Here is a 72,089-nt window from a genome sequence, read left to right on the forward strand (position 1 = left end):
CACCATCTCCCAGAGTTTGCTTGAATTCATGTCCACTGAGTCGGTGATGCTATCCAACCACCTGATCCTCTGCTGCCCTCTTCTCCTTTCGTCTTCAGTCTTTCCCAGCATCAGGGTCTTCACCAGTGAGTTGGCTCTTCGCATCAGGTGGCCAAAGTATTGGAGCTTCAGCTTCAGCATCAGTCCTTCCAGTGAATATTCAGAGTTGATCTCCTTTAGGATTAACTGGTCTGATCTCCTTGTAGTCCAAGGGACTCTCAATAGTCTTCTCCAGCACTGCAATTCGAAAGCATCAATTCTCTGGCACTCAGCCTTCCTTGTGCTCCAACTCTCACAACCATACATGACTGGAAAAACCATAGCTTTGACTATATATGGAGGAATAAAGGTAAGAGGGACTAAATATTTTCCATAAGAAATGGTACAAGCCAGAAGATAGTAGAGTAACATCTTTACATCTTTAAAGTGCTAGAAGGGAAGAAAAAAAAAACAAAACTCTCAACTTAGAGATTTAGCCCCAGGAAAAAATATCTTTTAAAAATAAATACTTACTTCCAACAAAAGTTGAAGATCCACTGCCAACAGAAATGTCAACATGTGAAAGCTAATTGTGCTAAGAAAAAGATATATATTGTATAGCTTAGATCAATCACAATAAAAATAAAACAAACAGGCATATATGATAATGATAAAGAAAAGGAGAATCAAAAAATATTCAATTCAAATGAGGGCAGGAAGAGAGGATAAAAAGAACCAAAAATGATGGGACAAAACTTTTTTTAAAATCACAAATTGGTTGATATATACCCATTTTATTAATCATTATATTGAATTAAATGGTCTAAATACTCTAATCAAAAGGCAGAGGTTGGATAAAAATAGTAGCAGCTTATTCTACTTTTAAGAAATCTATTTTAAATATAAAAACATAGATAAAGAAAAATGTATAAAAAAGATATACCAAGCAACCACTGACAAGGTTACAGCAATGTCAGATAAAGTAGTTTTCAGCATAAGAAATACTCCCATGAGCAATTATATGGCAACAAATTTGACAACCTAGAAGAGTTAAATTCCTAGAAACATACAACCTACCAACACTGAACCATGAATAGAAGAGCTAGTGTAAAAAATAATCAACAGAAATTTCAATTGGGGTAGGGAGAGCCAGAGAGAGAGCTTTTGTGCCCTGAGATGATATCAAAGCCCAAGAAGAAGAAAGCCTCCTTTCCTGGCAAGGATTTAGCCAATCAAAGTCTGGGGATTCTCTGTTACTGTGTGTGTGCCAAGCTGCTTCAGTCGTGTCCGACTCTTTGTGACCCCACAGACGAGAGCCCGCCAGGCTCCCCTGTCCATGGGATTCTCCAGGCAAGAATACTGGAGTGGGTTGCCATTTCCATCTCCAGGAGATCTTCCCAATCCAGGGATCAAACCCACATCTCTTGCACTTCTTTCATTGGCAGGCAGGTTCCTTACGGGTAGTGCCACTTGGGAAGCCTATGTTTACTAAGGCCCTCCCAAATTCCTTTTCCTCCCTACAGAAGCATTTTCCTTCCCTTGGCATGTGGGAACTTACACATGGCTCACCATAGTTGCAGACCCTGTATTACAATTCTCTACTGATCCCAAATAAACCCATCTTTGCTGGAAAAGTATCTGGCAAACTATTTATTTTAGGTCAACATTTTGGCGGCCCATGCAGGGGCCAGAGAAGACCCCCAACAGCTCTGGGGCTGATGAGAAGACAGATGCAGTGCCCACAATTGATTCCACTGTTGCTTACTGCCTTCTTGCTGATCTTGAGGTTTGAAGGTATGTCTTCCTCCTGGATCTGAGTTCGTGCCTTCTTAATATTTATTCAGGATTTCCAGGCTTTATTCAGGATCTATTTAAAGGTTTCCTCTTTCTGCTTAAGGTCTTATTCTGCATGTGAGGACATGTGTGGCACTTCAATCTGATTTTGAGACCAGACAGTTTCACTGAAACTAGCTAAACTTGGCCTGTTTATTCCTGGCCCAGGAATAGGGGTGTTTCTCTACACGGGGCCAGGCTTTCAGCCTTCAACCTATTCCTTTGGAAAGGCTATTCTCTTGAAACTGGCTAAACAAACAACAAACAGACAAACCTTTGCCTGGCTCCTCTGGAACCAAGCTGTTTTCCTTGAATTGACTGGTATTCAGGCTTGCAAGTTATTTGAATTGAGCCATTTGTGCTGTAAACAGTTTAAACTATTTGAAACTTCTTTACCCTCTAGGAAATGGAATTTCAGTTATCTATATTTTGAGGGCACTTCCTCACCCCACTACACACACAGGGACTCTGGCCAATTTTATGTTTAAAAACCATGGTTCTTCCTCATGTGCATTTCTAACTAAATAGACGAGCTGAACTAAAGGTTCAGTTGTAAATTGCCATTTACAATATTAAGGGCCATTATAAGGAACTCCTGAAATCTCCAAATTGGACTACAATAGTTCAAAAGTTCCCAGAACTGAGTTAATGCTTATTTCAGCTGCTCTCGAGGCTTCTCACTGTTAGCAGGAGTCTAAAATTGCCTCTCCGCAAAATAAAGATTTTTTAATATTAACTGAGGCAAACAAATGACTAAAGAAAGATAAAATGTCTCCCTCCTTAGTTCTTTGTCTCAGATCCTGCACTGGTGCCATCTTTTCCCTCTCCCTTGGCTCTTTGTGGCCTGACTCCACTTTTGGCACCACCTTCTTCCTTCCCTCCTATACTCCTTATATCTCTACTATACCCACAAATCCCCCAGACTCATCAAATCTCCCCTTTTCTCTGCAACTCTTCCCAGTCCTTCTTTCTCTGAACTTGTCAGAACCTGTCTGTTTAAAAATTAAGCTTTCTGAGAATCTAGAAGTTAAGCCTTTAATTTTTTCTACCCCCTGGAGTAAAGCTGAACTGAGAGCCGTAGACAAAGATTTTCCCAAAGTACCAAAGAACCTCACAGATTTTCTGAGAAATTTAATATAGTCATTCGAGTTTATCAAACTGGTTTCTCCGACTTATATTAGCTAGTTTATATGCTTGTTGGGGGAAGGCCAGGCTCAGCATTGTATAAAAGCCACTAACTGGGGAAGTTTGGAAAGGTCTCAAGGATTCCAACTGAGAGCTCAGCCCTCTAACTTCGTATATAGTCAGGCTCAAGCAATTGCTGGGGCTTTTCCAAAATCTGTTAACAAACAAAATTCAGGCGTGTATACAAAATTCTGATGATCAACTTCTCATGATTACCACAATCAACTTCAGAATGTTTCTTAAAGAAAAGTCTGGTCCCCTTTCAGATGATAATTCCACCTGAGGTGATTTTAACTCAGTGTTTACTAATGTGCTGAATTGGGAACTTTCACTTCTGATAAAAGGGACCAGGATACACTGGGAAACTGTGTCCATTTCAGATTTAGTCAATCTGGCAAACCAACTCTCTCATACTCCAGATGAGTCACCTGGAAAGAAGCCTGCCAAAATTCTTAGTCTCCAACTCCAGAAAATGAAATGAAAACCCCTAAATGAAACCAAAACCACCCACTTTCTGCCATTATTGTAAAGAGCCAGGGCACTGAAAAATGAATTGTTACAAATTTAAGCACTTTAGGTGCCTTCAGCCTCTAACCAGACTCTCCAACATTTTAATTCTCAATGTTGTGGTTCTGAGGAACTACAAGGGCTCTTCCCAATCCTCCTCTTTCACCGGCTCACAGAAACATTCCTCCAGATTGGGGGTGAGCCTCTGCTAGTCCGAACTGACAGCAGAGCCATGCTCTTAGTGCTCAACCCCACTGCCATGGAACAGTCCCTGCCGTAGAGTGCTAAAACAGTTCAGATAGCAGGGATGTCTATGAACTTCAAGAAGTCCTGTCTCCAAGAAGTCTGTTCCTTCTTACTTAGGCACTTTGAGAGAGATACACACTCTTTTCTCCTTAGTTCACCCGCTTCTATCCATTTATCAGTCCAAGACTTCAAAGAGACGGATCATGCCAGAATTTCTTTCTCCCAAAAGAAGGAAATAATTCTGGAAATTGAAAGCAGTCATCAAAGTATTCCACCTGGTGAATTAAATGACCCTGTGACACCATTTATTTGTTCCACATCCGAACAAATAAATCTCTACTAGAGCGAATTCTGGAAACACTGATCATTTATTTCCACTGAATCAGCTATTACTTTTCTTACAGGCAAAATCTCCAACTTAACACTGGCAAATTTCACAGCACACCTCTTGTCAAAATTCAGGTAGATCCCTTAAGACCTCCTCCCAGAATTAATAAATGCCCTATAAGAAGCCCTTCCATGGGCTTCCCTGGTAGCTCAGACGGCAAAGCATCTGTCTGCAATGGTGGAGATCTGGGTTCGATCCCTGGGTCGGGAAAATCCCCTGGAGAAGGCTCAAGGCCTCATCATCCTTTGTATTAAGCCCTGTAACATTAATTTTATCAGTTATAAAACCTAAGGGGCAAGAGTGGAGATTTGTCTAAGATCTCCTAGCAATAAATAACATTGTTATCCTTTGACACCATGTTGTACTTAACACTCACACATTATTAACATTCATTCCTATTGAAAGAAAATTCTTTACTGTAACTGATTTATGCCTTAATGGGGAAAAGTTACCAAAGAAAAATTGCAGTTTCAAACCCAGGTTTGATAGGGCATCTGATATGAGAACAATGCCACACCTAGATCAGATAGACTTCCTAGTGTCCTAAATTTCCTAGTGTCAAACTAAGAACCAACGTGAGGGTTCTTCAAGCTAGCTGGTTATTACCATAACTGGATTCTAAACTTCTCTCTTATGGCCAAACCTCTATAAATTTTACGCAGCAATAACAACCCGAACCCCATTTTATGGGAAGAACTGGAAGATACAGTCTTCAAGACCTTAGAGTTTGAAGAAACCCACCTGTCCTTGGGCATCCCAGTTATCAGATTCCCTTTTTCCTTTTTGTATATGAAAAGGCAATGAATGCCCTTGGGTCACTTGCCCAAAAACAGAGCGACCACCGTCAACCCACTCAGTATCATAGTCAGCAATGGACTCTGTGGCACTGGAACATCCCTTTTCTTTATTGCCACTATCACCACTGGCCTTATGATTAAAGCCACTAAGAAAATCACTGTGGGATCCCCTTTAACCATTTCTGTACCTCAGTTCTCTAAAGCCCCCCTGAAATGTCACCACACTCAACACTTCTCAGTCAGCTGCTTCACCCTTTGCTAACTGATCCTCACATTTATGTTGTAATAACCTTAACCTGGCTACTCTTCCCAGATCACACATTTTAAAGAAGCTGCCTGCCAATGCAGGGGACACGAAGAGATCTTCGATCACTGGGTCAGGAAGATTCCCCTGGAGTAGGAAATAGCAACCCGCTCCAGTACTCTTGCCTGGAAAAGTCCGTGGACAGAGGAGCCTGGTGGGCTACAGTCCACAGGGTCACAAAGAGTTGGACACAACTGAGCTACTGAGCACACCTACTCTTCTCCCCTCTGTCACCAACAAAATACCTCAGTACTGCTTAAAGCTGATGGATCACCTTCTGACATCTGTCATCGTCAAGATCCACAGGAAATTCTACTATGTAACATTGTCTTTTCATTGTTCACTCTGGTTCTTCTTTAAAAGATGAAAATGGCAAATATTGTGCTGGGTATGCTATTGCAACTCCTTTTATATAGCTGAGTCAGCATCTTTACCTATGGCTACTTTGGCCCAACAGTCTGTATCATATACCCTTTCAAGGGCTTGCACTTTGGCCAAGAGCAAAATTGCCAATATTAATACTGATGGTAGATGTGCTTTTGAATAGCTCATGATTTTGAAATGTTGTGGAAATAATGTGGCTTCCTTACTTCCACTGGAAACACAATTAGAAATGGCCCCTGTGCTTGGAAATTATTGAATGCAATATTTTCACCTGCCACTTTTATTATTAAAATTCCAGGGCATTCTAAACTTGACTCCCTGAAAGCTAAGGTAAATCACCTTGCTGACATTTCTATAAGAAATACTGACCTTAAAGGAACCAACAGAAGCCAAACTTCAGTCATGGCCCAAAGGAATATTTCCCAAAATGATGATTTAGAAAATCTAGCCTAATAACTGGCCTCAGAAAAGGAAAAACAAGATGGGAACTTCAACGATTTTTTTAACAAAAGGGAAAAACTCTGGTTTGGGCTAAATAACAAGCCAGTCCTACAAGAAACTCTGAAATTCCTACTCCTCACTACTATACATGCATTAAATCATTGATCTACTGACAAAATTAGAGGATTCATGAACCAATATTGGTAAGAAAATATTAACAAGACCACAGAAAATCCCTATCTCATTCATCCCACTTGTTCAGGGAAGCCTGTTCGTACTGCTCTCAGATATTTTTCTCCAATATTTTTATATTTCATTATTTTTTAAACTGTCTATTTTGTATTGGAGTATAGCTGATTGACAATGTTGTGGTAGGTTCAGGCACACAGCAAAGTGACCCAGCCATGTGGACTGTAGCCTGCCAGGCTCGTCTGTCTGTGGAATTCTCCAGACAAGAATACCCTTCTCCAGGGGGTCTTCCTGACCCAGGGATTGAACGCAGGTCTCCTACGTTGCAGGTGGATTCCTTATCATCTGAGCCACCAGGGAAGCCCATACATGTATCCACCATCCCGTAAACTCCCCTGCCACCCATGCTGCCACATGACACAGAGCAGAGTTCCCCATGCTATACAGGAGGTCCTTGTTGGTTGGTTAGCTCCCAGACATTTTATACTGCCTCACAGACAACTCAAAGTCTGGCAAATGAATTTCATACAACTCTCTCCATCTAACGGAGATAAACATGTTTTAATCATGGTCTGTGTATTTTTCCACTGGACTGGAGTTTTCCTTTTCAGACAGGCTGCTGCTTCCTCTGTGGCTAAAGTCTTTTGGAAAAGAATACCCCTAACTGGGGAACTTCTTTCAAACTTCGTAAGCATGTAGAAACCCATCTTATTGGCCAAGTGCTTCAAAAGTCTGCTTTCGGCCTGGTGTTACAACACTTTCACTGCGATTACCATCTCCAATCCTCTGATTTAATTGAACACACTAACAGCATCATGAAGACTCAAATAGCAAAATCTGTAGATGTACTCCCAATACCTTGGCCAAAAGCAATACCATTGTTTCTTCTAATTCCCAGATACACCCTCTTTGGAATTCATAAACTCTCACCCTTTGAGATGGTCACAGGACGCCCAATGTACTTGTTCTTGCTTCTTTTGACTCACAGCTGATAAAAGAAGAACTACTCCAATATTAAAAACGTCTAATTGCTTCTACTGAAAATAACCACATTTTCACAGTGCACCCTCAGGAGAAAAAGACCTTAAAGCACCACACCCTGCAAACTACAGATATCATCTATTGGAAAAACACCTCCAGAAGAACTCTCTTCAAACTCACTAGAAAGGACCCTATCAAGAATTGCTACCAAACCTTGTGCCATCAAAAATTCCCAGGAACAGACTCCTGGATTAACATGAAATACTCAAAGAAGGCTCCAAGCCTGACTAGACCTGCATATCATTTGGTAACCCAAAGTAAAGCTTTCCTGGAGTTGAAGCAGGCAACATCTGATGAGACAGCTTTCTCAAGGTTCCCAGACCACGTCTGTGGAAAGTTTACCACCAAATCTCTGATGATGTCAAACACTTTAAATGTTCTCCAATTCAATGATAACACATGAACTTTAAATAAGAAGTGTCTGAGAGCACTCCCTCCTGATCCTCCTTGTTACTTGAATGTAACATTTATTTGTTTCCAATCTGTGTACTTTGCTTCCAACATTAGTCACTACTCCTGAGCAAGATCCTTCCTGACCCTGAGGGAAGAAAGGCTGTTAAAACTAGAAGAATTGACTCTTGACCAGCAATGCTTTCAGAGAAATAACTTGATCAAGAGAGGAAAAGGTACAAAGTTAATTAAAAGAAAGCTCAGTTAAGTAGAGTTGGGAGAGCTGAATGGAGAACTCTGTACCCTATGACTATAGCATAGCAGAGCCCAACAGGAAGATGAAAGACTTTTCTTTCCTGGCAAGGACTCAGACAATAAAAAGCCATGGATTCTGCTTACTACAGTTCTTCTAGCTTCCTTTTATCCCTTATAAAAGTATTCCCCTTCTCTTGGTGTATACAGACTTTCAAAGTAGCTTACCAAAATTACACACCCCTAATTGCAATTCTCTCTTGGGACCTGAAAAAAAAAATCTTTTCTAGAGAAATAATTGGCAATCTATTTGCTTCAGGTCAACACTAGTAAGAAGATTGAATCCATAATCAGAAACTTTCCAACAAACAAAAATCTAGGACCAGATGGCTTCACAGGAAAAGTCTACCAAACATTTTTTAAAAACTAACATCAATCCTCCTCAAACTTTTCCCCAAAAAAATACATGAGGAGGAAACACTTCCAAACACATTCCATGAGGCCAGAATTACCCTGATACCAAAACCAGACAAGGACACCATAAGAAAATAAAAGTACAGGCCAATATCCCCAATGAACATAGATGCAAAAATCCTCAAAAAATATTAGCAAACCAAATTCAACAACACATTAAAAGGATCATACATCATGGTCAACCAGGATTTATTCCAGGGCTCATTCCAAGGATGGTTCAGTATCTGCAAAGCAAACAATCTGATATACCACATTAACAATATGAAGGGAAAAAAATCACACAATCATCTCAACAGATCCAGAAAAAGCATGTGACAAAACCCAACATCCATTTATGATAAGATCTCTCAACAAAGTGGATATATAGAAAACATACCTCAGCATAATAAAGGCCATATATGACAAGCTTATAGTTAATATTATACTCAGTGATGAAAAGATGAAAGTTTTCCACTGAGATCAGAAACAAGACAAGGATGTTCACTCTCACAAATTTTATTCAACATAGTAATGGAAGTCCTAGCTGGCACAATTAAGCAAGCCAAAGAAATAAAGGCATCCCAGTTAGAAAGAAAGAAGTAAAACCATGACTGATACTACATATAGAAAATCCTAAAGATACCACCAAAAAAATATTAAAACTAATAAACAAATTAAAGTTGCAGAATACAAATACAAATGGCAGAATACAAAAAAAATCTGTTGCATTTTTTACACTGATAAACTATCAGAAAGAGAAATCAAGAAAACAATCTCATTTATAATTTCATCAAGAAAAATAAAGTGAAGAAGGTTTAAGACCTATACACTGAAAGTTATAAGACTCTATGAAAGAAAATAAAGAAGACACAAATGAGTGGGAAAATATTTCATGCTCAAGAGTTAAAGAACTAATTTTTTTAATTAATTAATTTATTTTAATTGGAGGCTAATTACTTTACAATCTTGTGGTGGTTTTTGCCATACATTGACACGAATCAGCCATGGGTGTACATGTGTCCCCCATCCTGAGCCCCTCTCCCATCTCCCTCCCCAACCCACCCCTCTGGGTTATCCCAGTGTACCAGATTTGAGTGCCCTGTCTCATGCATCAAACTTGGACTGGTGATCTACTTCACATATGGTAATATACCTGCTTCATTGCTATTCTCACAGAGTCCAAAAGTCTGTTCTTTATATCTGTGTCTCTTTTACTATCTCACATATAGGGTCATTGTTACCATCTTCCTAAATTCCATATATATATATACATTAATATAATGTGCTGGTGTTTTTCTTTCTGACTTACTTCACTCTGTATAATGGGCTCCAGTTTCATCCACCTCATTAGAACTGATTCAAATGTGAAGAACTAATTTTTTAAAAGTCCATACTACACAAAGCCATCTACAAATTAAATGTAATCCCTATCAAAATGCCAGTGGTATTTTTCACAGAAACAGAATAAACAATCCTAAAATTTATGTGGAACAATAGAAGACCCTGAATAACCAAAGCAATCTTGAGAAAGAACAAGGCTAGAAATAAACCCACACATGAAACGCAAACAAAATTTATGACTGAGGAGTCAAGGATATGCAATCTGGAGAAGCCAGTCTTTTCAATTAATGGTGCTGGGAAAACCAGACAGCCATATGCAAGAGGATGAAACTGGACCAGTATCTTACACCATAAACAAAAATTAACTCAAAATGGATTAAGGAATTCAGCATACGATATCATACTATAAAATTTATAGAAGAAAACAGACAATATGCTCCTTAACACAGGTCTTAACAATGATTTTTTTAGATTTGACACCAAAAGCAAAGGCAATAAAAGTAGAAATAAACAAGTAAGATGGTATAAAACTAAAAAGGTTTTGCATAGACAAGAAAACCATCAACAAGTAAAAAGGCAACCTACTGAAAGGGAGGAAATATTAGGAAATCATATATCTGATTAGGGGCTAACATTCAAAATACATAATGCAGCAATTCAATAGCAAAACAATTTAGTTGAAAAATGGGCAGAGGATCTAAACAGACTTTTTTTTTCAAAGAAGACAGACAAATGACCGACAGACACATGAAAACATGCTCAACATCACTAACCATGAGGGAAATGCAAATCAAAACCCCAACAAGATATTACCTTACACCAGTCAGAATGCCTATTATCAGAAAGACAAGAAATAACAAGTCTCGGCGAGGATGTGGAGAAAAAGGAACCCTATTTTTCCCACCTTTTTAGTGGGAATGTAAATTGGTGCAACCACTGTGGAAAACAGTATGGAGATTCTTTAAAAAAAAAAAACTAAAAATAGAATCATCATATGACTCAGCAATTCCACAAATACCACTTCTGGGTATTTGTCCAAAGAAAATGAAAACACTAATTCAAACAGATAATGCACTCATGCTCAATGAAGCACTATTTATTTACAATAGCCAAGACATGGAAATAGCCAAGTGTTCACTGATAGTCAAATGGATAAAGAAAATGTGGTATATACATACAATGGGATATTGTTCAGTCATTAAAAAAAGAAGAAAATCTTATCATTTATTACAATATGGATGGATCTTAATGGCCTTATGTTCAATGAAAAAGACAAACACTGCATATCACTTATACGTGGAATTTTTTAAAAAGCTGAACTCAAAGAGAACAAATTAGTAGATGCCAGAGGTTGTGGGGATGCAAATAGGTGAAGGGGGTCAAAAGGTATAAGTTTCCAGCAATAAAACACATAAGTTATGGGATGTAATGTATAGCATGGTGACAACAGTTAATAATAGTGCATTGTATAGCTCAAAGTTGCTAAAAGACTATATCTTAAAACTTTTAATCACAAGAAAAAATTTGTAACTATGTACGATGACAGATATTAACTAGAATTAGTGTGATCATTTTGTGATCTTTATAAATACTGAATCATTATACTGTATACTTGAGGCTAATATAATGTTATATCATGAGTTTGAGTAAACTTCAGGAGTTGGTGATGGACAGGGAGGCCTGGCATGCTGCAGTCCATGGGGTCGCAAAGAGTCAGACACAACTGAGTGACTGAACTGAACTGAAACTTCAATTTAAACATAAGCAAATAAGTAAAAAGAAAAAACTTACCTCTGATAAAGGGCCTGTATCTAGAACATGATTTTTAAGCATTTCAATTCAACAACAGTCTCAAACACTGATAAAAATCAGCAAAAGATTTTAGCAGACACTTTGTCAAGTAGATATATAAGTGGAATTTAAGATATCCAACATAACTATTCAACAGAGAAAGACAAATTATATCTACAATGAGAAGTAAACTATATACTCACTAGAATGACTGAAGTTAAAAAGACTGATCGTGCCAAGTGATGAACCAGATATGGAGAAAATGGAACTCCTCAGCTTTGCTGGTGGGAATGCAAAATGGTACATCCACTTGGAAAAGAGTTTGTTTCTTATAAAGTTATATCTACACTAACCATAAAACTCAGCAATCCCACTAAAGTATTTATCCAATAAAAATGAAAATATGTTAATGCTACACACTTATATGGGTTGTTTTAAAGAACTTATAGCCTGTCGCTTCCTTTTAAAATAAAAGACAAAAGGGTGTTTAGATATACATGCTGAAATGCTTTAAAATGAAATTAACTTATGTCTGGTACATGCTTCAAAATAATTCCAGATGAGGACCTGTTAAGACAAAATCACCCATGGGTTTAGTATTGTTTTAATTGGATGAGATTTATCAATACATGGAGGTTCAATACACTCTCCTTTCTACATCTGTATGTTTTCTGAAAAGAAAATTAAGGGTCTGGGGGAGATTTCTGAATTACTTCTTCTTTAATCTGGAAACCAAAATAATGCCACTTAAGGTGTCCTTTACCTTTGAGCAGTAAGTGCCAAGGACTATAAATGTTGAAGGAGTATTACTGTGAGTTTGTGACAGTTGAATTCCCTGCCTCAACATCTTGAAATAAAAGTGTAGGCTCAATAGGGTTAGCTGAGACTTAAAGATTTGAGAAACTATATCCATTTAACGTCCACTTTCTCTCTTTACTCTAAAATCATGACAGCCACATTTAGTGGAGAAAATACTTTTAATGTTAAGGCAGGTATGATTCTTTTACAGAATAACAACACATGCTCTGTGGACAGACTCACATAAACTAACTCTAGTTTGTATTAACTATTTCATCAGAGAGTAGAAGTCCAATTTAGTATATACAAGATTTAAATCCTTGAGACACTGGCTCAAAAGGACGCAGAAAACATAGTTGCAATCCTACCAAAATGGGCAGGGGCAGCTACAAAGTTCATCCAAAACAGTTCTTATCATCCAATATGAAGTCTCAAATCACCAGCGTCAAGAATGCAGAATCATTAAGTTGGCGCCCCATTCCATATGCTGATTACCAGGAAACCCAGAAGTTACTTCCAGCAGAATCTCAACTAAAACTGACAAAAGTCAAATGAAGGCGGCAGCAGGCATATATTCATGCTCTGGAAAATGAACATTACATACTCAAGGGCCTTAAATGCCATGATGAAGAGTCTAGAACTAACTCTAAAATAACATTGATAACTAGTAATAATCCTTATTTAAATTCCACAAAGATTTGGATGTAACAATCACTCCCTCCTTTTTTATTGTTAAATGTATAAAAACACATACAAAACCTACACAGGGTCTGGCAGGTACTCTTCCAAATGTCCATGATGGTAGACATTCAAATTTCATTAACTTTTCTGTAGTACTACAGTACATAGAACATGCCTCAATAAATAATGAGTTTTGCACTGAATGATGGGGAAAATGGTACTAGTTTTTTCCCTTAGCAATATAAAATTAATCTCTACTTTCATGAAATGTATTATTTGAGACAACACCCTTTCCTTGGGTAAAACTAAGAGATTGTATTGTCCAAGCCAAAGTTGCTCTGAAAAGTAAAGACTGGGTTAGGATCTAAAATTTCTTTATAATTTATAAAATGAATTCTTTACCAGCTGAGCCACAAGGGAAGCCCAAGAATACTAGAGTGGCTAGCCTATCCCTTCTCCAGCAGATCTTCCTGACCGATGAATTGAACCAGGGTCCTCTGCATTGCAGGTGGACTCCTTACCAACTGACCTATCAGGGAAGTCCATAATTTATAAAATGAATAGTCAGTATTTCAAATGCAGTATTTCACTGCATAATGAGTCATGAAATTATAAGGACTGATTACCCAGTTAATTGATTCATTAGCTAGGCCCTATACCCTTATTTTTCTGGCTCTTTTATTATCTACCACTATGGTGTTGAAGAAGACTCTTGAGAGTCCCTTGGACTGCAAGGAGATCCAACCAGTCCATCTTGAAGGAGATAAGTCCTAGGTGTTCATTGGAAGGACTGATGCTGAAGCTGAAACTCCAATACTTTGGCCACCTCATGCGAAGAGTTGACTCACTGGAAAAGACCCTGATGCTGGGAGGGATTGGGGGCAAGAGGAGAAGGGTACGACAGAGGATGAGATGGCTGGATGGCATCACCGACTCAATGGGCATGAGTTTGAGTAAACTCCAGGAGTTTGTGATGGACAGGCAGGCCTGGCATGCTGCGATTCATGGGGTCGCAAAGAGTCAGACACGACTGAGCGACTGAACTGACTGACTGACTGACTATCTTTAACAGGGGGCTTCCCTGGTAGTTCAGATGGTAAAGAATCCACCTGCAATGCCAGAGACCTGGGTTTGATCCCTGGGTTGGGAAGAATCCCCATGGACAGAGGAACCTGGTGGGCTACAGTCTGTGGGATTGCAAAGAGTTGGATTCAACCGAGTGATGAAGCACAGCACACATCTTTAACAGAGAATGAACAAAGAAATGAAGAAATGAGACACAGCTATCAGCAGCTAAGAGTCACAATTGAATGATGGAAGATACAGGCTTATGGGCTCCATTGAGAACTAAGAATTTCCTGTCTTTGGATTTGTTTCTCATGTTTCTCTGACCCCATTATCATACACAATTGACAGCTGCTCATATAAAAGAGAAAAATTAACCAAAAATATATCTGAGACAACAAAAGACACAATATTTTAAAATTATACTTTAGTTTTTAAATCCCTGGCCAAATATCCGCGCTAACAATAACTTTCTTAGCTCCCGTGATTTTGTTTGAAAACTCATGACCTGCCGTACCCTTGTTTTCATTATAGTTCTAAGAAAACAACTGGAGAAGGAAATGGCAAACCACTCCAGTACCTTTGCCTGGAAAATCCTGTGGACAGAGGAAGCCGGTGGGCTGCAGCCCATGGGATCGCAGAGAGTCAGGCACAACTGAATGACTAACACAAGAAAACAATGGAAGATGCATGACAGCATGAATTGTGAGCACTGAATCTCTCTCCCCCTCCATAGCTGACCAGAGAGCCCAGTTACAGAAGCTTTCCTTCCAGACCTATTAACCTCAACAAGCCAAGAGAAGTCTATACTTCTGGCAAACATTCAGGACATCATATATTATTCGGTCTTTTGCCTTAATCTTTTCCACTGTCTGCCACTCTTGTAGAGGATTTAAAGGTGAAACATCTGGACAACGTCATGCACCTCTACACTCTGCTTCATTCAGGAGCTGACCTTTTCTGTACAACTCTTCAGGCAGCTAGATGACCTTTAATATTCAGTAAATTTTCCCCCTTTTTGAAAGTTTACATTGGATTCTTTTCTGGCACTTTCTTTCACTTTCACATAGCTAATATATAAATGCATAAGTTTTGTGTGAATGCCCTTGAAATTCAGTTGGTAGAAAATATCAACCAAGAACTAAATAAAATAAAACTTACCATGCTCATTTTTCATTTTCCTTTATCTGAAATCTTCTCTAAGAGGAAACAGTGAGTCTTGCTGAGTAAAAAGTCAAGAACAAAATGGACACAGTTCTCTGTTCTAATAAAAATATTTTAAATGGGTAATAAGGCATGAGATGAGAAAAAAAATTATAACACGAGTCACTGAACCAAATGATCAACTAAGGAGTTCTTTCTAAAGTAACAGTCAACACCCAGCATGCATTCATGGGGTTGTCAAGCAACAGGGATTTGGGCAGGATCCTTTCTGCTTAAACAAGTTAAGTTCAGTGAAGCTGGTATAAACTCAAAGCCATATCAGCAGCAATCTACCATGAAGCAAATAACATTTTATTTGAACTGAGTTCTTGTTCTCAGCTACAGCTGAGTTGTAGCTATGGCCTCAAATTACTGGTTGTTTTAATAAAATAATCTAATGAAAAACAGGAGCCATAACTGGAATTTTTAAAGAAACATACTTTTAAAATACTAGATCTGAAATTATATTTTTGTTAAACTCTGTTGAGTGCACTTGGAATTTACAAATGAATTTATCATATCTATTATACAATTTACAATTAGTCAAAGATTATTTTATCCCATCATTTGGATTGTTATTCTTTATTAGAGACTCCCAATTAGACTTTACATATTACTTATTGATCCTAGGACACTAAGATGTCCTAGAAACCAGAATTCTACCTGGTGGTAGCACTGACCATGTAAGGTCCACAGGGTAAAATCCTTTGAATGTGAATGGCCTGTAATTTTCCAGTAATTTCTTACTGCTTGAAAGGAACAAAGTAAAACTTCAACAAAACAGACCCTCCCAAAGCACTCAATATATATATATATATCTGGGTTTCTAAAGTTATCAGCCACAACACAATCAAGTTTCTCATCACATGGCCTTCTTTCATTGTGGTCACTCTACTGCACCACCATCTAGATTATCTACTCTAGTTTCATCTATACTTTCATCATTCCTTAGCATTCCTGTCACTCATATTACCAATCTCTTGGGCACCTATAGCTTGATTGAGGTACTCCCCCTAACCAGCCCTTCCAAGGCATCTCTGTCACTACTCACGGCAGGCTGCGTGCTGTTTACCCATTGTTGACTGGGTGCATGTGCCATCATTTTTGAGAACAAAAAGCCTAAAATGATTAGGAATAAAACTCGAGAGGCTTAACTGGGTTAATCCTCCCACTCTGATTGTCCATTAAAGAAACTATAACAATATTGTAAGGCAATTATATTCCAATAAAAATAAATAAACTAATACATAACCTTAAAAGAAAGAAAGAGATATCTGCTGCCCCAACTGATGAACATTTCATGCAATGATGGGCACAACAAAGGACAGAAACGGTATGGACCTAACAGAAGCAGAAGATATTAAGAAGAGGTGGTAACAATACACAGAAGAATTAAACAAAAAAGACCTTAATGACCCAGATAACCATGATGGTGTGATCACTCACACAGAGCCAGACATCTTGGAGTGCAAAGTCAAGTCAGTCTTAGGAAGCATCACTACAAACAAAGCTAGTGGAGGTGATGGAAATCCAGCTGAGCTATTTCAGATCCTAAAAGATGATGCTGTGAAAGTGCTGCACTCAATATGCCAGCAAATTTGGAGAATTCAGCAGTGGTCAAAGACTGGAAAAGGTCAGTTTTTATTCCAATCCCAAGGAAGGATGATGACAAAGAATGATCAAACTTTTGCACAATTGCACTCATTTCACATGCTGGAAAGGTCACACTCAAAATCCTCCAAGCTAGTCTTCAATAGTATGTGAACTGAGAACTTCTAGATGTTCAAGCTGGATTTAGAAAGACAGAGGAACTGGAGATCAAATTGCCAACATCTGTTGGATCATAGAAAAAGCAAGAGAATTCCAGAAAAATAGCCACTTCTGCTTCACTGACTATGCTAAAGCCTTTGACTGTGTGGATCACAACAAACTGTGGAAAATTCTCTTAAAGAAATGGGAATGCCAAACCACCTAACCTGCCTCCTGAGAAACCTGTATGCAGGTCAAGAAGCATCAGTTAGAACTAGACATGGAACATCAGACTGGCTCCAAATTGGAAAAGGAGTACATCAAGCATATCGTTTGTGTATATTGCCACCCTGCTTATTATTTAACTTATTTGCAGAGTACATCATTAGAAATGCCGGGCTGGATGAAGCACAAGCTGGAAGATTAAGATTGCTGGAAGAAACATCAATAACCTCAGATATGCAGATGATACCACCCTTACAGCAAAGAGGAACTAAAGAGCCTCTTGATGAGGGTGAAAGAGGAGAGTGAAAAAGCTGGCTTAAAACTCAACATTCAAAAAACTAAGATCATAGCATCCAGCCCCATCACTTCATGGCAAAAAGATGGGAAAACAGTGGTAACAGTGACAAACATTTTCTTGGGCTCCAAAATCACTGATGGTGACTGGAGCCATGAAATTAAAAGATGCTGGCTCCTAGGAAGAAAAGCTATGACAAAGCTAAACAGCGCATTAAACAGACACATTTATTTGCTGACAAAGATCCATATAGTCAAAGCTATGGTTTTTCCAGTAGTCATGTACGGATGTAAGAGTTGTACCATAAAGAAAGCTGAGCGCCAAAGAATTGATGCTTTTAAACTGTGGTGCTGGAGAAGACTCTTGAGAGTCCCTTGGACTGCAAGGAGATCTACCCTGAATATTCATTGGAAGGACTAATACTGAAGCTCCAATACTTTGGCCACCTGATGCAAAGAGGCAACTCACTGGAAAAGACCCCGATGTTGGGAAAGATTGAAGGCAGGAGGAGAAGGGGATAACAGAGGATGAGATGGTTGGATGGCATCACCAACTCAATGGACATGAGTTTGAGCAAGCTCCGTGAGATGGTGAAGGACAGGGAAGCCTGGCGTGCTGCAGTCCATGGAGTTGCAAAGAGTCAGACATGAATGAATGAAGCAACTCAGCACATTAAACAATGTAAGAAAACATTCTTTCTTCATGGTCCATACAAAAATGGACCACCAGCTGAATTCGGCTCATGGGCTACAGTTTGCTTACCCCTCTCCTAAGCATTGTTCTCCAATTGTTCACCAACTGTTAGACTGAATTATATCTCTCCAACATTCATATGTCAAAATCCTAACTCCTAATGTTACTGAAGATCAAGGTTAAATGATATCATAAGGGTGGAGCTCTAATTCAATAGGCCTCATGGCCTTTAAAGAAGAGGAAGGGAGGGATCTCTTGCTTTCAGATTCATATTTTGCCCTCTCTCTCTCTCTCTTTCTCTGTCTCTGTCTCTCTTTCCCCCTCCACGCACATGTTTTCAGGAAAGGCTATGTCGGCACAGAGCAAGATGAGATAGCTACATTCAAGTCAAGAGAAGGGGCCTCAGAATGAAAGCTCTCTCTCCAGGACCTTGATCTTGGACTTCTCAACCTCTAGAATGCTAAGAAATAAGATTCTGTTGTTTAAGTCACTCAATCTATGGTATTTTGTTATGGCAGTCAAGCAGACTGAAACACCCACTTATCCCACTAGAAACTGACCACCTACTAGTAGGTACCCACAGCAGTCATGATTCTTCCTTCAGTTTGAACAGCCACCCACTCTCAACATATGTCAGGAAATTAATGTCATAAGTTATTATTGGTTATAGTTATAAAACAGACTTGCATGCAAGTGAGCTAAGTCACTTCAGTCGTATTCAACTCTTCATGACCCTAAGAACTGTAGCCCCGCCAGGCTCCTCTGTCCATGGGCATTGTCCAGGCAAGAATACTGGAGTGGGTTGCCATGCCATCCTCCAAGGGGTCTTCCCAACCCAGGGATCAAACCCGCATCCCTTACGTTTTCTATACTGGCAGATGAGGTCTTTACCATTAGTACTACCTGGCAAGGCCATAAAACAGGCTTAGTAAGACCCAAATTTCTCAAGCTCACTTCCTACTTCAGATTTGAAACTTACCAAAAAAATCTAATGTTTCTACTATCTCTTAAAAATAGTATAGAGAATTCTTTATCTTATTTTTGTAGAAGCAGAGCTGCATTACCTACTTCCCCCTTAAAGGAAAGACTTTACGCCCAGTTGTGGGAAATACAGTCAGCAGTCAGCCTCCGGATCCCTTCAGGATTGGCCTCAGCTGGGAAGAGATGCTTCTCTGCAGATCACACCTTCGCAGGGCAATTTGTATCCAGCTGAGCAACGTATAGGTATCAATGTAAGGCCATTTTTTCCCCAACTTGAACAATCCTGCTGGGCTTCCCAGGTGCCTCAGCAGTAAAGAACCCTCCTGCCAATGCAAGGAGATGTGGGATACGTGGGTTCAGTCCCTAGGTCGAGAGGTCCCATCTGCAGGGCAGCAGTGGAGATGCAGACACGGAGAACAGACTTGTGATAACAGGAGTGTAAGGAGACAGCTGGACAAATGGAGAGCAGTATCGGAAACGTATTCACTACCATATGTAAAACAGATAGCCGGTGGGAATTTGCTCTATGACTCAGAGCTCCGAGCCATGCTCTGTGACAACCTAGATGGGGTGGGAGGTGGAGGGGAGGTACAAGACAGAAGGGCCATATGTATGCCTGTGGTTGATTCATGTTGATGTATGGCAGAAACCAACACAATATTGTAAAGCAATTATCCATCAATTAAAAATAAAGAAATTTTTTTAAAAATCCCCTGGAGAAGGAAATGGCAACCCACTCCAATATTCTCACCCAGAAAATCTCATAGACAGGGGAGCCTGGAAGGCAACAGTCCATGGGGTCACAAAGAATCAGACATGCCTGAGTGACTTAGCACATACACATGAAACAATCCTGCTTTGTTTCCATTCCATTCCATTTTACACCCAACCTCCATCTCGGTGTCTGCTTCTGGAGAGTGCAACCTCTGACAGAGATTTAAACTCTTTGACAACTGAATTACTCATATGCCACACCAAATTAATGAATATCCTTTTTCCCACTGCAAACCAAAAAAGATCACTTCCAATTTCATTAAGTGCGTTCAACTTTTTATGCTATTCCATTCAACATCTTACATTTTGAACTTTTCACAGATCAAAATTTTTGAAAAATAGTAGAAAATGTGATCGTATTCCTGTGAGTGAGATTTTTTTACCCCCTTTAGAAGTCCTGAGTGAGTTTCAAGTTTATGCAAAACCCCCAATCATTCTTTGATTCCTGTAAATTATTTTAAATATGTTTCAGTACAGAAGAGAATTATTTTAAAGATTCTTAATTGTGCCAGTGCTCCTCCAGTAACCAATTCAGTTCACTCTCTACTTATGGGCTCTTTTGGGACATAAGGGCTTTCAATGACTTGTATAATGCAAAGCCGTAGACTCACATTGAGAGAGCACCATAATAAACAGCTCTATGAACCTTATCAGTGTGTTTGCTGTAAGGATATTGTTGAGGATGCTCATCATTAAATTAAGAAGTGTCACTTTCATGAGGCCATCCAGGAGAAATGGATTTCTTGTCTCAGCATCAAGAGTTGTGTGCCTATCGTAAGCAATTCATTTGTTTTTATCACACATGACTCATGCAGACCTCATCCTGTGAGAAGGTCGTCTAGTACAGTGGTTAGACTGACCTAGACTGCTTCATAGCCCAGCCCTGCTGCTTATCAGCTCTACAACCTTGAACGCATAACTTCAATTTTCTGTACCTCAGTTTCTTCATTGGTAAAATTATTATAAAAGTAGTACCTTCCACATGGGGTGAAATCAAGAACTAAATAGTACTTGAAGCAGCCTGAGCACAGAGAAAGAGTTCAGTAAGTGTTATATTATGATTTTCTTTTTTAATTGGACTACTTAAGGCTACCACTTCAGGGGGTATATTTTATGTACTCTGTTCATTTCCCAATGATTCTCGCACTTGATTTTCACTTTGCTTCAACTTTCTGAACTTCTTTTTAAAATGCATAATATTCATCATCTGTTCCTAATCATGAAATAAATAAATCTGCAATGTCTAAATATGACAACATGGATGGCGTTTGAGAGCGTTATGCTAAGTGAGAGACAGAAAAAGACAAATACTGTATGGTCCCATGTGCAGAAAAAATCAAATATATTGAAACAAGAGTATAATAGTGGTTACAAGGGGTCCAAACTTGTGGTTAGAAAATGAGTACGTTCTGGGGATCTAATGCACAGCAGTGTGCTTCTAGTCAACAATACTGTGTTACATACTTCAAAGTTGCTAGGAGACTGTATCTTAAATGTTCTCACCACAAAATGAAATGATAATTAGGTGACGTAATGGAGGTATTAGCTAATGCTACAGCAGTAATCATATCGCAATAAATAAATGTACCAAATCAATACACTGTACAACACATTAAACTTACACAATGTCATGCATCAATTATATCTTAATTTAAAGAACTATATATAGCATAGGAAGTAACATCACCAAGACTGCAACATAGGTTGTTCCTGACTTTACTCTGCCTCACAGAAAGAACTAACATCTACTCAAGAACAAGAACAAGACCCTACTGAGAGAATCTCCGAACAGGGGGTTAAGCTGAAGAAGGCCTGCACTTCACAGACAAGGACAGACTGCACTAGAAGGGTTCCCTGCATTGCTGCTCCTCCCCCAGGACAACACTGGGCCAGCTGAGCCTCTGGCTCCTGCAGTGGACAGACAGAACCCAGGGGAACAACAATCTTCCCCTAGCATTCTGGGTCACTTCTTGGAAACCCCTACTTTGGTCTCCCTCTTGGGGATTTCAGGGGAATCTGCAGAGCCCAGATACTGGGAATGTGACTGTGACAAAAGAGAAGAAGATGGGCTTGCAACAGTTAACACATGGAGCATGGCAGATCGAGTTCATACCTGCAAGGCCCAAGCAGTAATGCAAACCAGTGGCTTTGTTCAGCTGCAGAACCAAGCTGGGGTGCAGCCTGACCAGGGGACACAGTGGAGTCCCGATCTCTCTGATTCAGATCCTCAAATGAGTTTTGTTGACCCTGGAGCCTGGTTTGCCCACATTGAGGCAAGGTGCTGAGTCATACCCCACCCACTGTGGAAAGTGCCTTCCAGCCCCTACTGGCCAGAGGACTGGTGACGACTCCCGGGAGCTGGGCAGCCCATCAGCGCTCAAGCCAAGAGGCAGTCAGGCCGAGCTGGCGGCCCCCTGAGCAAAGCCATACCAGGCACGGAGGCGTCCTGTGCTGCACAGAAGCAGGGTGATTAATTCATAGCCAAGGCTGGGGGTAGCTCCAGGCCCTTCCTAACAGGAGGGATTGTTTGGGAAACCGAGAGTAGCCTGGAGTGGCCCGTCTGCACGCCTCTCAAGTCCAGGCAAGAAGACTGAGACAAAGCCCTACCTTCTGTGGAGAGTGTCTTCAGGCCCCATCTGACCAAAAGAACAGGCAACAACTCCTAGAAGCTGAGCGACCCACCAGCAGTCACGCCAAAAGAATGGCAGACAGAGTCAATGATCTGTGAAGCAAAACCAGTGGCCCTATTTAGCCAGTATACTGGCGGTGCATGTCAGCTTGAGTTAAGACAGCGAACAAAAGTTTTTCCAGTTTTAGGGCTGCTTCTCCTGCTAGGCCAGGCAGAGAATCTAATGCGTTGTCCTGCTTGTTGCTAAATACAGCCTTCAGTCTGCCCAAGCAGGGAACCGAACCAGAGCACACAGGAGACCGTGTGGCCCATCTCACAGCCCTGCTTACAGTGGCCCCTGACCGGAGAACGCAGCACATGGCTCCCCGCATCTGCAAACCTCCCCTGATCAGGGAAGTCACTGCACACTCAGGCCTGATCTGGGCCCCCAAACAGTGGGCTGTGTAGGCCCTAGGCATGGCCTGCCACCCTGCCAATGCAGAAATACTGATTCACAGAACATCTACCACTCAATATAGTGCCCAGTCCTGACTATGCAGGAAATCTGACCAGAGAATTTAGGCAACCATGGAACCCGTTCTACAGCTTCACTTGGGTAGGAAACCAAGACTACCCAGGGTTCACACCTCCCCCTCAATCTTAGAGCTCTAACAGAAGCCTCATCCCAAAACAGACCAGAAAAGCAGACCCCACTGACCCAAAGACATTACCAGCAGACACACCCAGAAATCCAAACTGAGCTGGCTGGTAAGGAACTATATCTTCCAAAGCAAACCTGTAAATTCTAGAGCAGGAACCTCATTGCTCAAATGTGCAGATGTCAGTAAAAGAATCAAAGATGACAAAAAATTAGGTAAATATGACATGACCAAAGAAAACTAATAAAACTCCAATAACTGACCCAAAAGGAATGGAGATCTATGAACTGTCAGACAAAAATTTCAGAATAATTCTCTTAAGGTAGCTCAGTGAATTACAAGAAAACACAGACAACTAAACAAAATTAGAAAAATAATGCATGAACAAAGGAGAAGTGTGAAAAGAAACCCATCGAAAAAGAAAATAGAGGAGAAAAGCTCCTTGACATGGGTCAAGAAGCTTTTAATATGACACCTTTTTAATATGACACCTAAAACAGAAGCAACAAAATAAATAAGTGGACTACATCAAACTAAAAAGCTTCTGCAAAGCAAAAGAAATCATCAGCAAAGTGAAAAGACAACCAACTGAATGGGAAAAAAGTCTTCTCAAACCATACATCTGATAAAGGGTTAATATTCGAAACATAAAGAACTCATACAACTCAATGGCAAGTAATAATCCACTTTAAAAATGGGCAAAGGACATTTGGGGATAGACATTTTTCCAGAGAAGATATATGAAAGGCCAAAGGGAATATGAAAAGATGCTCAACATCACTAGTCATGAGAGAAATGCAAAGTAAAACTACAAGTTATCACCTCTTATCTTTATAACAGTCATTACCAAAAAGCTGAGAGAGAAATGTTGGCATGGATGTGGAGAAAAGGGAAACTTTGTGCACTCCTGGTGAGACTGTAAACTGGTACAACCACTGTGAAAAACAGTATGAGGGACCTTCAAAAAAGTTGAAAATAAAACTACTACATGATCCAGCAATTCTTCTTGGAAATACATCCAAAGGAAATGAAACATTAACTATAAAAGATACCTGCCATCTGATGTTTATAGCAGCACTGTTTACAATAGCCAAGACATGGAAACAACGTGAGTGCCCAGCAGTAGATGAATGGGTAAAGAAGTTGTGGTATACAATGCAATGAAATATTATCCAGCCATAAAGATCAGGGAAATTCTCTCATTTGTAACAACATGGAAGTACTTTGAAGGTATTGTGCTAAGTGAAATGAGTCAAAGACAAATACTCTATGATCTCATTTATGTACGAAATATAATAAAACAAAAACAATGTCATAGAAAAAGAGATTAGACTTGGGGTTACCACAGGTGAGGGAAAGGGTGAGGGGGAATTGGAGGAAGGTGGTCAACAGGTACAACCTGCCAGTTATAAGATAAATAAGTATTAGAGATACAATGTACAACATGGTGACTACAGCTGACCCTGCTCTATGATACAATACACAGGAAAGTTGAGCTGACACTGCTCTATGATACAATATACAGGAAAATTGTTAACAGTAAATCCTAAAAGTTCTCATCACAAGGAAAACTTTTTCCTTTATTCTTCTTTCCTTTCTTTTATTGTATCTATACAAGAATACGAATGCTAGCTAAATCTATTATGGTTATCATTTCACAATATATGTAAATCAAACCATCCTTCTGTTTGCCTTAAACTTACACCATCATGTATATCAGTTACTTTTCAATAAAACTGGAAAAAAATAACAAAATAAAAATTTAAAAACAGAAATCTACAATATTAATTATTGATAAATACCACTTATTGAGCACTTATTATATTAGCTAATTTAACCTTCACAAAATCCTTATTGCCATTTACTTGATTCTACACATAAGGAAACTAAGACCTGAAGTAACAGTGCCTTTGAACCCAGAACATCACAGCTGGAAAGTGGAATTTTTTAATGAATTTTTATTGGAGTATAGTTGCTTTCCAATGTGGTGTTGGTTTCTGCTGTAGTGCAAAGTGGATTAGCTCTATGTGTACACATATTCCCTCTCCTCGGGATTTCTTTCCCATTTCAGTCACCGCAGAGCAGCAAGGAGACTTTCCATTAGTTATCTATTTCATACACAGTGGTGTATATATCAATCCCAATTCATCTCCCCACATTCTCCCCTACATTTGTTCTCTATGTCTGTGTCTCTATTTGTGCTTTGAAAATAAGTTCATATGTATGATTTTTCTAGATTCCACCCATAAGCAATATCTTTTTGAATTATGGTTTTCTCCATGTATATGCCTAGGAGTGGAAAGTGGAATTTAAACTCATATCTGATTTACGACTTCACCAACTTGAGATAACCACTAGATATATTTCCATACATTTTCTTCACCTATAGATGTTCTTTGTATATGTTTGTGTATGTGTATTTTAATGAAGGTACTCTATGTAATTGCATATTTATTTAATTTTCCATGTTATTAATTAGTATTCAAAATAGAAGTTTTAATAGCTACATAATATTTCACCTTACGTTTATACCAAAATATACTTAAGCTAATTATTCTGTTGTTTTTGCCAATTTTTAAAGTAAAACATTAACATATATTCTCACAATGGAGCTTAATGATATCTCCAATTACTTATCTAGTAAAATCTTAGATGTGAAATTATTGAGTTATTCATATTTTCAAAATGTCTTAAGAAACGCTGATCACTTTATTCTTGAATGAAAGTACAAAGAGGGTATAATGTCTAAAGTCAAAATTAAAAGAAATATTTGGGGGACTTCCCTGGTGGTCCAATGGTTAAGAATCTGGTTGCCAATGCAGGGGACATGGGTTCAATTCCTGGTCCAGGAAGGTCCCACATGCCACAGGACAGATAAGCCCATGCAACAACTGAACCTGTGCTCTAGAGCCTGAGAGTCACACACACTGAAGTCCACACACCTAGAGCCGGTGCTTCACAACAAGAGAAGCCACTGTGAGGAAAAGCAAGAGCACCACAGCAAAGAGCAGGCCCGACTCGCTGCACTAGAGAAAGCCTGCAGGCAGCAACGCAGACCCAGCACAGCCACAAATAAAAATAAACACATAAGTAAGTACGTATTTTAAATTCTATTGGATTTTTATTGAAATTGCATTATACTGATAGAGGGAAGAAACACCTTTTCCACCGAGACTATGATCTGCCCCACCATTTACTCATATCTTCTTTTGCAATTCAGTAAAGTTTTAGTTTTCCTTCATATAGATCTTATGCTTTGGAGGTAAAATTTATTTTGAGATATTTTAAAGTTTTTGTTGTTACTATGGAAGTGATCATTTTTTGTTATATTTTATACATATTTTCTACTATATAAAGGAAAATGTTTTAGTTATGGTTTTATTCTTATTAAGATTGGTAACAAAATCTTATATCTTACATTAGTACTATTCACTGTTTGATTGATTTTCTTGGATGTTCTAAGTGCCAGTCTGAAGCCCAGTAGAGAAGCAAATGCTAGCATCCAGGTGAAAATTCCTACACCTCTCTCCTTCCCCTTCCCTTGGACTTGGCTTGTTCACAGTTCCCTAGAGCAGGGGTAAACCAAATGGAAGGGGAAGGTGCAGTCAGCCCCAGTACAGAGAAGCATTTTATCACTGTCACTGTTTACAATTGCAGGCACACAGGAATAATAAAAGGCTTATTCCCTGCACCCTGCACAAACCTCTCCCACCTCAGCCCCACGGGGCATCACAGTTCTAGTGGGGCCTGAGGGGGCTTCACACAGGAGCACACCACTGGATCATTCTGGGTTCTCATAGGAAAGAGGAGAGCTCTTTGTGACCAAGAATGAATAAGGGCATAATGAACTCAGGAACTGACCCTAATATTTTTCAAATGCAAAGATCTATTTGTAAGGTGTTTCAGTCTTTAAAAAGATTAAGTCAGAAAGAAGGATCATGGGTGTCACCTTACCAAGATGTTTTACTATTTTTAAGACCAATAGTAGGATATTGTTCATACATCTTATTTTTATCAACTATCTTTTTTTCATAAACCGCATACACCATAAGTTTTGGGTTCTCTGTGTTCTCTGACTATGTCCTTGCCTTAAACGCCGGGTATTGTATTTCTGATTTCGTGCCCTCTGTCTGCAGAAACCCTAAAGCACACCATCCCACACAAATGCCAGACCCTAAGGCAGAGAGCACTGCCCAAGGGTCAGGAGAGCTGGCAGCAGCTTCTCACTCTGCTGCTACCACCTTGATCTACTCCCTTGGGGAATTCACTTGATGTCTCAACTTTGCTTTTCGGCCTTAAAGGGGAAAATTCAAGGAAGTCTATGATAAACAAAAACCCAAATGGGCAACTTCAAGCTTCTTGAAGGCACATCACCCAGCTTGCAGTTTATTCATGTCTTTCCTTCTCTTTCTGCTCACTGTGAACCATGACACGTGTTAAAACCCAGTCACAAAAGATAAAGCCCTGAAAAGCAGACCATGAAACTTAAGACTCCCTTATCTCTTTCTTTCTGAGGTTCTCATCAGACACTCTCACCGCTTGCAGGCTTCTGGACCGCTCTGGGTGACACAAAGAAGCCCTCCGCTTGCTGTGATCTTCACAGCTCTGTCACTTGCAGGACTAGGACAGCAATAATACAGCCAAAGGTTTGTTTTCTACGCCGGGAAACGCATGTGGCATAAGTAGGGAATTAAATCTAAACATTTTAAATATATTTGTTTATAATAATTATTTTAAAAAATAAAATAATTAATTATTTAAAGCTTAAAATAAATTCACAGAAAAACTAATCTACACTGGATGACAAAAAAAAAAAAAAAATACAACATTCTCATTTCTTCACAACCTGCTATGACATTTAAACTCACCTGTACAGCTATCCTGCCTTAGGAAATAAAAAAGAGCCAGGTCTCCTCATTGGACTGTATGTTACACATCCTTCATGAACTACAGGAAGAGCATATTAATACCATGATCAGAAAAAGAATCATCTATGCCAAGATGTGAAAATACTTTGTGGTTATTTTCTTCCACATGCAACCCTTCATGAAGAAATTCTTTGCAAATGACAATATGTGCACTTTGAAAGTTTACTTACACATTGTCTTATGAAAAACTATTATTTTATTTCACTACTATTTTTATCTAATTAAGTCAGGCAATTTCTTTCACACAGTGATTAAAACTTTGAAGCCACATGTTATTATAAAAAGCGAAGGGAAGACCAAGCTGCCAGCATGTGTGACCCGCCTGGTCCCTGCCCTCTTCCTCTTGTAAGGCAGTGATGAAGACCTTCTGTGTTCAAACCCTTTACCCATGAAACACCGGACAACTTGCTTATCCCTTCTGTGCCTCTGATCTATGAAAAGAAGACAATAAATGTATTGATTTTACAAGGTGGTAGAAAAACTTAAGGTCAGTAAAACTCTTGGCACTGGGTCTACTATGTTAAGAGCATTATAAAAGCATTTTTGATGTTATCCTCATTGGCTTCACACCCCAGGAGACATGGCTTCTTCAATTTCTCAAATATGATGAGTGTTCTCTTGACCCTAGGACTCTACAGGGAGACTTTCTTTCATAGCACTTACTGTATTAAACAACCATACACAGATTTGTGTGTCTACTTCCTCTATATATCTACCTTCCCCCCAGGGGTAACTTCCATGAGGTCAGGAGCTCTGTTTTGTTCCTCACTGCATACCTGGAATCCATGTCAGTGTTCACAGTGGATGCACAAGATGCGTGTTAAACACTAAGCAAATAAATAATAACCCAAGAGAAGAAAAGGCATCTTAACAAAAATTTAAAAACAAACAAAAAACTAGGTTTAAGTCTCCATGGTTCCAGTCTGCTCCTTATATTCTGTATCACATCACAACATTAAAATCTCAATTAGCTAAACTTTAGAGGTATGTTTCTGCATATTCCTTTCAAAATGCTTCTTCAGAAACCACAGTGCACAAGTTAAACCCATCTTTTAGAGAACTACATAAATGTTTGATAGGATCTCTGAGATTATTTATTTCTTCTGTGAAATTGTAAATATTATGAGTGACAATCTAATCAAATTGAACCAGTCAGTAGTAAATACAATGTACCCAGAATAAAACTTCTCAGCAGGTGATGCAGGACTTTGAAATTCAATGTCTATCCCACTAGGAAGTAGAGAGAAAGCTGCAACAGGCTCAGTGTACACTAATGATACTGTTATTTCAGTTTAAGAAACGCAATTTGTAATGACGATGTACATGCAGAGAAGAAATGATGTTCTGAGGGGAGCATTAGATTTTTCACATTACTAGTATATTATTACTATTTTCCTGTAAGGAACTAGTGCCCCCAGAAGGCAGTGATCAGATGGCCAAGATTATAAAAAGCATTGTGAGCCTCCTTGGGAGGTTTATACACAATATTATTCAAATCATCATTCAAAATAAATTCAAAAGGTTTTATAAACTTTCAGGCCACAAAGAAAGCAAGTAAGTTTGATAAAGGCTCTGTCTGAAGTTGAGTTAGCAACTGTAAGGTGCATTACCACACCTTATTTTATTCAATTCATTCAAATATACAACCTAGTTATGCCTTTTCAATTCTTACCTTAGGACCAAGCTACTCAAAGTGCGGTCTGCAGACCAGCAGCATCGGCATCACCTGGGAACTTGTGAGAAATGCAGACTAGCAGACCACAACTGATCTAACAAATCAAAATCTGCAGCTTAACAAGATCCCCAGGTGATTTGTATGCACATTAGATTCTGAGAAGCACTACTGTAAGTATTTTTACTAAAAGCAATGAGAATCAAATAGAGAATTTCAGCGCAAAGAAGGAAGAAAATACCTATGGAAAAAAAAAATGTTTATTTGTTAAAGTTCAGGAGATGGTGATCCAGCTGGAGTCAGAAAGCCTGAACTTTCAGCTCTGCCATTCGCTGCTGTGCCCAGCAGCACTCCTCCCAGCTCACATCCTCTGGACCCTCGCTAACCGCAGTCATTGCTGTGGCAACTGGCATCGCACATACCTGATCACACCTCACTTCAGCTGCCCCAGGGAGCTATCACTGTCCATCCCGGGCTTCTCTGCTGCCCCCAAGAGAGACGCCTCTGAGAACTGAATCAATCATTCTGAAACGTCTGGACCCACTGAAGTGAGAATTCTCCCTGCATGGGGCAACCCTTGCCCAACCCTGAGAGAGCTGTAATCAGCTCCCAGGTGGATTCTACAAGGTCCCTCAGAATGCTCCCAGTGGGACAGCCCCAGTGGCCAGTGATAATGACTAGCTGCTTCTAGGAGCTGTGGCTTTCTTCTGACTAACAGACTTTATACAAAGGTGATGGGATATCACTCCTGTGATTACATTACATTATACAGGACTCCATTCCGCTTACACACTCACTCCAGGGATCCTCCCTCGTTAGCTGGCTCTGGAGAAGTAAGTACTAGCCCACACGTTGGGAGGCCCACATGGCAAGGAGCTGAGAACTGAGCATGGTCTCTGTTCCAACGGCCAGCAAGAAGCCAGTGTCCTCAGTCACATAGCACAAGGAAATAAATTTTAGCAACAACCAAGTAAGCTTGGGAACTAATTCAAGTCCAGCTAAGCCTCTAGACAAGAATGCAGGCAAACCTTCAACTTGATTGCAGCCATGTGAGACCCTAAGCAGAGGACCCACCTCTCCAAAAGCAGAAACTGAGATAATAAATGTGTGCTGTTTTATGCCTGTAAGTGCATCATAATGCCTTCTGCAGCCACAGAAAACTAATATAGGCAGACCTCATTCATTGCACTTTGCTTTATCATCCTTCACAGATACTGCAGTTTTTACAGCAAGGTTTATGGCAACCCTGCATTGTCAGATGATGGTTAGCATTTTTTAGTTGAATGATATATGTACATACACAGCCACTCTGTAGTAGAAACGTAACTCTTACATGCACTGGGAAACAAACAAAAATTGGGTGACTTGCTTTATTGCAATATTCACTTTATTGCAGTGGTCTGAAACCTAACCCACAATACATCCAAGGTCTGCCTGTACTCCCTCCATTAGATTGTAGGCTCCATGAGGTTAGAGACTGTCTGAAATAGTCAATGTCTAACAGAGTATGTGACACACAACATTTGTTCAATAAATACATTATATGTTATAAACATGTATCTGTGGGTTTCCTGAAACAGAATTTACCGTATTTATATCTAAAAGTATATCCTGCCACCATCAGTACAGTGCTGGAGGCACAAACCATATAATAAATCTCCATTATCAGGATGTATGTGTACAAATTATAACACAAACAATATGCAATGAAAAAATAAGCCCAGAAATAATTTTTACTTTCAGTAAAAGTGTCTGACAAATATTTTCCCCTTTGAAATTTAATGCTGCAAGGTCCAACCTCACTGTCAGGCTGCAGTCCTCACTCCAGCAAGCCATGTAACTGCCCAGCCCCAAGACCAAAGAAAGTGCCAGGAGACAGCCAACAGAGGGACTCTTACAAGCCCTAATCAAAATCCTGGAGGAACACCCAACTGTGGACAGAAGACAGCAGCATTCACCAAGGGCAGGGAGGAATGTGGAAAGGTTACCAGTTATAGGGAGAACTGGGGAACTGATGTCAGGTTGGCTCACCACTTACCAAGGAAACCAGAGCTGGGGCAGGGGACAAGCACACAGGCAGTCCCTGAGTAAGCCCTAAAATTAAGAGGACTGGCAAGTCCTGTGGGCAGGGTGTAGGTGACACAGAAGCTGGCCAGCAAGGGCGTTACAGAGAGCAAGAAAATGGTCACCTTGAATGGCCTGACCACACACACTCAAAGACAAACATTGTCAGCATACAATTTCTTCTAGCATTTTTTCCCACACCTTCTGAAGAAAACAATTGAGTGCATATTATACATAAAATAGCTAGCTCGGTCACTTCGCTTAACATGCTATCATAAGTGTGTTTTTGTTATTATAAAACTAGCCAATTTCAAAGATATATTTGAAACATGGCTTTGCATGGTTTCAACAATGTTCTCCCCAGCATTCTCTGCCTAGTATTATCTCATATAAATAGCCCATATAAATAGCCCAATATTATTTCGTATAAACACTCCAAACAGGTGGGTCACAGCTGACTTCCGCTCATATAGCCAACTAGACCCAGATTTGTTCATTTCAGCAATGTCTCTTCCCCTCCGTCAGTGGACTGACTCAGTGTTCCAGATGAAACAGCAACAAATTGAACAAAACACATCATAACAGTCTGATTTATAATAAACAGAAATTCTCTTCTAACCTAAAAGCCCTTGCCAAGGCCTGTTATAAATATTGCAACAAACTCATTGATGCTAAATTGTTATATATGCACATAAGAATTGGTCATTTGACCAGGGACACACTTCCTCCCAATGAAATTTTTTCATTTTTCTCATTTCACTGCTTTAATCTCACTCACTGTGGATTTTTCCATACAGATGTCATTTAAAACTTGGGCCAATAACTAGCTGGAGGTAGATTCAAAAACCCCATGCTGGTGTTATTTCTTGCCATCGTAAAAGGCCTCTGTCAGAAAGTGATTAAATATGCTGGGCTGGGCAGGAGTAAAAGAATAACTAACACACAAAAAGCTATTAGTTACCTTTTTTTTTTTTTTTTTTAATTAGTTGGAGGCTAATTACTTCACAATATTTCAGTGGGTTTTGTCATACATTGATATGAATCAGCCATAGATTTACACGTATTATTAGTTACTTTTAACACAATCAGAATCAGGAGATATTTGGATTGTCAAGTCTGATTACTTTTCTTTATTTAAGGACATATAACCCCTTCTGGTCAGAGAGGGGTTACTCTTTTATTGAAGACCAGAAGGGTGCTCGCTTCGGCAGCACATATACTAAAATTGGAAGACCAGAAGGAAGAGAAACCATCCAAACTTCTTGAGAAATACACTTTCACAGCTATCGTTTTTGTGGCTGTTTCTTTTGGCCCTAAATGGTCAGAAATATCTTCTTTCAAATATCTCAGGGGAGGGCAGCTGTTGGTTTGTTTACTTTTATTAAACCCACTCCTCTTATTGATTTTCCACACTGAGAACCACACTTTAAAACGGTAATCAAGTCATCACTTCCTAGTTGAATCCAACTCTTTATCTACTCCACACCTGAACCCATACAGCCGAAAGTGTCTGGAAAAAAACATACAACTGTGCTGATTGGTCTTACTTTAAATTCATGACCACCACTTTCCTAACAAGACTGAACTCTCCATTTGAACACTAAGTCCAATTCCATCTCTCCTGCTCATAAAGAGCACTCTCACAATCTCTCCTCCCTACCACATCATTAACTTGCCCATCGGGACTTATTATGCAGTATTTCTATCATCTTTTTTTTTTTTTTAAAGAAACACTCACGATTCCTCTTCCCTCTGTTACTATGGCCCCATTTCAACGCCTTGAAACAAATGAATACACTTGCTCTCTCCAATTTCTTTCTTCCTGTTTAAACTCACTCCAGATTATGCTCATGCCAAAGTGCTTTTACCAAGCTCTCCAATGATATCCACAGTGAAAACCCATGTTCCTCTTCTTACCTGAATTAGCAATATTTGACATGGTTGAACGCTATTTCCTCCTTGAAACACTTTTTTTGCTTGACTTTCAGGGTGCATCTTCCCCAGAGCTTCTTCTCAGTCTCTCAGCCGCTGCTTCCTAATCACCCAACCTTTAAATGATGGAATACTTTCAGGCTTACTTGCTCTGGCACTTCACTTCCCTATACTTGTCTATATGTATATCCACATCTATCTACCTATCTACCATGACTCCTATTTAGGTCATGCCATTTGTAACCAAACCATTCTAAATCTCAGTAGTTTAATAAAAGGTTCTCATTCACGTTACCTGTCAACAGTAGGTTGCCTAGGGGGCTGTACCCCACATTGTCCCCTCTCTGAGACACAAGCTGATAGAGCAGCTACCATCTGAAGCATTGCCAATCACCCTGGCAGATTGTGCCCCGATTGCAAGAGCTTCCACCCAGGAGTAAGAAATATCACTCCCACTCTACTTTAATTGGACAGAGCAGATTGTATGACCACCAGGACTAGAAAAGTACAGTTGTAAGATGAAACCATATTAAAAGGGAAAATGGAAATTGTGATGAATAGTACTAATAATTACCAAAACTCCCAAGTTCATACCTTCTGCCTAGGCTCCCACTTAAACTCTTGATTTATATATTCAACCTCCTGCTCAACATCTCCACCAAGATATCTAATTGAAACTTCAAACTAAGCATCTTTAATCTGAGTTCCTAATCTTCTCCCCACTCCAAACCAAGCCTTCTCCTCCTACAGGTCTTCCCTCTTGCTCATGGAAACTCCATGAACTCCATATATAGTAAGCTCAACAGGGGTTTATTATTAATTCCCAATGACCTCCAAAGATTTGTGGCAAAAAGGAAGTTGAGGGTTTCCCCAGTGGCTCGGTGGTAACGCGTCCACCTGGCAATGCCTGAGACACAGGTTCCACCCCTGATCTGGGGGGACGGCACACGCCACAGGGCAGCTGAGCCCATGCACCACAGCTATTGAGCCTGTGCTCCAGGGCCCAGGAGCTGCAACTAGGGAACCCACGTCTTGCAGCTACTGAAGCCCGCACATCCCAGAGCCCACACTCTGCACCAAGAGAAGCCGCCACAGTGAGAAGCCTGTGCATGGAGACTAGAGAGTAGCCCCTGGCTGCCTTAACTAGAGAAGAGTTCACACAGCCGTGAAGCCGCTCATCAAATCCTCTTCTCCTTACTCAATAGACCAACGCCATTCCACATGTGGACGTTTGCCTCCTACAGCCTGGCTTTTTAATGAGCTGTTTGAAAATGTTGCTATTTTCTGAGTCTGACTGACAGACCAGGTGAGACAGTTGTCAGCTATAAACTGACAGCTACACACTCAGGGGACCTTAAGTTGAAATTCTAAATAAGGACACATAACAGCCCAAGCTAAAGGTGCTATTCCCATTTATATCCAGGTATTTGCTTCTCTTTTTAAAAACAAGACACTAGTATAAAACTCTACTATATCTAAATTCTATCCTTCCTCAGTATCATCTTCATATATTTGTTGTGGTAATTAAATCAGTAAACAAATGTAAAATGCTTAGAACAGTACCTGGCATGTAGTTAATTCAATTTAAATATGTTTTTCTATTATTACTTTCTTTTCTTTGCCATTACTAACTTTTTAGTAGTCTAAGTAGATATACTCTCTTGAATTGTAATCTTTAGTACAATCTTCACATGCTGCTGTTATTAATGTTTTTAAATATCTGATTGATGAAAAACAAGATTTAAGTAAAGTAAATTCACAGTGAACTGTAATTAAACATATTAGGAAACCTGGATATATCAATGCAACATGTGAGACAAGAAAATAATTAGGTGGCAAGGACCACACAGACTCAATAATTCTGTTTTGGTGTTGGAGCTCATAATAGAAGAAAAGAACAGAAAAGGCAATGTCGAGTCACCTAATAAAGACAACCAAAAAGAAGTTGCCCCACCTGAATGGGCAGAGTCAGAAGAAGACGTTTTGGCCCTGAAACTGATTGGATGAACAACCTGAAGCCAGTCATGGATCAGTATTTTACTCAAATGTGGATAGAGATGAGTGCCCCAAATTTCTCTGCTAGTGTAACATGAAAGCATTCATTTTTCAAAGTCAGCCAATCATAAAATATGAATTTCCTCTTACATGTGTCTCCAGACACAATCCCAGCCATTATTGAAGAAGGCCTGATTCCCTCTAGGCTAGGACTGTAGCCAACTCATTTACCTACACTGCACTCTGGCCATCCCAACACAGGCTTCCAGAAGGCAATGTCTCTTTTTATTTTAGTGAATTCACAAGTTCTGCCTATTCCTCAATATTCATATCTTCCCTCTTCATTATCCCTGGAAACCTTCTAAGTGCAAGAAAAATCACTCTATAACTGCTGCCCTCCCACTGGCCCATCCATCATCGAGCAATACAATATGACTTTGATAGGTATAGTGATTTGGTTCAATCAGGCCCTTGCTTTCAGGAAAGCTAGCAAATAGTGGAGCACAATTCTGAGAGTGAAAAGGCAGAAACAAAAAACCAGCAGTTGGAGGAAGATATGAGTCTAAAAATAGCTAAAAAAAAAATTATTGGTCCTCTTATATATGTAAAGTCACATATGCTACAATGCATGCAAGGACCAAAGATCCTATTCAGATCACCAGTGAATTTTTCATCACTTTTCCCCCACTTAAAGTGCTTTTGATATTCTTTCTCCCTTGTTTCTGCCCTCAACCAAGCCCTTTTATATGATGCTAACTATTGTCACCATCAAAAACCCCAGAACAATGAGAAAAACCTTTATTTAGATCATAGGTTTCTTTGAGATTCTTATGAAAGGTATGAACTTCCAAATATGCATATTGCTTAACCTGCATATATATGTTTAGGCTTTGCTGACAATTAAAATCAAGGATTTCATAGACTTCCCAGCAAAGTCTTCTAGGTGAAGAGAATCCCCTCACAGCTCTTCCACCAGAAGTCCTAGATTGATCAGATTAGTCTAATCATCAAGTGGATATTTGCAAACCAGTGATAAAAGTCAAATATTAACAATTTGGGAAATGTTATTTGCCTTCCTCATAAAGAAATACTCTACAAAGAGAGAATTTTTACTTATCACACATGACTGATGTTTTAATATGAGGCTGATCACCAAACAGCTCCTTCATTCAAGTGTATCATTGATTTTACTATCATTACATTGCTTTACATAATAATATTTAACAGTTACTGTCATCAGGACACTTTGCACACTTTAAGCAACTCTCTCTTATGTCACCCCTGAGAGTCAGATAATCTTATTATCTCTTTATGGGTAATCAAGCTAGAATAGAATATATAATAGCTTGCCCAGTGTGGTAGTGAAAATTTATATCAGTGCTAAATTGATTACTCCCTATCTTAGAATCAACAAACAAAATGTTTCTTCTCTGTGAAAGTTAGCAGTATTTGCAAATTTGCTGATTTCAGAAATTATTTAGTAATGTCAGCTAATAAAAAGTACTTTGGGTAACATCTGGAAAAAAATCACTTTTGAAGAAAAATCCTCATCAAGCATGAAACCTGATGTCCCAAATTTAAGATATTAAAGTCACACAAACTACATCTATCTCACTACAAATAGATTTTCTATCGATATCACTTCCATTGTCACTGTTGCAACTGTCATTAGTTGTTTTATGCTTTAAGATCAGAGTGGCCCCTAGTGGTGCACTTTTCTACTCAGCTTCAAATTTTCAACAAGTACAAGTTAAAAACTCAGTGATTATTCATTATGATGAATGAATTAAAAAGCTGACCACCACCATCATCCTAAACTTATGAACAGAAAATCAATTCTTTTGGAATTTTAAATTTCGTATTTCAAAAGTAAATAACACAAAAATGTTGTTGACAGAGCAGAAAGTTTATCACTAATATTTACTGATAATGGAAGTTCTAAGAATGTACTGGTAGCTGAGTCGGTAAAACCTCCACCTGCAATGCAAGAGACTGGGGTTCAATCCCTGGGTCAGGAAGATACCCTGGAGAAGGAATTGGCAACCCACACCAGTATTCTTGCCTGGGAAATCCTAAGGACAGAAGAGCCTGGCAGGCTACAGTCCATGGGGTTGCAAGAGTCGGACACAACTTAGCAACTAAACCACCACCAAGGATGTGAAAGTAAAATGCTTCTTCCTAATGAATCAAGAAATAGAAGACATGCTAATGATATGATAATGGCCATCCCATGACAATAACTCAAGAATTAACTGTCTGCAAATAATAATCTGTGTATGCAGTACCTTGACTTTAAGGTTCTTAAAAATGCAAGCATGGAGATGAGGGAGCTAATCATACTAATTAACTCACTGTGCCTTGTAACAAATTAATTTTAAATAAAGGAATAGGCAACCAGAGAAAAAGGCCAAAATCTTAATTAGTTAATCTGAATAGAACATAAATACTCTCAGAACTCATTTGCCCTTTAGAATGAAAGAGTAGAACCAAGATGGTGGGAACAGTGATGACTGCATGCTGACAGGCTGGAATTGTCATTGATGGCACCATCTTTAAGTTCCGCCTTCCAATGGGTGTGTTTACTATATTTGGGGAGCAGAATATGACAAGCTGATGTAGACTATCCATAACCAGCCCTGCCCTCAGAGAGCTAATCTAACCTAGGACTTTGACAAGCTCTTCCCATTAGCTTAGAGTCTGCTTCAACAGTGTTTCTGGCCAGAAAGCTCTGTAAGATAGCTCACACTCAGGATGTCAGCATTAATGTCTAGTCATACATTGACTAGACTTATGTCAACTTATGACACCTGATATCACTTTACAAAGACCATATCAGTACTCTAGTAAATGCTACTATTTTCAATGTTTAGGAAGTATAAAATAAGATTCATCCCTTATTCCTAGAGGATCTAGTTCTTATATTCTACCCACTTTCTTCTTTTATGCAAACTTTTCTTCCACAGGTTTGACCCTCCAAAGATATCCAGGTGTTACTGGCTTAAAAACTGTTTCCTTGATGCTTCTACTGAGCTTTCCAGCTACCAAACCCAATGCAGCCTTCCTCTCACCAAGGTTTTTAAAGGATATTCATATGGTGTGTCTGTTCTCACTCACACGCCTTTAAATTCCCATCATAACCACCCTACATTCATTTGAAAAAAGAATTCAGGCTTCTGAAATTACTTTTCTTGTGAAAATTTTCAAGGATCACCAAATGACCTCACCGAATCTGGCATCATTTTCTTAAGCCTTACTCTCTGGGCCTGTCTGCTCCATTTGGCATTGGTAACTGCCATCCTTCTCTTCTCAGGATACAGTCCGCCTTCAGTATCCATCGGTGCAGAACCGACGGTACTACACCACTTTATGTGAGGGACTTGAGTATCTACAGAGGGGGAGGCTGCAGGAAGCAATCCCGCACAGATACGGAGGGATGACTGTACTTTCTCCTCTTGGACTGCAAGTCTCTGCATTTCTCTGACTTTCCTCCTCTTTTATAACTCCAGGGACACGTATGGCTGAATACAATCTATTTCTTTCATGTGAATGAATACACATGGTGAAACTTCTTTTTCTTTATTGAAAGGAAATGAGATATTACAAGGGCTAGAAGATGGCCACAGAGAGGGGCAAGAATAAACCTTATGGCCAATGACATCTTTCTTCACATGATCTCTGTAAGGCACATGGCCTTCTGAGTATATGGACGTATGGTTTGAGTAGAAACATGGAAATGTAGAGGACACAAGAAACATCCAGCCTTCTGAGACCATATGGACACATCTTAAATCCCTTCTGAGCCCCAAGCAGACCTACTGACAAGTATGGTAACTAACAAGTAAGTTACCTTTCGGTAACTTCGGTTCTTTATTTTTACATCTGTTGCACCCAACATTTCAACTCAGCAGGCTGTATATTTTTTATTTTAAATTGTGATGCCATAAGGAAATAGGCTTCTCAGGTGGTGCTAGTGGTAAAAAACCTGCCTCCAATGCAGGGGACACAAGAGACGTGGGTTCAATCCCTGGGTCAAGAAGATCCCCTGGAGGAGAGCACAGAAACCCACTCCAATGTCCTTGCCTGGAGAACCCCATGGACAGAGAAGCCCTGGTGGGCTATCACACATAGGGTCACAAAGAGTTGAACATAACTGAAGTAACTTGGCGCACATGCAAGTAAATGCTCTGACAGCTTTAAAATGATCAAGCATCAGTTTAACCAAATTGCATACCCTGAACAAGTATGTTTTCATTATTACTACCATCATAAATGATCTGATAAATTAAATACCTTTATTTAGATATTCAAGTAATCCGGGAAGCATCTTTTTTAAAGCAAAAAAGAAGCTTGTTGAAAACATCAGTTAGGTTTTGCTTTACACCATTAGCCAGATATCCGAGAACTCACACTCAGAAGAACTTTAAATGAGTGAGTTGTTTACGAAAATATGACACTCTGCATGGCATACTGAAGGCTCCTATGTAGGGTCATTATGTTGTATTTTGTCTTTTAGTAACAGGAGTTGATTTAGCCTTAAAATTATAATCCTAAAGATTCCCCCATGAAAGATCCAAACTTAAAGGGAAGAGCATCTAGAAAGAGGGAAAGCAGTGAATATCCCAAACACACCTCACTGTTTGCCTGCATCCCTCTCCTCTTCTGTTCCTCTTTCAAGATGGTGACTTAACAACCACTAACTTCTCATATTTTTATATAATTTTTTTATATTTTTATATTTTATATATATTTTTATATTTCCCCTGCAGTAATTTGTATTATCCTTTGACCTAAAATTTTAGTCTCGTTCAGAGAATATGGTATGAGTATATAATAAAGTTGCAATTCTTCCTCTTCCACAAATGTATTCTACAGTTTTAATAGTTGCTATCACTTCTGAACATTTACTCTGTATCAGGCACTGGGTAAAGCAGTTGGTAGACATTATCTCATGTGACCCTCACAATCATTCTCTGCTATCGTTATCCTCAACTGATTGATAAGAAAACAAAGACTCGGAGAGGTGAAAAAACTTGCGTAGGAAGGAAAAGAACCAAGATCACAATCCACATCTTTTTTACCCTGAAAGAACATTCTTTCACAACTAGATTTATCTAGTTTTCATCAAATCTCTGATGTATGAACGCTGGACATCTAGGCAAATGCTTATTCTGAGCACACTAATCCAGGCAGAATAATTTTAATTCTCACCAGTGCAGGTTGTATATCCCTGACTATAAACAACTTAGGATGGGGGAATGAAGATCACCAAAGAAAGACCACTGAGGCCAAACCTACAGCTAAATTTTCCCTTTTTACAAAGAGTGGTGGCCACCATTTACTATAAGATGTGAATTGCCATGGTAGTCAGAAAAGGCTAAACTGTGAGAAAATGGGAAGAGATGTTATATTGTTATATTGCAAAGACACTTTATCTACGTAATTTTCCATGAAAGCCTAACCCTGTAAGTGGAACATGAAATGTGTTGTCTACTCCCATTATGCAGACAACACCATGAGATAAATACATCTTTTATAATTCCACAGATCAGACTGGTGTCCATCTTCATATCTAGAATATCTCACTAATGCCAGGAAAAAGTTAGAAATACCAAGGGAACATTTCATGCAAAGATAAACACAACAAAGGAAAGAAATGGCATGGGCCTAACAGAAGCAGAAGATACTTAGAAGAGGTGGCAAGAATACACAGAAGAACTGTACAAAAAAAGATCTTCATGACCCAGATAACCACGATGGTGTGATCAAGCACCTAGAGCCAGACATCCTGGAATGCAAAGTCAAGTGGGTCTTAGGAAGCATCACTATGAACTAAGCTAGTGAAGGTGATGGAATTCCAGCCGAGCTATTTCAAATCCTAAAAGATAATGCTGTGAAAGTGCTGTACGCAATATGCCAGCAAATTTGGAAAACTCAGCAGTGGCCATAGGACCAGAAAGCGTCAGTTTTCATTCCAATCCCAAAGAAAGGCAATGACAATGTTCAAACTACCACACAATTGCACTCACCTCACACGCTAGCAAAGTAATGCTCAAAATTCTCCAAGCAAGGCTGCAACTTCCAGATTCAAGCTGGATTTAGAAAAGGGAGAGGAACCAGAGATCAAATTGCCAACATCCGCTGGATCATAGAAAAAGCAAGAGAGTTCCAGAAAAACCTCTACTTTTGCTTTATTGACTATGCCAAAGCGACTGTGTGGATCACAACAAACTGTGGAAAATTCTTCAAGAGCTGGGAATACCAGACCACCTTACCTGTCTCCTGAGAAATTTGCATGCAGGTCAAGAAGCAACAGTTAGAAATGGACATGGAACAACAGACTGGTTCCAAACAGGAAAAGGAGTACATCAAGGCTGTATATTGTCACCCTGCTTATTTAACTTATATGCAGAGTACATCATGTGAAATGCTGGGCTGGATGAAACACAAGCTGGAATCAAGATTGCCAGAAGAAATATCAATAACCTCAGAAATGCAGATGACACCACCCTTATGGCAGAAAGCGAAGAAGAACTAAAGAGCCTCTTGATAAAAGTGAAAGAGGAGAGTGAAAAAGTTGGCTTAAAACTCAGCGTTCAGAAAACTAAGGTCATGGCATCCAGTCCCATCACTTCATGGCAAATAGATGGGGAAACAATGGAAACAGTACAAGACTTTATTTTGGGGGGCTCCAAAATCACTACAGATGGTGACTACAACCATGAAATTAAAAGATGCTTGCTCCTTGGGAGAAAAGTTATGACCAACCTAGACAGCATTTTAAAAAGCAGAGATGTTACTTTTTCAACAAAGGTCCATCTAGTCCAGGCTATGGTTTTTCCAGTGGTCATGTACGGATATGAGATTTGGACTATAAAGAAAGCTGAGCGCTGAAGAATTGATGCTTTTGAACTGTGGTGTTAGAGAAGTCGCTTGAGCGTCTCTTGGACTGCAAGGAGATCAAACAAGTCCATCCTAAAGGAAATCAGTCCTAAAAGGACTGATGCTGAAGCTGAAACTCCAATACTTTGGCCAGCTGATACGAAGAGCTGACTCATTGGAAAAGACCCTGATGCTAGGAAAGATTGAAGGCAGGAAGAGAAGGGGATGACAGAGGATGAGATGGTTGGATAGCATCACTGACATGATGGACACGAGTTTGAGTAGGCTCTGGGAGTTAGTGGGACAGGGAGGCTTGGCGTGCTGCAGTCTATGGGTCGCAAAGAGTCAGACATGACTGAACGACTAAACTGAACTGCAAGGAAAAAGGACATTAACTCATATCTTGTTTAGTCTCTTCAAATATATATGTGCATATTTCTGCCTCAAGCAAGTCTACCAGAAGTCTCTTGGCAACCTAGCTTAGTAGTTTATACAGTTATTAAAGGCTGACTTTTCTGTGCAGTTTAATGAGCTGGAAACTGCATTTTTAACCTTAGCTGATGTGCTATCAGATGTCAGTCATCATTTATTTAATCTGTCTCAACTAGACTATAAATTAAGTGGGTCTAATATCTAATTTATGAGGCCAGCAGAGAGGTGAAAACAGTCAGTGGTTATGAAGGAAGACTTCAAGGAAGACTCACTCTGAAGTCATCTTAAGAAGATGACTGGAAAAAAGCTGAGGAGGGAAAAAAACAAACAAAAATGTCAGGGGAACAGCCTTTCCCCAGGGGTGGTGTGAGGAGAGGGACATGGGAACATCGGAATAGGTGGGTAGGGGCAGATGACTCACAGGTTACCTGAGGGTGACTTTGTTTTTATTTTGATTTTTATCCATCTCAGAACAAATAGAACAGTGGTTGATTTCAAAAGAAGAAGAAGATGGCTGAGATAATAAGAATGGCAACTGACTTATAGACAGTCTTCAAAACTACTGGGAGGGGGAATTTCTATAGCAGGACTTGATGCTGATGAAACTTGGAACACAGCATAAACAGGCACTCAAAACTTGGTAAAGATACACCAGGCATGATGCCAGCAGTGTGAAATGTGAAATTTTCAAGCCAAATTATACCTATAACAAGTCATTGATAAGCTTAAAACTTACTTTTTACAATTTACTGTTATTCTATTTTATAATTTTCACTGCAAAGAAATGTATATATCTCCTTAATCGACTGTTTCTATTTTGGACAGAATTTATTTGCTGCATAGAATTTCATGCACTAGAAAAAGTAAATATACTCAAAAATTTATGTAAATATGCATCTCTGTAATGCCTGTTTCATTCACATTTTTTCTTCCTGTTTTCCAAATTAAGGACATTATCCTGTTTATTTAAGATTTTCTATTGTATAAACTTCTGACCTCTGCATTTCTGACAAGCTTCCTAAGACATTACAGGTGAGATATTTGTATAGGCTGAAGCTACTTGCATGCAATGTCAGAATAATGAATAAGTTCAATCAATTCTGCAAAATAGTTGGTCAGTTCTGAGAGAAGGAAAACAACCAGTTTAACAAATTGGACATATTCTGCTCCAAACACTGTGCAAGGGGTTCCACTGACTCAAGAACAGACAAAAGCCAGCCTCTGACCTAAGAAGCTCAGAGCCCTGGGGTATGAACAAAACATGTGTGCCAATGACTATTGTAGATGGTGCCCTTGGTGTCAAGTCAAGAAGGTAAAAAAAAGCTTATGAAATATTCATTCAAATAGAGTCATCATTTTTACTGGTTGATTTTAAAAGAAAGTAACAAGTTTACATATATCTGTATCTATCTATCTATCTCTGTATGTATGAGTGAAAGAGGCAAATGAGAGGCACTTTATAGTCTGTCAAGATGTGATTTTTTAAAAAAAGCACCTTCTTTTTTACACACACACAAAAGGTGATGAACCTGCCTTCCTTCCCCCTCCCTGATATCCAGAGTCAATATAAAGGAGACCACCGGGGCAGTGTGGCAGCCCAGGAAGTCAGGAGACTGGGTAATTGAGTCAACATGTAAATCCATGGAGGCTAATGGGAGCCTGGCCTTTTATTGTCAGAAAAGGAAGGTACAAATATGAAAAGGGAGAAGCAGAGAAAACTAGTGGTGGTAGGGGTTGGTGGGGGAGATTATTAAAGTATATCTAAAAAGAGAAATATGCAGAGATGTAAATGTTTATATATATATATATATATATATATATATATATATATATATGTATGAATGATACAAGTCTGCAGTATGTAAGTTTTATGTATGTGTATATTATATACTTACAAAGATTCCCTTGCTCTGTCCACTAAGAGGGCCTAAGAGTAGCAATATCTGAATAGTAATAAAGTCCACTTAACATAGTTCTTAACCTTTATTAATAAATGCCACTTCTCCACTAAAACAAGCAAACAAAATAGGACTTGGACAAGTGGCTGATTCCAGGATGGTGAGGGGAAGGAAATAAGATGCACGTGTAGTCTTCTGGTGTGCCAACTTTAGGAAGCTGCACTGGCCCAATCTGAAACGATCTGAGCATCAAAATAAATAACAATTGTAATTAACCACTATAATTCATTGACTAAAATATAAACCTTTGAGTACACATTGAAATAAATACACACACGCACATGCATAGTACAGAATGCCAATTAGTAAGCAGTGAATTAGAAAACTTGCCATTTGGTAGCCATTAGAATGAGCAAACAATTCAGGGAAGAAATAGCAATGGATGCTAAAATGAGTAGATCAATATGGGATGAGTAACTAGATTTTACTTAGTCTCCAAGTGCCTCTTGACAAAGTACCTAATAGCACAAAGGGGAAGAAAGGTAACTTTACAATGGTAACCCAGAACATACCATGTCAATGAAGGATGAAAGCTAATGCCACCAGCAATGGGACAAGATGACAGGCAATGGCCCCCAGACAGGATGACATGAGAATACAGCATCACTTCTATGAAAATTCTGGCCCAAAATTCTAGGTCTTATTGTGAGGAAACATCACACAAACCCAAACTGGCCTGTAATCTTCTAAACTCCTCAAGGTCGTGGAAAGTCAAAGAAAGATTGAAGGATCGTTCCAAGTTGGAGATCTGAGTAACATGATGACTAAGGGTAAAACATGGTCTCATATTGTATCCTATTGCTAGGACAGCAACTAAAATGGAGTCTCTGAGTGAAGGATACATGTGAGCTATTTGTACTATTTAACTTTACTATAACTTTGAAATTGCTTCAAAATAAGAACTATAAAAAGAGGTAATGAGTAAACACACTTGGCTGTAAGGCAAAGTAAGCAAAGTGAGGTAGGGTTCCAAAGATGGAGAATCACATCTCTGTACTAACAGAGACCAGGTCTGTCTTCATTCTTGCTGAATCATGAAGACTCAACCTAGTCTTTCATGCAATAAGCATTCAGTGGACATGTGCTGAATTAATTCATTGGATAATGAAGCAGGGAGAAGGGAAGGTACTGATCAGGAAAGGCTTCATAAAAGAGACAGATGAAAACGGAGGTATTCCAAGCACAGGGAACAGGATGAGGAAGGTCATAAAGGGGAGAAAGCATGTTGCACATATAACACAGCAGGTCGCCAGACTAGAGAGAATGTTCAGGAACACAGGAGGGCTGAGGCTTGGAAAGGGAGCTAGTACAACATGAGAGAAGGAGAAGGAAATGGCAACCCACTCCAGGATTCTTGCCCAGAAAATCCAATGGACAGAGTAGCCTGGCTGTGGCAAAGAGTCGGACACGACTGAGCAGCTGAGCACAACATGAGAGATGGCCTACAGTGTCAGGGTCGATAAAATGCACACCCTGAAATTAAAAGGAAATTGAAAGAGCTTGTTAGCCCTTCCTAACAGAGGGACCTTTCTTCTATGCTTCCTCTAACACAGGAGCAAATGCCCAATGGTTCATCCAAAGAGGGAAGAACACAAGTAAAAATTATGGTTAGTCTACCAGTTCAATGACAAAACTCCTTGGTCCTTCAGCTGCATTTCCCAGAGAATTCTACAGATTGTTATTAATGCTGATATTAAATGCTTGATGATAGAATAACTGTGAGTTAAGCTAAATTAACAATATTCCACTCTTAAATGATTCCTCACTGGGATGTTCCAAAGGAAGAGAATATGCAATGTGACCCAGACTCTCAGTATCCTTCCCCATACAGTCCTCATCCACCAGGAGAGCCTAAGGAGCCACGAGAACATATTCTGGATCATGCTTTTATGTTGCTGAGCAGACCGAAAGAGACAAGCACTCCAGTGTTTGTGAACAGCCAGTTCAATCTTAAAGGTATGAGGATTTTGAGTGAAACCAGAGATGAAGCTAACAAACCCAAGCAATGACAGAGGAGCAGAGCTCCGTACATCATAACCTACCTATTTCTCTCTTTCTGGCTCTAGCATTTTCTATGTAAACAACCACACACAGAGATTATAAGAATACAGACAGTCCAGTCCTTCCAAGGGACCTCTTTGTGGCACTTGTTCTAGCTGTGGCCAGGTTACCATGGATATCAGACGAGTTACAGGAAGCATGCAAGAAAAGAGTTATTCATGGATGAGTACGGGTATGGCTTATGGGAGTTAGGGGGTAAAAGGAAGCAAAAGAAATTAAATAAGTGGAGAAGGAGCGAGAGGCCAGTCTGAACGAGGCTCAACAGGCTATAGATCTGTACCTTACCTGGCAACTGACGGGAACACCATCTTCCCTGAATGTTCACATTCAAGGTCTGGTGACTCTCACTGACAGAGATGCCAGCATCCAGCCCAGAAGGGGGAATGACTGATGATTTCTGTGGAATTGAAACTCAGCAGCCTGTGAAGTATGCACAGCACCTCTTCAACGACCATACGGGACAATTACCAAGTTGAAAGATATGCAAGTGCTATATAAACTGCACATATTCAGGGAGCAAATAGCTCTCTCCTGCGTAACTCTGGTTCTTCCTTACATGAGAGGCAGAAAGGAGACAGCAAGAAATGAGAGCAGAAAAAGCACGAGATAAATGGAGAGAAGGTGAGGAGGCCCTTATAGCTCCCATGCCAGGTAGAAAAGAAGGAAGATGTGAAATGGAGAAGGTAGGGATCATGCACCATGCATGCAACTCATTTTTTTAAAAAACATAAGATGCTCTCTCAGGGATTCCTAAGTTTCAGAGTGCTCAGCAGTCCCCTGGGCAGTTCGTTAAGAATGCAGAGTCCAGGATTACACTTTCCCAGGTTATGACTCATTGGGCTGAGGTGTAGTCCTCAGAACTCTGAATGATAAAACAATCCTCAGATGACTGTGATACACATGTCCATTGGCCACACTGTTAGAAGCTCTGGGCTATATGATTTAGTAAAAAGTATCTGGCCTGAGGATTTCTTGAAACTATAATGAGTCCACCTTTGAGTAAGTCAAACTATGAGCAGGCTTATAAAAAGTTTCTAGTTCAGGTGACTGGGAGAGGAATAAACTATAATTGCATCATTTATGTATGAGTCCATGTCAAGCTCTTGCACATCAATGGTATATACATACACATCTGGGGGTGGGGGTCAGGGGTGGAGGAGGAGGCCCACCTTAGGAGAAATATTGAAAATGAAAGGAAGGAATATAATATGGCCTAGGTCTTAATGATATACAGTGAAATCCATGTAAATTCATGCAGAATCCATCCTGACTGTACATAAATCAAGTTCAAATGAACTCTTAAAGTGAAGGCCTCCTTGTTAAAGAGTCAGCCACACAGTGTCCCCTCACAGTCAAGCCCTGGAGAGAGTGAAGCACTATGAGCAAAAGCCCTAGATGGTGGTCAGTCTGCCAGGCTTCACCGTGGTTCTGAAACTTCACTGCGGAACTCTGGGAAAACTCTGGGAAAAAACTCTGGGAACTCTGAAAAAACTCTGGGAAACAACTATCAGAACTGCAACTTTTATGAATTGGACATACTACACCAGCCTTAGGGCTGCTGAAATGATTAACTCGGTAACACACAGGAAGTGCTTAGCAGAAGGTAAGACAAAAGTAAGCACTCCATTAACATTAAAGGAGCAGGAATTTAGGACTGATAAGTTTCATTTCTCCAGGCTTTTGATGAAAAAGTAAAATTACTTCTTCAGAAGAAAAGAAATTAAATGAAAACGGATTCTGAAAACAGGGATTGCTTCCTTAATGAACCATCAACGTGCCATCACTACTTGTGAAGTTTTTCACAGCCATGGTTACCAGTTTGTGGCTTACTTTATGCCACTTTCATTCTTTATTAAGAATTTTAAGATTCAGAGATAATTTAACTCAATATAGTGGAAGGAGAAATCCAGGTCCACAGAGCTTGGGATTTCCCCCAAATCATGCAGGAGATTCCAGTCCAGGGGTTTTATGTCACTCATGTCTGCACTTTCTCCTTTAGATGGGATTCCTGTCTATTCACCTTATTCACCAGTTAATGTTAACAATCACACTGGACTGGAAGCCAGAAAGCTCAGGATCAAGAACCCTCCTTCCACTTACGAGCTAATGACCTTTAAACAAGTAATCTTTGAGTAACCCTTTTACTGCTATAAAACAGAGATAACATTGCCCCTCTCAAAGGCAGTTATGCAGATCTTATGTGAACACAGGTGTCCAAGACATCTACAGAGTGTCACAAAGAGTCAGACACCACTGAGTGACTAACACTGGAGTAATATAGATATTAAAGTGCTATCTTTATTATTGCCAGTGCTATTATAATTGTTAAGAGTAGTTCCAATCCAAGTGGAAATGGGCTTTTGAAAGGTGATCAGGAGAATATATTCACACTCAAAGCTACATGCAGTTTCAGTGTGGAAACAACTCATTTGTTCAAATTAATGTAGGAAGATTTATCTTCTGTGATGCAAAAAAGTTCATCATTATATTTGTCCAACTAGACAATTTTCTAATCCTGTGAACAAAACAGGGACTCTGAATAGAGTAAAGCCACAGCCCATGTGGCCTTTTTCCTCTGCTAACAACAGAGCACACATCTGCCTGCCAGAGAGGCAAGAGCCTTTCAGAGTTATGTGCCATCACTTGAGTGGAACGTGCAGACAGAAACAAAGGCATCAGACCAGAGGGCAGGAGGTGAGGGCGCTCTTCCAGGAACAAGCTGCCCACAGCCTTGGCCATCAGCAGACAAGCCAGGGTGGCAGCCAACTACAAATCAGTTGCAATTCTCCCAGAAACTGTTGGGTCTGAAGGAAGCTGGCAGCTGGGACAGCAGGCAGCAATCAAAGCTGGCGACACTGCTGGCTGGCTGCTGCTCACCAAGGCCAAGAGCTGCCCAGAGTCTGCGGCGGCAGGAGGGGCCCAGTCCTCTAATGGCAAGGGCATGACCTTTGCAAAGCACTCTCTTTTCTGCACTATTGAGACTTAGAAACTCGAGCATTTATGGGAGAGCACAAGCAAACCACTTGAAATTGTGTGGGAAAGAGGCATAGAGGCACTATCAAACCAGAAAGTATTAGTTGTTATGGTGCCTGAGAAAAAAACTTTGTGGTCCTTATTTTTAACTGATATTTTTAATAATCCCTTTACCCACAAGCAACTTGAAGAGGATATTAGGTTTTCTGTGTTTCCAGGGTTGCCAGGCAACGTTTCTAGGCAGCTGGAGATATTTCCATAGTAAGCAAGTCATGTTCTATCACAAAATACATTTTTCATCTATCATCTATAAAGCTAGTGTTTTAATACTAGGGGCCTTTTATCATCCCTAAAATGACATTCAGCATTTGATAAAAGTAACTACAGAGTGCTTCAGCATCAGGCTCTGATAAAATTTTGCTCTGGTAATTCACGGACACCAAAGCATGTCAATTTTTACAGGTACCATAAGTCAAGCATGGTCAACAAAATTTTTAAAAAAATCAGCAAAGCAAATATTTTTAAACACAGAAGGGTATTTTTGTAAGAGCTTTTAGAAGCTGGTATTTTGGGTTTTGTTTTTAATTTCAAACTAAAAAACAGTTTGATTTTCCCTGATTTTCTTTATTATTATTTCAAAAAATGTAGAGTAACTTGTAATACTACAGAGTTTACTGGGGGGGGGGGGGGGGGTTCCATGCTTTATATTTAAAATTTAAAATAAACTGGTGATCTGTATATTTTTGTTAAGTTTCAATTTTCACTCTCTGTAGTTCAATGCTTATGAATATCCTCAGTGTGTGGGATGCTTCAAAAAATTTAAATGTTGACTGTGCCTAGAGGCCTATATATGTGTGTGTGAGTGTGTGTGTGTGTGTGTGTGTGCGCGTGTGTGTATTCAGAAACTCTGAGCTACATCTCTGCTGTAACAGAAAACCAGCTTCAACAATAAACATTATGTTAATCATTAGCAGACGAAATTCTTTCCCATTCTGGCTCATTGCCAGCACCACAACTATTTCTTTAGGGCCATGCAGCTAGTTCTAATGCAGAGCCTTCTTCCCCTTTGAATGGTGTGCACTGCCAAACTTTTAATGCTAAGGTTTTGAAACAGTTACATATCCTAGGTTCCAAGTACTTTTGTAGAATTGGGTCCACACAGAAACTCTTGCAGAGTTTTGTTATGTGCAAATCCACCCACTCTCTTTCACCAGCATAAAAAATTTCTAAGCTAGCAATTCTGGTTGATGACTCCTCTAGTACTAAAAATATCAGTTAAATTTACCATACAAAGACCAAACTTTTTGGACTCATTTTGCTTATGTGCCCCACCTTTTACACAGTTTCAGAAGGGTAGTTGATCATCTCCAAAATAACACATTTTGAATTTTTCTGTTTACTGGGTTCTACATAGGCCAAAAATAGAGAAGGAGAAAGGGAGGAAGAGAAGAAAGCAGAGAGGGAGGTGAGGAGGGTGGGGATGGAAGGACTAAGATACAATAAAATACCACTTCACATTGATATGCTGTCTGGTTTGAATTTTTCTCACTGCCATGGGTACTTCCCAGAACAAAGAGTTCTGAGGCTGAGAACTTTACCAACAGAAGTACGCAAAGTGGCATATTTGTACTCCAAGAACTTGAGTACAGAAGATTGGACAATTTTCAAAGTCATATCTACAGGACTAGTAACTTTAATATTCTTATCCAATGTTTTTAAGCTAACCATCAGAAATAGGAAAATGTTTTTCTCTTCTGCTAAGCATTAGGCTCTCATTCATTCAACAAACCTGAAGATCCTACTATGCGTACACCAGGTATTCTGCCAGTCTCTGGTGTCACAGGTGAAGGGAATGTTTTCCCTGCCATCGAGGAGTTTACGGCAGGATGGATTGGGGGAGGAACATGCCACAAGCAGAAACAAACAAGCGACCAGGTAATTCTGGCAGTCTGATAGTGCTGGATGGAAGTAAATGCAGGGGCTAGGGCTAGGTGACCACAGCAAGGCTAAGGAGAAAGCAGTGTCCAAGCTGACTTCTGAAGGATCCCCAAAGTTAGCCAAGCAAAGCTGTCGGGAAAAGGAGGGGAGCAGGAGCGTGTCAGACATAAGGAGCCCTGAGTACCGAGGAAAGCAGTGCAGAATGGCTGGACCACAAAGATGAAAGGCATGTGGTGACAAGTGGAAAACCAGGGCTCAAGTCAGGAAGGCCAAGCAAGCTGTCGCAAGAACACTACTATTGATCTGTAGCTTAGTAGAGAATGCTTAGAGTTTTAAACTGGGGCATGACACAATCAGATTCACTGTCTGGAAGGTCACTGCATTAGCCTGCTAAGGCTGCCATTATCAAAACACCTCAGACTGGGCAGCTTAAATAACAGAAAACTTTCTCACAGTTTTGGAAACTAGAAGTCCAAGAACAAGATGTCAGCTCAGCTGACTTCTGAGGCCTCTCCTGGGCTTGTGGACAGCCGCCTTCCTCCTGTACCTTTGCCTGGTCTTCCATCTGTGCCCACATCCTAACCTCCTCCTCTTTGCGGGCCCTTGTGGGTCCTAGTTACTGTGCAAGGGCTTCTCTGGTTGCAGCCCCTGGGCTCAGTAGTTGCAGCAGTGTTCTTTAGCTGTGACATATCAACTTAGTTGCCCTGTGGCATGTTCCCCGATCAGGGATCGAACCCACATTCCCTGCATTGGAAGGCGGGTTCTTAACCACCAGAGAAATCCCCTAATCTCCTCTTCTTACAAGGACAACAGTCAGATTGACTAGGGCATGCCCACATGATCTCATTTTAACTTTACCTTTTAAAAGACCCTATCTCCAAACACAGTTACATCCTGAGCCCCCAGGAGTTAGAATTTTGATACATGAATTTCAGTGGAACACAATTTGTCACACAGAAGTCACTTTGACTGTAAAGTTAGAGAAGACCCTGGAGAAGCTAACACAAAAAGGAGCAGTGACAGGAAAACCCAGAATGTGTGTTTTCAGAAGGAAGGGGCGGTTAACAGCACCCACATGCCTCCAAGGTCAATAAGAAGGTAAGGATTGAAAGTGTCTTTTAAGCAGGAGTAAGGAAGGCATGATGACCTTGATAAGTGCTACTTAGGGAAGTGGTGGACACCAAAATTCAATCACTGTGCTCTGTGGATCATCTGGGAGTTCAAAAGTACAGGTAACTCCTTAGGAAGTTTATCTGTGAAAGGCAGGAGAGAGCTAAAGGTAACCAAGGAAGAGAGTCAAGATAGGACTTATTTTGTCAACAAATCATTACTAGATTCCCATGGTGCACAAGGGGTTGAAAAAGTACATTAGATGGAATACGTGCCATTAGAAAAGATCGATATTTTGAGCTAATGGAGAAATTACAGTTGTTTGTTAACAAATTTTATATATATTCAAAAACTGGAATACACCAAAATGTTCTCAAATTGCTGAGTCTGGGAATCAGATTTAGGAGTGTTTCATTTTTAAGAATTTCTTCAATGTTCTTATTAATAACAACAGTTAAAGCTGTCACTGTTTGTCATATATTAGGCAATTTGATGGAAGCTTTACATTATCTTTTCTGTCCTCACATGAATTCTGTAAGCTAACAATCAATAGTTTATTTTACAAATAAGAAAGCTGAGGCTTTAAAAATAGAAAGAAAGAAAGAAAGAAAGCTGAGGCTTAATGAAGTTAAGTAATTCAACCAAGCTTCAGGAGTCAGTGAAAGACAGAAACTAGATTCAAAACCTTCCATGCTCATACTCCTAAAAACCATGCCACACTCTTTTCAAAAGGTGTATTTGTATGTGAACAGGGATGTGGTGAGAAGAGGTATTTTATTTAAGTTTGGGGGAAAAAAACAAGACAGAATGTATTTTATACACTAAGAGCAAGAGAAAACATATTTCTAGATTCTCTTAGTGCAGTCACTGGCATTACAGAAAACAGAACGTAGTTAATTCTAACCTGAATCAAAGTACCCTAGGAGTTCCACATTGTATGTACATCTTGCCAGCCAATCTGACTGACTATAAACTTCTCAAGGGTGGCTATGTGTTTTACATCTTTGACCCACAAAACCTACTTCAGTGGTTTCACTGTTGGAATCTAACGCTTGTTGAATTGTGTGTGTTCCCCTGCCCTTCACTGCAATGATAAAAGGAGGCTACTTCTATCACTTTTGGAAACTGAATAGAGACACTTCACTTCCAGCTGCTTATTAGACATATTCACTCAACACCAACAATCAATTATACATCTTAGCTTTGCTGCTAAGATTGCTAATGGAATGCAGTTGACTCATACTATTAGCAGTCAAGGGTCATGCATAAATGTAAGAGAAACCTGTAACTGCTTAATTCTCAAATCAATTCTTTAAACAGATATTGGAAGGAAGCCACTGTAACCCTTCATGCACCAAACTGCACTGGTTCTACTTCAATAAATCCCTCAATCAATTTAATGGCATTTCTTCAATCCACTAGTGGACTCCTATTTTCATGTGCAGTAAAGCATACATATAAGTTTAATAATAATTAGGGTGATCATGGTGAAATGAAACAATAGCATTTTTTTCAGCAAAATTCCTCTACGTATGAGATAAATGTTCTGTCTCTAGACAGTTGCAAGATTAATCAAAGGTCAACTTCCTTTTCACTTACATAGTTTCAGCCACCAAAAGTGCCATCTTGGAAGGAAATGGTGAAAACAGTAGTTATACATGCAGTGTGTGGAGATACACTTTTTTGTTGTCACTGCTTCAGGTCAAATGCTATGTTTATTATTTATAAGACCTGAGGAAACAGTGAAAACAGTGACAGACTTTATTTTGGGGGGGCTCCAAAATCACTGCAGATGGTGACTGAAGCCATGAAATTAAAAGATGCTTGCTCCTTGGAGAAAAAATTATGACCAACCTAGACAGCATATTAAAAAGCAGAGACATTACTTTGCCAACAAAGGTCCATCTAGTCTAGGCTGTGGTTTTTCCAGTAGTCATGTATGGATGTGAGAGATGGACTATAAAGAAAGCTCAGCGCTAAAGAATTGATGCTTTTGAACTGTGGTGTTGGAGAAGACTCTTGAGAGTCCCTTGGACTGCAAAGAGATCCAACCAATCCATCCTAAAGGAGATCAGTCCTGAATTTTCATTGGAAGGACTGAGGCTGCAACTGAAACTCCAATACTTTGGCCACCTTATGCGAAGAACTGACTCATTTGAAAAGACCCTGATGCTGGGAAAGATGGAAAGTGGGAGAAGGGGACAACAGAGGATGAGATGGTTGGATGGCATCACCGACTCAATGGACAAAAGTTTGAGTAAACTTCAGGAGTTGGTGATGGACAGGGAGGCCTGCCTTGCTACAGTCCATGGGGTCACAAAGAGTCAGACACAACTGAGTGACTGAACTGAACTGACTGGGAAAGTTTACCTCTTTTGCCTCAGTTTCCTTACTCTAGAAAGAAGATGATAAAAACCATTTAAAATAATAATATAAGTATGAAACATAGATAAGTTAAAGAATAACATAGGTGACTTTCTAATTAGAGAGCCATATAATTTTTTTATTGAGATAAAATTCACACAACATAAAACTCACTGTTTTAGCCATTTTAAACTGTATAATTTACTAGGATATTCACCATCTGCATAACCATCACACTACCTACCTTCAGAATATCTTCATCAACCCAAAAAGAAACCCCATCCCCACTAAGCAATCAAGTCACCCTCCCCATCCCCACTAAGCAATCAAGTCACCCTCCAATCTCCCCTACCCCAGTCCCTGGCAACCACTAATCTGCTCTCTGCCCCTACTGCTTTGCCAATTCTGGACAAATGGAATAATTCATATGAATGGAATAATACAATATAGAGCTCACTAAATCTATTAAACTAAAGAATTAGCATACATCTAAAGTTTTGAAAACAAATATTCAAGGGAATTAGAAACAGTTAAAAGAGGTTACCTCTGGGGAAGAGTGGAATTTGGAGTAGAGAGAAATAGTCTGCAAAATTGCTCTTCATTTTAAGTTCTTTACTGTTCAACTTATTTTAACTGCTTTATTTTTCCTTCTAAGAAGAAATTTTTAAAAAATAAAAAAGAACTTTTAAAAAACTTAGTATTTATCTCAGCAGGCTATTAACTGAGACAATATTCTTAAAATATTTGGTCCTGGACCTGGGATAGAGGAGGTATTTGATAAGTGGAAGTTACCATTATTATTACTAATAATTATTAACTAGATTAGTGAACTGCATGTTTGTGGACCCTCCAGATTCACATGCTGAAATCCTAACCCCCAGTGAGATGGTATTAGGAGATAGGAGTTAATTGGGTCATGATGGTTGAGTCCTCATCTCATGATGGCATTAGTGCCCAGACAAGTAGAGACACAAGCAAGAGTGCTGGCTTCCTCTCCCTCTGTTTCTCCTATGAAAATACAAAAAGACCATCTGCAACTCAGGAAGCAGGCTCTCACCAGACACCAGGTCTGCTGGCACCTTGATTTTAGACTTCCCAGCCTCCAGGACTATGACGAATAAATTGCTGTGTTTCAAGCCATCTAGTCTTTGGTATTTTGTAATAATATCTGAACCGACTAATACACCAGGTTATCAGTGATATACAGCAATGGAATCAGTCATTTTGGGGACAGATACCAGGGTCCTTTAACTGAGATGAACAGTGAAGTGCCATGTATTTTATGGATATACTATTAATTGTTATCAAAATAGTTATTTAAATACATCTTTCAAGTCTCCTCCATTCTTTAATTTGATTACTTTTTGAAGAATAGGAAAAAAAGCTCTTCAAATGAAACCAAAAGTTGTAACTGAATTCTGCTCTTTAAGTGTCATGCTGTCTAATGAGTCACTGTCAGAGTAGAGAGAAAGGTACTCCAGGGCTCCAGCAAAACACAGCAGCAGTACGACACGGGCTCCTGACCAAGCCGAGGTCGTAAGCAGTGGTGTCTCTTATCTCATCGTGACAGAGAACAATGGACCTTCTACACAAGTAACACCTCAACGTATTTGATTTTTGAACACGCCTTATCAAGGCTGCCTATTAACTGTGAAACATCAAAGTGACAGGTGAGGGACATCACACTGAGATGGGGCTAACTGCTGGCACTGAAATCCTAATCTTAACTCACGTGTATGCTATGAGTAGCAAATGAGTTGAAGACATTCAAAACTAGAATGGACCTTGTTAAAGACATTCAAAACTAGAATGGACTTTGGCAACCAACCCTTCAATTCTTAAATCTCTTCTACAACAGAACTGCCAAGTATCAGCCTAGAAAGTTAAGAAGCTACTGAGGTATATGCTACAGGCAACAAGAGCAATTAACAATTAACAGGCAAGTAAGACAAAGGAAAACTTGTAGAATTTTCTGAAACTTTCAGGTCTCTTATCATAGATATGGAGCTGTAGCTATTGCTTAGCAAAGAATTAAGCCTTCTATAGCCTTAGATATAGCATCAGGAATAGCAGTGAGCACTTTAAGAGCTTTCCCTAGCTTTCAATTCCAGCTCCACCTCTTGCCTTAGTTGAGGGACCTAACCTCTGTAAGTTCTAGTTTCTAAATCTATTATATGAGGCTATTAAAAGTCCAATGTCATGCTGTTTTTATAAGGATTAACTATAATATACTAATAATCTTTGTAAAGCATTTAACCCTATGCCTGTCAAATAGAAGTATTCATTTAATGTTAGTCATTATGTTCAACTGGAGAAATATCTCTCATTAAAGACTTCATTGAAGAAAATATTCCTTTAATACAAACTAGATCCTTCATGTCATAACTGAAGGAAAATTTTACTCTGTCAAATAGTTTTACCTTCAGACAACTGAAACCACAGATAAAGAAATCTGAAAGTAATATCCCTTCTTCCTATTGAACTCAATAGAGTGTTCCATGCTCCTCTCTCCTCTCTCCTCAGGATTCCCACAGTACCTGGGTATAAGTGACAGTTTTAGGAAAGAATAAAGAAGACAATCATCTACATATCTGAGAAGGATATCCACACAGGAGGGCAAAAAGGCAGCCTGCGTGGCTTGGGAAACATAAAACCAGCAGCCCTGGTATATTTGTTTATAGGCTGTTTTCATTTGGAAATATTGGCTCAGTGAAATGTTCTTGCTTTTAGCCTACTTTTCCTCCCATTCCAGATCTGTTACCAGCATGAATATACACAGTCCCATAAAATTTCAAATGGAAAGAATCTTAGAGATTTTCTAGTTCAGCTTCTTCATATTACAGATGATGAAACATGCATAAAGAGATTAAACGAGTTTCCCATTTCATTTATTACAGATGAAGGAAATTGAAGCACATGAAGATACATTTTAGTCAAAGTACAAAAGGACTAAATGCTTGGCTATTTATTAGTATCCAGAATTACTGACTCACAGTTAGTGCTCTAACTATAGAATAAAACCCCATCTCTCACCACCAAGAGCAATGACAAACAGACAATGCCAAATGGTTATGGTCACTCTGTCTACCCTCAACCACCACAGGATGCCAGGTAATAGCAGCATGCTAATTAATCCTGTCCATCTGGCTAATGCAGTCTTCATAATTTTTAATCCAAGCTTTTGGGTGCAAAGACCTATTAACATGCTAATACACCTCCTCACTATTCTAAATGCTTTTCAATTAGTAATTATCTATAGACTGAGCCAATGAGAGGCAATTTTTCCAAGTCATTAGCACTGTGGAAATCATAGTCAGGCTGGTAGCTGATTAACATTCTTTGGTTTTGGCAGTTAGTATTCCTCATTCCAGCAAATTACTCGAGTGGGTTCAGTTGGTGGCTTGGGACCATGGAAACAAGTCTATTCAGTGGCCAATGACTATTTAGAGAAAATATAATTATGACATGGATATGAGAATTTGATTCACTTGGCATACTATTATATCAAAACACTTGTTTCAGCTCTTAAAAACATACTGGAGAAAATTGTAGAAATTTGAATATAAAAGTTTATAATTGCTATTACTGAATTACTGTTGATCACCTTCAGTATGACAAAGGCATTGTGGCATGTAAGATGGATGCGGAAACATTTTGGGGTGAAGTGTCATGATATCTTCAACTTGTATCTAAATGGTTCAGCAACAAATGATAGATGATAGACAGATGCATAACAATTTTAGCAAAATATTAAAAATACTTTTTGCTTCAGGTAGATCTATTACTTTGCCATCAGGTAAGAAGGTTAATACTGTGAATATTCATTTCCAGAAAACTATATACCTGAGATACCATATGAATAACCAGGATTTGAATTCTCCTTTCATTTGCCAATCTTTTTCTCTCTTTCTCCCTAAATATTAATGAAAAGATTTAAAAATTTCTGGTTCTAAATTTCTAAAATTCTAAAAAATTAAAATATTTTAATGCCTTCTAAGTCTTGAGAAAAATATCTGTTGGACTCTAGTGATATTTAAAAGTGATTCTGAGGACCATGTTCCCACAACCAAGGTGCATCTACTCTGGTCATATAGTCCCAGTCTTCAGCTGCCTCAAAATATACCCACTGATGTAGATATAAATGCTTTTTGAGACATCCATGAGTAGCCAGCTTTGTCATTCATATTGCCTGATGTGCTTTTCCTTCAGAATCACCCTCATCTGAGAGAGTAGAGCTGCGTATATACACTACCACATGTAAAATAATAGCTCGTGGGAAGCAACTCTATCACACAGGGAATTCAGCTTGGTGCTCTGTGATGACCTAGAAGGCTGGGACAGAGGGGACGCAGGGAGGCTCAGGAAGGAGGGGACATATGTGTACTTAGAGCTGATTCATGCTGTTGTACAGCAGAAACCAAACAAAAATAAATTAAAAAAAAAAAAATCACCCTCACCTTTACTTGATGTTAGTAATTCAAGGTCAACCAACAACATGCTAAAAAATGTGACTTCATATAGCTATAAACATCGCTAACTTTATAGTCTCTTTTAAAATTTATCTTCATATCAACATAATTATCTGGTTTGAATACAGTGGTCAAACTAACAGCAGTGAAATCTATCTGCCATAAAAATAAAAACCGTTGACATTGGATAAGTATGCAAATAAATCAGGCCCCCTATCTCCAAAAGACCCATAATGAGGTACTAAGAAATTTGTCATATTTGTCTAAATTTTTCTGGTGATATTAAAGATGTAATCTTAAAGTGAAGCAACTCTAGAATAATGATTAGAGTTGTAAACATTCATTGATACATCAGAATACCACAGCTGACATTTCCATATGCAGTTTAATTTATTTTTTTTTTAAAGTTGTAATTTCTTTTTTTTTTTTTATTATTATTATTATTTTTTCCAGTGGGTTTTGTCATACATTGATATGAATCAGCCATGGATTTACATGTATTCCCAATCCCGATCCCCCCTCCCACCTCCCTCTCCACCCGATTCCTCTGGGTCTTCCCAGTGCACCAGGCCGGAGCACTTGTCTCGTGCATCCCACCTGGGCTGGTGATCTGTTTCACCATAGATAGTATACATGCTGTTCTTTTGAAATATTCCACCCTCACATTCTCCCACAAAGTTCAAAAGTCTGTTCTGTATTTCTGTGTCTCTTTTTCTGTTCTGCATATAGGGTTATCGTTATCACCTTTCTAAATTCCATATACATGTGTCAGTATGCTGTAATGTTCTTTATCTTTCTGGCTTACTTCACTCTGTATAATGGGCTCCAGCTTCATCCATCTCATCAGGACTGGTTCAAATGAATTCTTTTTAATGGCTGAGTAATATTCCATTGTGTATATGTACCAGAGCTTTCTTATCCATTTGCCTGCTGATGGGCATCTAGGCTGCTTCCATGTCCTGGCTATTATAAACAGTGCTGCGATGAACATTGGGGTGCACGTGTCTCTTTCAGATCTGGTTTCCTCAGTGTGTATGCCAAGAAGTGGGATTGCTGGGTCATATGGCAGTTCTATTTCCAGTTTTTTAAGAAATCTCCACACTGTTTTCCATAGCGGCTGTACTAGTTTGCATTCCCACCAACAGTGTAAGAGGGTTCCCTTTTCTCCACACCCTCTCCAGCATTTATTGCTTGTAGACTTTTGGATAGCAGCCATCCTGACTGGCGTGTAATGGTACCTCATTGTGGTTTTGATTTGCATTTCTCTAATAATGAGTGATGTTGAGCATCTTTTCATGTGTTTGTTAGCCATCTGTATGTCTTCTTTGGAGAAATGTCTGTTTAGTTCTTTGGCCCATTTTTTGATTGGGTCATTTATTTTTCTGGAATTGAGCTGCAGGAGTTGCTTGTATATTTTTGAGATTAATCCTTTGTCTGTTTCTTCATTTGCTATTATTTTCTCCCAATCTGAGGGCTGTCTTTTCACCTTACTTATAGTTTCCTTTGTAGTGCAAAAGCTTTTAAGTTTCATTAGGTCCCATTTGTTTAGTTTTGCTTTTATTTCCAATATTCTGGGAGGTGGGTCATAGAGGATCTTGCTGTGATTTATGTCGGAGAGTGTTTTGCCTATGTTCTCCTCTAGGAGTTTTATAGTTTCTGGTCTTACATTTAGATCTTTAATCCATTTTGAGTTTATTTTTGTGTATGGTGTTAGAAAGTGTTCTAGTTTCATTCTTTTACAAGTGGTTGACCAGTTTTCCCAGCACCACTTGTTAAAGAGGTTGTCTTTTTTCCATTGTATATCCTTGCCTCCTTTGTCAAAGATAAGGTGTCCATAGGTTCGTGGATTTATCTCTGGGCTTTCTATTCTGTTCCATTGATCTATATTTCTGTCTTTGTGCCAGTACCATACTGTCTTGATGACTGTGGCTTTGTAGTAGAGTCTGAAGTCAGGCAGGTTGATTCCTCCATTCCATTCCATTCTTCTTTCTCAAGATTACTTTGGCTATTCGAGGTTTTTTGTATTTCCATACAAATTGTGAAATTCTTTGGTCTAGTTCTGTGAAAAATACCGTTGGTAGCTTGATAGGGATTGCATTGAATCTATAGACTGCTTTGGGTAGAATAGCCATTTTGACAATATTAATTCTTCCAATCCACGAACACGGTATGTTTCTCCATCTGTTTGTGTCCTCTTTGATTTCTTTCATCAGTGTTTTATAGTTTTCTATGTATAGGTCCTTTGTTTCTTTAGGTAGATATACTCCTAAGTATTTTATTCTTTTTGTTGCAATGGTGAATGGTATTGTTTCCTTAATTTCTCTGTCTGTTTTTTCACTGTTAGTATATAGGAATGCAAGGGATTTCTGTGTGTTAATTTTATATCCTACAACTTTACTATATTCATTGATTAGCTCTAGTAATTTTCTGGTAGAGTCTTTAGGGTTTTCTATGTAGAGGATCATGTCATCTGCGAACAGTGAGAGTTTTACTTCTTCTTTTCCTATCCGGCCATATGCAGTTTAAATCCTTCAATCATCTGGCTTTTATAAGGTAACCATGAAGCCATATCAGTGCAATACAATGTTGCTGATTTGAAAACAACCCATTTCCACTTAAGAGCAAATTAAATACTCTTTTCAGAGGACTAAATGTCAACAGATGAAATGCAAAATTTTTTATTATATATTCATCCACATATTTGATGATAATGACTTTATTAGTTCTGAAAGAAAAGGTATTAAAGGTATGTAATAAAAGAATGAGAAATACATCATTTTACATTAAAATATTAGATTTAAAAATAAGACAAAGTGCTCTGCAATTGCCTCCATTAAGTCAGAAATTTTATGTTTCATCAAAGATGAACTCCCAACCCTTCATTATAGCAAGTTGTCAGTATACACAATACTGAAAGCAGTTACACGTGTATATACGCACACACACACCAGCCATTTGAAGCTGATTCACATGCTCCTTTCATTTTAAATAGAAACAATGCCCTTAAGCCCCCAAAATAGACTCTGGTTGATGGGAAAGCCAAAATATGGAATTCCGAAAATATATGTCAGTATGTTAATTTAAAAAATATTTAATAAAACAAAAATATCAGGCTGTGACGATCCTAACCCAAACCAGCCTGACCTAATAAAATAATAACTGAATTAAATGATAAAAATGTGATAAATGTTTTTTCTTTGACAGACATGCAAATTTGCATTTCTGAGAGAATTCTGACTATACAGAACTTTATATTTAGGGATTCTCTCCAGTTCAGTTCAGTCACTCAGTCATGTTCAACCCTTTGAGACTCCATGGACTCCAGCAGGCCAGGCTTCCCTGTCCATCACCAACTCCCAGAGCTTACTCAAATTCATGTCCATCGAGTCAGTGATGCTATCCAACCATCTCATCCTCTGTTGTGCCCTTCTCCTCCCACCTTCAATCTTTCCCAGCATCAGGATCTTTTCAAATGAGTCAGTTCTTCCTATCAGGTGGCCAAAGTACTGGAGCTTCAGCTTCAGCCTCAGTCCTTCCAATGAAAATTCAGGATTGATTTCCTTTAGGACTGACTGGTTTGATTTCCTTGCAGTCCAAGGGACTTTCAAGTCTTCTTCAATGCCATGGTTCAAAAGCATCAATTCTTTGGTGCTCAGGTTTCTTTATAGTCCAACTCTCACATCCATACATGACTACTGAAATAACTAAAGCTAGACTAGATGCAACTTTGTTGGCAAAGTAATGTCTCTGCTTTTTAATATGCTGTCTAGGTTGGTCATAGCTTTTCTTCCAAGCAGCAAGTGTCTTTTAATTTCTAAGGGATTCTCTTAGCGGGTCAGAAAGGAGTCAGACATGACTGAGCAACTAATGCTTTAGCATGGGAAATGAACTTGAAAAGAACAAGGATAACCAGGATGGAGCAAGAAGTATGTGAAAACAAACAAACAAACAAACTAGAAACAGCAAAGTACAAAACTGGTGAAGTCAAAAGAATTTTGACTTAGTGACTTCTGACATTTAATTCTCCCCCACCTTTTTCTCCCCCACAAATGATATTCTGACAAACCAAATGATTACAAAGATCCAAGATTTGCTTGCTAGAATAGGGTTTTTATCTCCTGAATTTTCTAAATGATTTCTTTTGCTTCTCCTTGCAAAAGTCTTCTTAAAAAAAAAAAAGCAACCTTATAGTTTAAGATGAAATCCCTCAGTATTAAATGCTAATTTATTAGATGGTTATAAAATTGCAATACCATCAACTTTAACAATAATGAATCCCCATGGTCTCTGATTTCACGAGGAACCTGACATATCTTTGGAAAAAATGAAGAAGCATAATCAAATGTCATTGTTAATGATATTCAATTATTCCACTTGTGACCTGAGCTATTATAGCTATCTCCTTATAATTGCAACTCATCCATTGGGAAAGCCAACTTCAAACATTATCATAGCTTAAAGGTCACTTGGAAAGTATGCAATTATAACAAAGTTTTGTGATAGTTATGGAAATGAATTAGTTTTTTTATACCTAGTCCCAGATGATATTTGTTCCTTAAAGAATAAATCATAGAATATGAGTTAAGTATATTGTATTTACAGTGTTTTTCCTATCCCTCACACATTTTCAAAAAGAAAATCAAGAACAAATTTTCCTTATATAATTCTCTTTCCCGTCAACCATCTTTCTTTCCAAACCAGCTGCTGCCATCAGTGATTCTCTTTATCATGAGCTGTGCTTAGCCACTTAGTCATGTTTGACTCTTTGCAACCCCATGGACTATATAGCCTGCCAGGCTCCTCTGTCCATAGGGATTCTCCAGGCCAGAATACTGGAGTGGGTTGCCATACCCTCCTCCAGGGCATCCTCCCAACCCGGGGATTGAACCCAAGTCTCCCACATTGCAGGTGGATTCTTTACTGTCTGAGCCACCATGGACCTGCTATAATTTGCAGGAGTGACAGCAGCTTCCCTCCTCACTTCTTTCCCTGCCTTTCGCCTCTCTCTGCCCTCAGACTTAGTACTGCAATGCTCCCAGGCATCCTGTTTGCACCCAAGAGTAAAAGGGAAAAGAGCAGTGACTCAGAAAGCAGTACCCCATTCTTTACTAGCCTAAACAAACAAACAAAATTTTCCTGGCCTTTCCTTAACATGCTGGATTCAAGATGGAAATATAAGAATAAACAAAACTTGAAAATAAACTCCACTGTCACATTTAGAGCTCCACAATAACTACCATTTCTTACGAACTTTCTATGTGTCAAGCACTGTGTTAGGTGCCTTACACACACTTAATTTATCTGTTTCTTTCTTTCTCTATATTTTATTTTCTTCACTGAAAGTTAGCTTACATTGAGGAATTGGTAAGAAAGACAAATATTAGGCTACCTATATCCAAACTACTTCTCCTGCAACAACTGCATGACTCCAGGTGACTGGTACTTACACAGTGATAAGAATTCAGAAGTAGGGAAGGGGTGGAAATATAAGGATCAGAGAGTACCTGGGAGTCCCTGAATCTCCCCTGGGTCTCAAATTATTCCTATTCTGAGTCCCAGAATAGAAAGAAGAACTCTTGCCTCAGTGATGAGGCTAAAATTAGACTAAACCAAACTGCCCAGCAGGCTTTCCAAGCGGCCCCGGGAAGTGGTATCAAACTGCCTGCCAATGCAGGAGACGCAGGAGATGAGTTTCATCCCTGGGTCGGTAAGATCCTCAGAAGGAGAGCATGGCAGTCGAGCCCAGTATTTCTGCCTAGAGAATCCCATGGCCAGAAGAGCCTGGTGGGCTACAGTCCGTGGGGTTGCACAGAATCAGACACAACTGAAGCAACGTAGCACACATGCATGCAAACTGCCCATCCATGAAGGAAGAAGAGGTGAGGACAGAGTAGCTGTGAGTTTTGAGAAGATGAGAAGAAGACGCGAACTCAAGACCGTGGAGAAGTGAGAGCAGACTGGAGCACTCAGACTTGCCAAGGCCTGCTGCAGCTTTTTTCTCTACTTTCTTTCAACCAATCTTGACTGTTTTCCTCAATGAGTGAACTGAACTGAGCAATTCTTTGACTGCACAGACAACGAGACAATATCATTCTTTCAGAATGATGAAATGTTGACACATCAGTTTCCAGGAAAAAAAAAAAAAGCACCGACTCTTATTTTAATCCTTTCTTTGAGAAAAAGTAATATATAACAATAATAAACCTTAAAAATATAAAACTGATGAAAAAAGTAAACATGTGTACCTTTTTGTACATTCAAAACAATTCTATATGCTCTTTATAAATGGATATATGTCCTTATAAAAGTATTAAAATAGACTGGAGTTACATTTTTTTCCCTCCAACATAACTTTCTTATAGACAATGTTTGTGTAACAAAATAACTGTTCAAGTTTAGCCAAGATGCTGGGACTGGGGCTGAGGAGTGAAAGTGAAGGGGAGAGGGGACAGGGGAGAGCAGGGAGGAGGGGAAGAAGTAATTCACCAGTAAAGTTGGTCGTCAGATATTATTTAGAAAAAGAATCCATTGATTAAAAAACTTTTCCTTTTATATTTTCTTATTATTTATGTTCCTTTATGTTTTTTTTTTTTCTTTTTCAGTGTTCTTTTTTTTTTATTATTATTACTTTTTTTTTTGGTCATACATTGATATGAATCAGCCATAGATTTACACGTATTCCCCATCTCGATCCCCCCTCCCACCTCCCTCTCCACCCGATTCCTCTGGGTCTTCCCAGTGCACCAGGCCCGAGCACTTGTCTCATGCATCCCACCTGGGCTGGTGATCTGTTTCACCATAGATAATATACATGCTGTTCTTTTGAAATATCCCACCCTCACATTCTCCCACAGAGTTCAAAAGTCTGTTCTGTACTTCTGTGTCTCTTTTTCTGTTTTGCATATAGGGTTATCATTACCATCTTTCTAAATTCCATATATATGTGTTAGTATGCTGTAATGTTCTTTATCTTTCTGGCTTACTTCACTCTGTATAATGGGCTCTAGTTTCATCCATCTCATTAGGACTGGTTCAAATGAGTTCTTTTTAACGGCTGAGTAATATTCCATGGTGTATATGTACTTATCCTTTTCTTTTTCCAGCTTTATATTCTTGCTTAATCCCCATCTATGAATAAACATAGTATTAGGTTCATCACAAGATTAGGGAAAAATAAGCCCAGCTTGTAGGAAAAAGTGATAGCATTTAATTTTTAACCTCTTTCTCACAGTTCAGCAAAATCAGACAAACCAACACTGTCCTATTTCACATGATTTTAATTTTAAAATGAAAAGAAGCAGGTAACTGGGACATAAATCAGCTTTGACATTTTTTACCCATTATCTACTGAAGTAGGAAATGGTCACCCACTCCAGTATTCTTCCCTGAAAAATCCCATGGACAGAGGAGCCTGGCAGGCTACAGTCCATGGGGTCACAAAGAGTTGGACACGTGTGAGTGACTAAGCATGCACAAACCTATTCAGTTCAGTCGCTCAGTCCTGTCCGACTCTTTGTGACCCCCGTGAACCACAGCACGCCAGGCCTTCCTGTCCATCACCAACTCCTGGAGTCCACCCAAACCCATGTCCATTGAGTCGGTGATGCCATCCAACCATCTCATCCTCTGTCAAACCCTTCTCCTCCTGCCCTCAATCTTTCCCAGCATCAGGGTCTTTTCAAATGAGTCAGTTCTTTGCATCAGGTGGCCAAAGTATTGGAATTTCAGCATCAGCATCAGTCCTTCCAATGAATATTCCAGGGTTGATTTCCTTTAGGATTGACAGGTTTGATCTCCATTCAGTGCAAGGGACTCTAAGGAGTCTTCTGCAACGCTACAGATCAAAAGCATCAATTCTTTGGTGCTCAGCTTTCTTTATAGTCCAACTCTCAAATTCATACATGACTACTGGAAAAACCATAGCTTTGACTAGATGGACCTTTGTTGGCAAAGTAATGTCTCTGCTTTTTGATATGCTGTCTAGGTTGGTCATAACTTTTCCTCCAAGGAGCAAGTGCCTTTTAATTTCATGGCTGTAGTCACCATCTGCAGTGATTTTGAAGCCCGCAAAAATCAAGTCTGTCACTGTTTCCACTGTTTCTTCATCTATTTGCCATGAAGTGATGGGACTGGATGCCATGATCTTAGTTTTCTGAATATTGAGTTTTAAGCCAACTTTTTCACTCTCCTCTTCTCTTTCATCAAGAGGCTCTTTAGTTCTTCTTCGCTTTCTGCCATAAGGGTGGTGTCATCTGCATATCTGAGGTTACTGATATTTCTCCCAGCAGTCTTGATTCCAGCTTGTGCTTCATGCGGCCCAGCATTTCGCATGATGTACTCTGCATATAAGTTAAATAAGCAGGGTGACAATATACAGCCATAACATACACCTTTCCCGATTTGGAACCAGTCTGTTGTTCCATGTCCAGTTCTAACTGTTGCTTCTTGACCTGCATACAGATTTCTCAGGAGGCAGGTAAGGTGGTCTGGTATTCCCATCTGCTGAAGAATTTTCTACAGTTTGTTGTGATCCACACAGCCAAAGGCTTTGGCGTAGTCAATAAAGCAGAAATAGATGTTTTTTTGGAACTCTCTTGCTTTTTCAATGATCCAACGGATGTTGGCAATTTGATTTCTGGTTCCTCTGCCTTTTCTAAATCCAGCTTGAAGAACATCTGGAAGTTCTTGGTTCCCGTGCTGTTGAAGACTAGCTTGGAGGATTTTGAGCATGACCTTTCCAGCATGTGAAATGAGTAAAACTGTGTGGTAGTTTGAACATTCTTTGGCATCACCCTTCTTTGGGATTGGAATGAAAACTGACCGTTTTCAGTCCTGCGGCCACTGCTGAGTTTTCCAAATTTGCTGGCATATAGCGTACAGCACTTTCACAGCATCATCTTTCAGGATCTAAAACAGCTCAATTGGAATTCTATCACCTCCACTAGCTTTGTTTGTGGTGATGCTTTCTAAGACCCACTTGACTTCACATTCCAGGATGTCTGGCTCCAGGTGAGTGATCACACCATCGTGGTTATCTGGGTCGTGAAGATCTTTTTTGCATAGTTCTTCTGTGTATTGTTGCCACCTCTTCTTAGTATCTCCTGCTTCTGCTAGGTCCATAGTATTTCTGGACAGGCCAAGGCTCTGTCTAACACACAAAGAAAGAATCTTTCCGGACTATTTCAAAAGAGATGTTTTCGGTCTTAATGTGGTGGGATAGGGTGAATTTCCAATTTCACTGGACAAGTTAAAACATTCAGATTAGACTGTGTATGTGGACGTAATCTGATCCAAGACCAATTCTGTGATGGAGCAGAAGTTTCTACATTTGTTAAATCATTCTGCCATGTCCTCATCCTTCTCAGAGCCTCTCTCTGTGTCACCACGATTCATCCACAAAAGTACAATGACTACGTAAGTGAGGGCAGCCACTAAGTGAACTATTTCAGAGAACTGTGCCTTGAGGAAAGAACTGTTTGCATTATACATGGTGTTATACTCAGCTCTCTCCCTCCATCACAAAGGGAAGATGGATATTCTTTGGTCAGATGAACAGTTTATGAGGTTTTGTACTCTGTAAAAAGACATCTTCAAGGCCTTATGTACGTACAATGTAAAACCTTGAGATATTTTATGTTGTAACATATATATTTAATGTGATAATAAAAAAGCTGATTTGTTTCAAAGTCTCTTTTACCCTTGCCTATACAACCGAACAGCTTGATGCTATTGGCTAAATTTTCAAAACTTTCATTATTCATGGCTGCAATGGGAACATGCTCAACTTCCATAGGCATATAAATCAGATTCTAGCAACAAATGACACATTCAGGATGAGTAATACAACATCCATATGGAAGCATAGTGTCAGAGATTGAATGAGGTGTTTTTAAATCCCAGCAGGTTTATGTAGTTACAATTGTTTCTAGAGTGAAATATTATTCTTATTTTTAATTCCAAAAATGGCTGAACAAGTCAAAAATTATTTAGCACACTTGACACAACTACATAAAAGAGCATGAGACCCTTTTAATAAAAGACAGAAATAGTCTTTAATGCTAGTAAAGTGAATTAATATAAAGTTTAAAAATCATATCTCCAAATGAAAATTCACTTGAATGACACCAAATAGCATTTTACTATACAATCCATAGGGGCTACTTAAAGACTTGCAAGTTCATTGTCATGATATCTGTTACTGACAGCAGAGTTATTAGGCAGCAGAAACTACTGCAGTAAATAATACTTTAAGGTCAGTGGGAGGAAGTTCTAGAGAAAGGAAAGCCACTGATGAATTTTACTGGATCCTAAAGATTGAAATATAAATAGTGGGTTGAATATCATGTGCACATTACTAGACAACCAAAGAGGAACAATGAAGTGTCCTTACACATCAATCTTGCTTATATTAATCCTAAAAGAACCTCAAAATTATGTCTAAAAATAAGTATTTCTAGGTTATAATCTTAGGTGGATCACCAAAGACATACTAAACTATTGGAGAAGAGTCTCAAGTACTGTTTATACTATTCGGAAAAAATTGCTCCAGATATCACTGAGAAACTGGCTCACTCAAAATATTTACCCCCCTTGATCCTTAGTTGTGTCCATATCCAAAAAGATGAGGATTTGAATCAAGCTTGGTAATTACTAATCTAATTCATATAGCAATCAATATTTATGACCCAAACCCTTAGGCTAATTTTTACTTTATTAATCACATAAGGATAACAAATATAGTTCCCATTTTACTAAGGGAAACAACTTCATTTTGATGTGTGTTCTTGACCTAGTCCTTTTATATGAGTAATACAAATAGCTCAGCTTTTTACTGATGTTCTGTGAACACTTTCTAAAAGCACTGTAATTTATATCTAATTGCATATGACAATAGCATCTGCTGGTGTTGTTTCAAGTTTGATGTAGTAAATGAAGTTCATTTTTGACATTTGGTAGACAAGCATTAATTTCATCAGAGTATAAGAACTTTCAAACTGAAGTAAACTTTATACTAACTACCCATTTGTGATCAATTTTAGGTAGTCAATGTCTTTTGTGGTCTAACACCATTGCATATTGCAGGATAATGGATACAGCTATTTTGCTTTGAAAAATATCCTCTACTCTAAGTTGAGCATCACTTTCTCCACTTACTAAGGAGCTCTAACTGTATTTTTTGTTTATATTTTTTCTGCGGTAGTCAAAAAGCACTATAGGAAATAATTTCAGTCATTGTTTCTTATATCTTCTTTTTAAATGCCATTGTTTAAGAAAGACCCTAATAAGTAATTTCAGAAATAAATGAAAAGAAATATTTAATTATGTTGTTCATTAGAGAAGAAGAGAAAGGACATTATCAATTTTCTCACATTGTAGGGTAACTTGTATTGAGGAGACACAAGGCTCCTCCATCCTCTAAAGGTATTTTCTCATTGTCATTAGTGTGGCCAAACCAAGAAAAATCACAGGTATTTGCCCTGAAGATCCCTGTATACGGTGGTATTATTTTAGGTGCCCTGTAAATGTCTCCTGAGAAAGTGACAATCATCCTAAAAGACAAGACAAGGATAATGAAAAATACTGTATTTTTCATTCTCTATTTATGAACCTCTTCATTTTTAGAGATTTTGATCTATCACACCTAGATGTGCACAATACATATTTGTTCAAGGTGGTTGTAACACGAAGACTGTGACATGAAGTTCCTCGGCTGTTGCAGCTGGTTTTTTAAATGCATATTTCAACATTTAAGACTTCAGAAAGCATTCCATTCTGCTAAATATTTGTTCACCTTTTCCACAAGCAAATATTAAGTAATATTTCAGCAGGGAGAGAGTGATCAGAATTTAGTATGGAAAAGAATATACAAATACATTATCACAATGTGATAAAAGTCTACATGTTAACTCTATTGGAATACAAAAAAAAAGTGTCTAAATTTCAAGAAAACAGTTGCATTTAAGCTGTGTCTCTAAAGATAAGTAAGGGGACCTATAGCTCAAATGGTAAAGAATCTGCCTGCA

The sequence above is a fragment of the Dama dama genome, chromosome 13 (assembly GCF_033118175.1).
Source record: "Dama dama isolate Ldn47 chromosome 13, ASM3311817v1, whole genome shotgun sequence".
NCBI lineage: Eukaryota > Metazoa > Chordata > Mammalia > Artiodactyla > Cervidae > Dama > Dama dama.